This window comes from Heterodontus francisci, chromosome 1 (genome assembly GCF_036365525.1).
Source record: "Heterodontus francisci isolate sHetFra1 chromosome 1, sHetFra1.hap1, whole genome shotgun sequence".
Lineage (NCBI taxonomy): Eukaryota > Metazoa > Chordata > Chondrichthyes > Heterodontiformes > Heterodontidae > Heterodontus > Heterodontus francisci.
This window is the reverse complement of record NC_090371.1, coordinates 125,744,840-125,795,848: the sequence shown is the minus strand read 5'-3', so window position 1 is coordinate 125,795,848 and position 51,009 is coordinate 125,744,840. Positions and strand designations below refer to the sequence as shown.

The 51,009-nt window shown below is 43.2% G+C and overlaps 1 protein-coding gene across 2 annotated transcripts; it reads right to left on the bottom strand.

The window, feature by feature from the left end:
- Positions 1-9,607: 9,607 nt before the first annotated feature.
- sgcb (sarcoglycan, beta (dystrophin-associated glycoprotein)) lies at positions 9,608-50,747 on the bottom strand. Of its 2 annotated transcripts, XM_068035485.1 has the most exons (7): positions 50,711-50,747; positions 43,042-43,248; positions 31,849-32,034; positions 27,607-27,798; positions 18,316-18,447; positions 14,126-14,371; positions 9,608-10,143 (listed from the first exon to the last, which is right to left on the bottom strand). In XM_068035485.1, the coding sequence occupies exons 1-6, from the start codon at positions 50,723-50,725 to the stop codon at positions 14,168-14,170; spliced, it is 936 nt and encodes a 311-aa protein (XP_067891586.1). In that variant the 5' UTR covers positions 50,726-50,747; the 3' UTR covers positions 9,608-10,143; positions 14,126-14,167. The 2 variants fall into 2 exon arrangements, with proteins under 2 accessions (XP_067891586.1, XP_067891578.1); XM_068035477.1 differs by lacking the exon at positions 9,608-10,143 and having other exon boundaries at positions 10,604-14,371.
- Between the last annotated feature and the right edge of the window lie 262 nt (positions 50,748-51,009).

Here is a 51,009-nt window from a genome sequence, read left to right as displayed (position 1 = left end):
CGCAGGAGGTGTAATACCTGCCCATTTCCCTCCTCTCTCCTCACTATCCCAGGCCCCAAACACTCCTTTCAGGTGAAGCAGCGATTTACTTGTACTTCTTTCAATGTAGTATACTGTATTCGCTGCTCACAATGTGATCTCCTCTCCATTGAGGAGACCAAACGCAGACTGGGTGACCGCTTTGCGGAACACCTCTGCTCAGTCCAAAAACATGATCCCGAGCTTCCTGTCGCTTGCCATTTCAACACACCCCCCTGCTCTCATGCCCACATCTCTGTCCTGGGAGTGTTCCAGTGAAGCTCGAGGAACAGCACCTCATTTACCGATTAGGCATGCTACAGCCTACTGGACTGACAATTGAGTTCAATAATTTCAGAGCAGGACTGGCCCCTTTTTTTTAGTTTTACCTTGTATTTTTTATATTTATTTCATTTTATTTTAGCTTGTTTCATAATTGCACTTTTTTTACCTTATGCCTGCCCACTTTTTTTTCATGTTTTGCTTTTGGCTGGGGCTTTCATTATTCTGTCATTTAACACCCTCTCTGCACTAACTCTTTGTCTTTGCCCCATGACCTCCTTGTCAGTTATTCTCTGTGATCCTCTGTCCTATCAACACCTTCTCATTTGTTCTCTTTTGCCCCACCCCAACTTTATCTGCTTAAAACCTATTACATTTCTAACCTTTGCCAGTTCTGATGAAAGGTCACTGACGTGAAATGTTAACTTTGCTTCTCTCTCCACAGATGCTGCTAGACCTGCTGAATATATCCAGCACTTTTTGGTTTTATTTCAATCCTATGATACCTTGATACCTCACATTTGGAATTCAGGTCTTTTGTGCACTTTGGGCTGTATTGAGGTGAGGAGCTGAGTGGCCCAGGAGGAACCCAAATTGAGCATCAGTGAGGAGGTTTTTGCTGAGTAAGTGCCACTTGATAGCACTGTTGACAACACCTTCCATCACTTAGCTGATGATCGATAGTAGACTGATGGGGCAGTAATTGGCCAGGTTGGATTTGCCCTTTTAGCATACAGGACAGACCCGGGCAATTTGTCACATTGTTGGGTAGATGCCAGTGTTGTAGCTGTACTGAAACAGCTTGGATAAGGGCACAGCCAGTCTTCAGTACTTCAGCTGGGCCAACTCTAGTTTTTGCATCTCGAAAACTTCCCTGCACATTTGCACTTTTATATACTTCCCACTATTTGGTGGCCTATAGAATACACCCAGTAGCGTAATAGTACCTCTACTGTTTCTTAACGCTAACCAAGTAGATTCTGTCCTTGACCCCTCCAGGACATCCTCTCTCTCCAGCACTGTAATAATCTCCATCATCAATATTGCCACCCCTCCTCCTTTCTTTTCTTCCCTATCTTTCCTGGCAGCTTCGTGTCTAGGAATATTTAGTACCCAGTCCTGCTTTTTTGAGACTGATAGAGTTCTGTTCGCCAAAGATATTAAAAGGATATATGGAGATAGGTTGCAGATCAGCCATAATCTCATTAAATGGTGCAACAGGCTCACGAGGTTAAATGTCCTACTCCATATGTTTTTTTTATTCATTCATGGGATGTGGGTGTCACTGACCAGGCCAGCATTTATTGCCCATCCCTAATTGCCCTTGAGAAGGTGGTGGTGAGCTGCCTTCTTGAACTGCTGCAGTCCACGTGAGGTAGGTACACTCACAGTGCTGTTACGGAGTTCCAGGATTTTGACCCAGCGACAGTGAAGGAACAGTGATATAGTTCCAAGTCAGGATGGTGTGTGACTTGGACGGGAACTTGCAGGTGGTGATGTTCCCATGCATCTGCTGCTCTTGTCCTTCAGGTGGTAGAGGTCGCGGGTTTGGAAGGTGCTGTTGAAGGAGCCTTGGTGCGTTGCTGCAGTGCATCTTGTAGATGGTACACACTGCTGCCACTGTGCGTCGCTGGTGGAAGGAGTGGAAGTTGACGGTGGTGGATGGGGTACCAATCAAGCGGGCTGCTTTATCCTGAATGTTGTCGAGCTTCTTGAGTGTTGTTGGAGCTGCACCCATCCAGGCAAGTGGAGAGTATTCCACCACACTCCTGCCTTGTGCCTTGTAGATGGTGGACAGGTTTTGTGGAGTCAGGAGGTGAGTTACTCGCCGCAGGATTCCTAGCCTCTGACCTGCTCTTGTAGCCATGGTATTTATATGGCTACTCCAGTTCAGCTTCTGGTCAATGGTAGCCCCGAGGATGTTGATAGTGGGGGATTCAGCGATCATAATGCCATTGAATGTCAGGGGGAGATGGTTAGATTCTCTCTTGTTGGAGATGGTCATTGCCTGGCATTTGTGTGGCACAAATGTTACTTGCCACTTATCAGCCCAAGCCTGGATATTGTCCAGGACTTGCTGCATTGCTACATGGACTGCTTCAGTATTTGAGGAGTTGCGAATGGTGCGGAACATTGTGCAATCATCAGCGAACATCCCCACTTCTGACCTTATGATTGAAGGAAGGTCATTGATGAAGCAGCTGAAGATGGTTGGGCCTAGGCCACTACCCTGAGGAACTCCTGCAGTGATGTCCTGGAGCTCAGATGATTGACCTCCAACAACAAAAACATCTTCCTTTGCGCTAGGTATGACTCCAGCCAGCGGAGAGTTTTCCACCTGATTCTCATTTACTCCAGTTCTGCTCAGGCTCATTGATGCCATACTCAGTCAAATGCTGCCTTGATGTCAAGGGCAGTCACTCTCACCTCACCTCTTGAGTTCAGCTCTTTTGTCCATGTTTGAACCAAGGCTGTAATGAGGTCAGGGGCGAAGTGGCCCTGGCGGAACCCAAACTGAGCATCACTGAGCAGGTTATTGCTAAGCAAGTGCTGCTTGATGGCACTGTTGATGACACCTTCCATCACTTTGCTGATGATTGAGAGTAGACTGATGGGGCGGTAATTGGCTGGGTTGGACTTGTCCTGCTTTTTGTGTACAGGACATACCTGGACAATTTTCCACATTGCAGGGTGGATGCCAGTGTTGTAGCTATACTGGAACAGCTTGGCTAAGGGTGCGGCTAGTTCTGGAGCACAGGTCTTCAGTACTATTGCTGGAATATTGTCAGGACCCATAGCCTTTGCAGTATCCAGTGCCTTCAGTCGTTTCTTGATATCACGCAGAGTGAATTGAATTGGCTGAAGTCTGGCATCTGTAATGCTGGGGACTTCAGGAGGGGGCCGAGATGGATCATCAACTCGGCACTTCTGGCTGAAGATTGTTGCAAATGCTTCTGCCTTATCTTTCGCACTGATGTGCTGGGCTCCCCCATCTTTGAGGATGGGGATATTTGTGCAGCCACCTCCTCCAGTTAGTTGTTTAATTGTCCACCACCATTCACGGCTTGATGTGGCAGGACTGCAGAGCTTAGATCTGATCCGTTGGTTATGGGATCGCTTAGCTCTGTCTATTGCATGCTGCTTACGCAGTTTGGCATGCAAGTAGTCCTGGGTTGTAGCTTCACCAGGTTGACACCTCATTTTGAGGTATGCCTTGTGCTGCTCCTGGCATGCCCTCCTGCACTCTTCATTGAACCAGGGTTGGTCTCCTGGCTTGATGGTAATGGTAGAGTGGGGGATATGCCGGGCCATCAGGTTACAGATTGTGGTTGAGTACAATTCTGCTGCTGCTGATGGCCCACAGCGCCTCATGGATGCCCAGTTTTGCATTGCTAGATCTGTACGAAATCTATCCCATTTAGCACGGTGATAGTGCCACACAACACGACGGACGGTATCCTCAATGTGAAGGCGGGACTTCGTCTCCACAAGGACTGTGCAGTGGTCACTCCTACCAATGCAGTCATGGACAGAGGCATCTGCAGCAGGCAGATTGGTGAGGACAAGGTCAAGTATGTTTTTCCCTATTGTTGGTTCCCCCACCACCTGCTGCAGACCCAGTCTAGCAGCTATGTCCTTTAGTACTCGGCCAGCTCGGTCAGTAGTGGTGCTACTGAGCCACTCTTGGTGATGGACATTGAAGTCCCCCACCCAGAGTACATTTTGTGCCCTTGCCACCCTCAGTGCTTCCTCCAAATAGTGTTCAACATGGAGGAGTAATGACTCATCAACTGAGGGAGGGCAGTAGGTGGTAATCAGTAGGAGATTACCTTGCCCTGACCTGATGCCATGAGACTTCATGGGGTCCGGAGTCGATGTTGAGGACTCCCAGGGCAACTCCCTCCCTATTGTAGACCACTGTCCCACCACCTCTGCTGGGTCTGTCCTGCCGGTGGGACAGGACATACCCAGGGATAGTGATTGCAGTGTTTGGGACATTGTCTGTAAGGTATGATTCTGTGAGTATGACTATGTCAGGCCGTTGCTTGATGAGTCTGTGGGACAGCTCTCCCAACTTTGGCACTAGCCCCCAGATGTTAGTAAGGAGGACTTTGCAGGGTCGACAGTGCTGGGTTTGCCGTTGTCGTTTCCGGTGCCTAGGTCGATGCTGGGTGGTCCGTCCGGTTTCATTCCTTTTCATTGACTTCGCAGCGGTTAGGTACAACTGCATGGCTTGCTAGGCCATTTCAGAGGGCATATAAGAGTTAACCACATTGCTGTGGGTCTGGAGTCACATGTCAGCCAGACCAGGTAAGGACAGCAGATTTCCTTCCCTGAAGGACATTAGTGAACCAGATGGGTTTTTACAACAATCGACAATGGTTTCATTGCCATCATTAGACTAGCTTTTAACTCCAGATTTGTTAATTAAATTCAAATTCCACCTTCTGCTGTGGTGGGAATCGAACCCATGTCTCCAGATCAATACCCTGGGTCTCTGGTCCAGTGATAATACCACTACACCAATGCCTCCCCAGACTTTGTTTACAGTGGAGCTAATTAGAAGCTGTAGTACAGGTTGGACATCCAAAATCTGGCTGTCCAAATATTGGACATTTTTGAAAATATTCAGGTGCAACAACAGTTTAGTGTCAATTGATTAATTAATGACCTCAGAGTAAAGGCATCTCTCGGTAGCAGCGACTACCATATGATTGAATTTTTACATCCAGTTTGAAAGCGAGAAGAGTGGGTCTAAGACTAGTATTTTATACTTAAATAAGGGCAACGATGTGGGTATGAAAGCTGAGCTCGCTGAAGTGAACTGGGTTTCTAGGCTATGAGATAGATCAACAGAGAAGCAGTGGCAGACATTTAATGGGATATTTCAGAATACTCAAAATAAGTATATTCCTACTATAAAGAAAAATTCTAAAGGGGAGGACCCGCCATGCGTGGTTAACTAAAGAAGTTAAAGCATCAAACTTAAGGAAAAAGCATATAATTGCACAAAGATGAGTGGCAGGGCAGATGATTGGTCAGAATATAAAGAATGGCAGAGAATGACTAAAAGGTTAATCAAGAAAAAGAAATTAGAGTACGAGAAGAAGCTATCTAGAAATGTAAAAATAGATAGCAAGGGTTTCTACATGTATTTAAAAAGGAAAAAAGGAAAATGAGTGTTGGTCCTCTAGAGAGTGAGAATGGGGAGTTAATAGTGGATAATAAGGAAATGGCAATGAAATGAACAAATATTTTTCTTCTGTCTTCACTATCGAGGATACAAAAAAACATTCCAGTAATACCTGTAAATCAGGAGGTGGAAGGAAGAGAGAAATTACAATCACCAGGAAAGGAGTATTGAGCAAACTGATGGAGCTGCGGGCTGACAAATCCCCAGGTCCTGATGGGCTTCATGCTAGAGTCTTAAAAGAGGTGGCGAATAAGGTAGAAGATGCATTGGTGTTAATTTTTCAAAATTTGCTAAATTCTGGAAAGGTTCCATCAGACTCGTCAGTAGCAAATATAACCCCTCTATTCAAGAAGGTGGGGGGGGGGGGTGGTGGAAGGGGGTTGTGGGAGGCAGAGAACAGGTCACTATAGGCCAGTTAGCTTGATATCTGTCATGGGGAAGGTGGTAGGATCGATCATTTAGGAGACCATAGCTCGGCACAGAAAAACTCAAGGTAATCGTGAATAGTCAGCATGGTTTTGTGAAAGGGAAATCATATTTAACCAATTTATTGGAGTTCTTGGTAACAGGCACTGTAGATAAAGGGGAGCCCGTTAGCGTTCTGTAGTTGGATTTCCAGAAGGCATTTGACAAGGTGCCACGTAAAAGGTTATTGCGCCAAGTAGGAGCTTATGCTGTAGGAGGTAACATATTAGCATGGATAGAAGATTGGCTGGCTGGCAGAAAACAGAGTATGCATAAATGGGTCCATTTCTGATTGGCAGGATGTGACAAGTGGATCCTTCCCCCCAACACCCCCTCCCACTTTCCGAGGGCCGGGGACGGTACTCTGGCGGGTAATAAGCCAAGACCTGCAGTTATCCTTGGGCTCTGGTTGACCCGGAGGTCAGTCGCCGGCTCCATGTGCTCGGGCTGTCAGTGACCTACTGCCGGGAGCTGGAGTGCTGCAGCCTTCGTGTAAGGGTGGCTTGACTAGGGGGACCCACCACTGGAAACACACTTAAGCCAGAGTAGAGGAGCAGTAAGACCTCTGCAAAGTCAATTATAATGTCTACAATCATTTATACATACACTCTGTCAGAATTTATAAGATAAGGCATGCACTATATGCACTGACAACTCAAGCTGAAAACCCTTTTCTTTAGGTCTTTTGTTTATTGTCTTGGACATCTGGGGAAATCCGTAATCCGGCATAGTCTCAGTCCCAAGGGTGCTGGATTTTGGCCATCCAATCTGTAGAACCTTACAGATCAATGCTGGTATTACGATGTCTGACATCACTTCCACTTGAAATCAGGGAATATTACGGCGCAGTGACAAGAATTCAGCCCATCAAGTCTTTGCTGCGTTTTTCTCCAAGTGCTCCAAGTGATCAAATCTCTTTTTCCTGCTTGCTCACTACACCTTTTACTCATCTTTTGCAAGCAACTAGTACTCTGAATACAGAATACTTGGCATCAGGTGGCAGGACTATATCTCCAACACAGAAGTCCTTGAAGCGGCCAACATCCCCAGCTTATACACACTACTGAGTCAGCGGCGCTTGAGATGGCTTGGCCATGTGAGCCGCATGGAAGATGGCAGGATCCCCAAAGACACATTGTACAGCGAGCTCGCCACTGGTATCAGACCCACCGGCCGCCCATGTCTCCGTTATAAAGACGTCTGCAAACGCGACATGAAATCGTGTGACATTGATCACAAGTCGTGGGAGTCAGTTGCCAGCATTCGCCAGAGCTGGCGGGCAGCCATAAAGACAGGGCTAAATTGTGGCGAGTCGAAGAGACTTAGTAGTTGGCAGGAAAAAAGACAGAGGCGCAAGGGGAGAGCCAACTGTGCAACAGCCCCAACAAACAAATTTCTCTGCAGCACCTGTGGAAGAGCCTGTCACTCCAGAATTGGCCTTTATAGCCACTCCAGGCGCTGCTTCACAAACCACTGACCACCTCCAGGCGCGTATCCATTGTCTCTCGAGATAAGGAGGCCCAAAAGAAAGAAAAGAAAGTACACTTGAAAATCTGTGCATTTGTCTGGCACCTGGATATGTGGCTCCTGGCCTCAGCAGTGAGTATCCATGGGGCTTTGTTTGGAGCACACCCTCCAGTATCCAAAATATAGTGGCCCATGACAGAAGGAGTATGGCTAAGGGGCAGGGACACCAAGGCTAGGAGTTTCCTCATCCCCAGCTTGGATTCGCTGGCCAGCTGGTATGTTGAAAGGTGTATTGGCCTGGCCCCCAAAGGTAAGTGGGCAGTGTAAGTAAATTAACTGCCTTACAAGGTGGCCGATAAGGACTTAATTCTTGCTGGGGCCTGGTTCCCTTAGATTGGTGAGTCTCGAGCTACTCTGTCCGTCCCACCTCCCCATCACGCAATATTCTGGCAGGGTCAAGAGCAGAGATACCAGTGGGCACATCCTGCTGTTCATGTCAGCACTGCAGAATTATCTTCTAAATGACTGATGCACTGGAGAATTAAGAAAAAAATATATGGATGGAGAGACTGAACTTGAATTTGTAAACTCAACAAACAATTTAGTGAGAAAGTGCTGACTTTTTTAAATTATTGATGATTCTACCAGTAGACCTGAGAAAAATGGATGGAGTTTGTCTGTCTAGCAGCATACTATAGTTCATTGCTTCTTTCCATAGTTTCAGAACATCACTATTGGAAGGACAATGATATAAGTTTTATACTTCATGATCTGACCATATAATTAACATTTAACAAAGTAATATGACAATACATTTCTTTAAAAAAGACACTCCCAGACCTGGTTTATATCTATTGCATTAGGGTTTCCCCAGGTGTGACATTGCAGCTGCAATAAACACAAATTAGAACAGACACAGATCCACATGTGTGCATGCATGAAACTAATGTCAAGTTTGCTGATTAATAATATTGATACAAAAGTAATCATGATTTCATAATTGCCTGCACTACTTAAGTCTCTCAAAAAACAAGCAATCATATCTACAATAAAATGAGTGGAATGGATAGCTCCAAAGGTACTGAATCTTAAGTATTCTGTGCAAGAAAACATTTGTTCTAGAAAAGTGAAAGGAATCATCATGTTATTTTTGTGTTAGTGAATGAGTAATGCTACTTTTTTCTAAACATTGGAATGTTTCTGAACTGCTGCTTGTAGTTAGAGGCGGTGAATTTAGCTGTGCTGTCTCCATTCTTTAACATAATATGGGTGACATTAGCATCTTGCATAGGTATCAAGATAAAAAAAGACAGCACCTTCCTAACCCAAGACCTCTACCAACTAGAAGGACAAGGGCAGCAAATACATGGGAACACCACTACCTGCAAGTTCCCTTCCAAGTCACACACCATCCTGACTTGGAACTATATCGCCGTTCTTTCACTGTCGCTGGGTCAAAATCCTGGAACTCCCTTCCTAACAGCACTGTGGGTATACCTACCCCACATGGACTGCAACGGTTCAAGAAGGCAGCTCGCCACCACCTTCTCAAGGGCAATTAGGGATGGGCAATAAATGCTGGCCTGGCCAGCGTTGCCCACATCCCATGAATGAATAAAAAAATGAGTGGCTGATGGTCGGCACAGACTTGGTGGGCCGAAGGGCCTGTTTCAGTGCTGTATCTCTCTATGGCTCTAAGCATGGAGGGAGTTTTAACCCTTTTTCCTGTCACACAAGATGCCACTCGTCATTTTTCAGATGCTGCCACCAAGAAGAATTCTTCCATAGAGAATAACAAAAGGCCATGATAGTCTTGTTTGAAGATTTTCTGTGGTTATGATCGCAACAAAAAGGGTTGTTAGTAATGGTAACAATAACTTCCGCACTACTCAGGCCCAAATGTTTTTAGACTTTGGTTTCTCAATAATAAAAAATGAAGTGGCAGTGTTCCATTTCCTCTTCACTCTGAAATGCGGCATACCTGTCATTAAACAAACCTCCGTATCTCTGCCTGTGAATTCTAACTATCTTAGAAACTAGGAAGTGGAGCAGCTTTGTGAAGCTATGAATCACCTGTAAACCATGATTGCGATTGCTAACTATTTCACTGAAATTATAGTACCCTAACCTTGATGGAATTGGATAGAATGTTACAACACAGAAACAGGCCATTCAGCTCAATAGATTCATGCCAGTATACATTGAGTAACAGTACTGGTTTTACACAACTGTCTTACAGCATTACATTAAATGACAAGCAATTAATAAAACATTTTCTTCACAAAGTCTTGTTCAAGCTAGTCAGACGTAATCTTCATGGATGGACTTTTGACTGCCTCAGAACGCTCTAACTTTCAAAGGAAAAATATCCCATTCTTACGCTATTCAGCTATCTTGGGCTGTATCTACGTACAACTATATGTAGAGGGGCATGTTTTCTGAGGCCATGTGTTGAGGTGTTTACCCTATTTCTAATCTTTCGGCCTTCATTTCTGTTCTACAAACATTGTTTGTAGTACTTTAAATGTGTAGGCCAAGTGGCCTTGCAGGGTTTTTCATATGTGGTGTCTTAGCAACTGCCCCTTATATTGAGATGGGCTGTCTCTTGACCTGGATGTTCATCATTCTCTGTCTTTTGAGTTTCCAAACAGTCTTTGTTCATACATTTCCTCTATTCTCCATATTCGCTCTCAGGTTAAATGCTGAAGCCAAGTACACTGGAATATTTAGAATATTTCAAAATGATTTAAATGGTCAAACGAGTCTCAAGTGCCTTTCAGCATTTTACTACAGTACAACAATACTAACATGTCAAGATAGTGTTCAATAAAGGCCTTTTATATATCTCATGCGATACAACACTAAGAATACATCATGCTGTAGAAGAAAATCCAACATGATGGAAAAGCTTCTGAAAGTTAACATCTTTGTAGAAATCTCAATAGACTTCCTTGGAGTCTGAATCGTGGCTTTAAGTAAACTACTACGTGGCATTTTCACAATATATTACACTTTACTTGGCCAAAACTATGAACCAAAATCTAAGTGAAATATTTCATATGTAGGAGTTACTAGGTTACTATGATTACCCAAATATAAATTACTTTGTAAAACCAAAAGAAACACAAAGGAGAATCCTACATACTCTTCCAAACAAAGCCTAAATCTCCGAGACCGTTATTCAAACAAAGAGCATTTATTAAACGCAAAACAAAGTGTAGCAATGAATACTTAAGTTGGCAATTCTTTGGATTTGTAAACATTATAAAAAGGTTTCCTACAATTGTAGTGTAAAGACAACAGTCTCAAATGAGATGTACTGCCTGATAATGCACCCATGGTAAGCACAACACTTTTCCCATATTGTCATAGCTCTCATAAGATAATGATTACAAACTAATATAGGTGGCACTCAAGAATGCCGTAAGAACTTATTGTTCAGCATGTTAAGCTAACAGACTGATCACTTTAAAAAGAATGTATTACAGATATGCTGTTTGTTTTAATAAATGGTTTGTGGAAGTTTAATTAGCAATTAAATTCAGCTCCCACAGTATCAAACATAGCAACTCTTTCCAGGGTAGCATTTTTTTTAAAATATCAAGAGATGGGGAATAAAGGAAGTTAAAACAATTCTTTAAAAACATTTAGAAGAGACATTGGTGTTAACACTTTTTCTTTCAACTTAACTGTAGAAATATTTTGTAGTCTTCACAGAAAAAGTTTGATGGGTGATAAAGGCAAATGGCCATTTTCAAAGTGAATATACAGCGACATCTCCAAGTTGATTTGAATAAATTCCAGTACTTGCTGGAATTCATCTGTCATTTTATCTCAATGTTTAAAATTGGAAATTCCTTACTTCATGCAACATTATATTATCACACAGCTAATATGTTTTAAATAGATATATAAATATGCCAGCAAGGCTAAAAATGCCATACAATGTTATTGCAAAACATAAAGCAATTTGCAATGAAGTCAAAATTAAATATAAACTATGTTGGTTGTTATATATGAAACTGTATAATCAAACTATTGATATATTGAGTTGTTGTAAGTAACTGCATTATATAACAGACCAATGAGTTGCTACTGTCGCTTACCAATAACTCTGAATAATCAGTTACAAGTGATTATTAGTTTCCCATATAAAAGTCACCACAGTGACAAAAAGTTCAGTGTATTACAGGCTTGAGAGGAGAATAGTGTAGAAGTGACCCCAGTATAGCTACATTAAATTTCATTAAAAAGATACACGCGTGCAATACTGAACAACAGATACTCAGGAGCGATTACTAAGCAGTAATCTCACTGAGTAGCTAAGATGTCAAATGATAAGCAAGAAGCTCGAAACCCAAAAAAAACTTGTTTAAAAAAAAGTATTCTGTTAAAAAAAAAAATGTATACTTGAATTGTGCGACAACTTTTATTTAATTATTGTTCTTTTTTCAGTTACTAATAGGTGCTTGTCAAGGCTGGGACCATGGGCGCAGCATGCAACTTGCTGAAAAATTAAACAATTGTGATGCAAATAACACAGATTTACTGTGCAGTTGCAGGAAACAAAATAATTAGTTGATCGGCAGATAGCCCCAATTTTGCCACTCCTCACACTCGCTCATATTGGTTAGGAGTAACTTTAAGTTTCCAGCTTGGTTTTTAATCATAGTCTGAATCCAGAGTAAATGAAGTCATTCACATGCATGAGGGCCAACACAGATACAAGGATGATGCTATCCCAGAATCTTGTGACAGATCTACCAAATCAATATCCTTTAGTGTTTGTTAAGAGATTAAATCTTATCCTTCACTTTGGTTTTCCTATCTTCCACTTTTTTTTGTGCCCTTTTTTCATATAAAAATGAATCTTGCCTATAAATCTCAACAGATTATAGGACCGTGGTTGTCTTGCACAGTGAATGACACTGTAACTTCAAAACTTAGTTACCTTTGCATTCGTTCCCCATAAACGACCAGTTATTGATTAACAATCTCTCCAAAAACTTGATTTTTAGTCAGAAATTTTACTCTTTTTACGATGTTTCAAGCAGGTTTGTTCCAATTTATAATTGAAAAGCAATTAGAAAAAAAATTAACATGGTGTTTACACTATTTGCCATTTTCTTTCACTACATACATAAGGTTTTGTGAGCAATGTGACATGCAGAAAGATAGCAAGTGTATTTTGGCTTTTAGTTTAGTCATGAAAGCTGGTACATTTCTTTAGCTTAGCTTAAAACATGCCCAAGGATAATTCAAAATGTCTATGGCAAGCTCACATCCAGGCTTTCAACTGATAAATTTAAATTTTGCAATGATTGCTATAAAAATCTGATAAAAATTTAAAAAAATAAGGGTATTAATAGTGTCATTTTCAGTTAAGTAATTAATTATAGAGCAGTAAAGTTTGCATTAATACTTAGGTTTTATTTCAACTGCTTTATATTTATTTATTCCTGCCTTCCAAACATATTAATTACTGAATTGTTACAGTATTGCTGAAAACGGAGATATTTTGTCGAAGTTTAATTATAATGAAATTAGAATACAGGGGATAATGAAAATCCATTTTACCCAATTATCTTGTTAGGTTTCAAAACCATTCCAAGGGGTTTTGCATAATAACTCTGCCAAAAATGAAAATTTACAGAGGCTGCACTTGCCCATTTTCTGCTCCTGATAATGGAGCAGTATAAAGCATGTCCCCTTCCAATTAGAAGCTTAATTAAAGTAGGCGAAAAGAACACTGCTCAGGATTTTCTGCTGTGAAATTGCCAGCTCATGATTCTCCTGTTCATTAAAATTAATTGGACAAAAATCATGGGCTCACAACAGCTCAGGTAAAAAAAATAGTCTCTCTAAATATAACCACAATATTGTAGTTTGGGATTTGCTATGCAGTGATTGAAAATTACACTGTAAACCAGTGCTGGTAAAGTCTATTCAAGAATAGGAAAATTAGAGAGAGGATATGAGATTCCCTCCAGACAGGATGTTAAAATGAGGTTCCCCACAACTATTTTCCATCTGATTATCTGATTTTGAAATATTAATACATAGCTTTTTGGGGAAATCTATGAAAGAAAAGGCAAACTTCACTTCTAAGCTTTCAATGGTAATTGCATTGTCTTGCTTTAGCATCTAGAAATGGCAAAATCCTAGTCCAAATCACAATTAATATAAACTGCTTAGATTTACGATATTATACAAATTCATTGCATTATATTCATTGCCAAACTTTCAAATATGAGGTGGAGCCAGTTTTATGAATTCAAAGGTAAATACAGTGTTCAGTTTGTTATTGGTATTAGATTAAGCTATTTATCCGTTTTCAGTAAATTACAATTTTTCAGCAAAAAGTTTTGAGCGAGAATGGAACTTAAATTGATTTGTAGTTCTAAACTACGGGTTTAATTTAATCGGAAGCTTTGTTTATCTTTATCCATACACTAGTCTAATACGTATTAAACTATGTAGACTTTGTCCACCCAATTTGGTTTCTTTCCTACTTTTAGCCAAATGCCACTGTTTTAACCTGAACAACAATGGCAACTCCTGTATCTTCATATTTTTTGTTACGCATTACAATAATCAGGCACTTGGGTCACAAGCGATGCTATAATTGGTTGGTTAATAGTGATTATTCTGCATTAAATTAGCCTCATTTTTTAAAATGAAAGACATACAATAACACACCATTATTCCCTTCATTTGGCATTCTTTTGTAGGTTGACATCTTCAGTGCATGATTCCACAGGGATTATCAGATGTTTGACAGCCTGTATTTCTGTTTTTCACTTGGACTCGGAAAAGTGTTCCATCCGCACACATGCAGAGCTTATAGCGCTCCCAGCCATTGTCTACCAGGAACTCACCAGTCGATGAATTTGGAAGCCGTGATGTACTGATCATCACAGTCCCATTAAGAATAATACTGTTTACCTAAGGGGAAAAAAAATGAAAACTATGCTTCAGTAAAATTATTAGGGTGTTTTGGAAAAGAACATTAGGTAGACTGCTTCAAACACACAGTTTTCTTTGAAAAATGGAAAGGGAATTGGGTAATTAAAAATTTCAGTGCAATGTTTCAAATATATGATCAAAATCCAGACTTTCTAAAGATTAAAATTTTAAACTTCAATTTCTAATGGCTAGCTTCCCTATTTTCCAAACCTGGTCACCAAGACAAGATTATTTCAGGACTCCACCTAGACATACCCTGCAATAGACTGTCTCCCGGTTAATCAGAGATGGACACAGAATTCTCTAACTTTCAGATTCTCATTACATTAAGCTCCATCTATTGCAAAATTTATTCAGAGTAAATTTTTGGAAAATGCATTAAGAAAAATGCAAACCATCACTAAGAAAAAAAATCACCATTCACATTCTGCAATAAACAGTACTGTACATTACAGTGTTTAAATGTAATTAAATGTTACATTTGTTTGAGCACACTGCCTACTTATCCTTCCATACTCTTTTCCTCCATGTAAACTTTCCAAACCATATTCACAGCCACCCCCTTGACCCTGCCATCTCATGTGGTTTTGTTACTCCCATTGCATCAATCACAGATAAGGCCATCTCTGATCACTTACTTGCATCACTCTCCACCCACATCCCTCTTCCATGTTCCAGCTCTACTTCCTTCTGTGTCTGCCCCTGGAAAAAACTATCCCCCAATTCACAACTGCACTTTCAAAATTCCAACTGTCTAGCCTTTGGCATTTCTACAGCTACTGATTTGCTCAACCACACCATCACCTTAAACACCCTAGTCCCCAGTAAATCCATTACTCTCTCTTACCCTGGCCATTCCCCCAGTACAGCCCTTATCTCTAATCCCTTAAGTCCAAGGAGCTCAGACTTGAATGGATATGGCGGACAACTGGTTTAGCCATTCACTGCCAGATCTGGCTGGACCAAATAAGCACTATTGGGTCCTGCTCTCATCTGTTAAAACTGCTCACTATTTCAGGATCATCCTGGAATGCAAAGATAACCCCCGGCTTCTTTTCTCTACTGCCAACTGGTTTCTTAAACTCCTCCTCGTTGTTGTCTCCACCGTCACTTCCAACAATAAGTTTGAGGAGCTCATGGACGACTTTGTTAAGAATGAGAACATCCGATCAGCTGGCTTTGCCACTTTCCTCCCTTCCACTAATCCACCAGGCTAAAATTCCTTCAAAAATCCCCCCTGTCCAAGCCCTGAACTCGCATCATTCTTTAGTTTCTCCCCAATCTCCCCTCAAGCCCTCTCTGAGTGCATCTTGCCCATGAGACTCACCTTCTGCTCCTTTGCCCTATTTCCACCAAAGTGCTATCAACCTAACTTCCCTTCATGGTCCTCACATTAACTGATATTGTTAACTTTTTTTCTCTTCAAATACTGTCCCTCTCTCCTTTAAATCTGCCCTCATCACCCCTTTCCTCAAAAAACACCTCACCACCACTTATCTCAACTTCTCCACTGTTGCTAAATTATCAGACTGCTTGTCCAACATCCAATACTGGATAAGCAGGAATATCATCCAACTAAATCTTGGCAAGACCGAAACCATTGTCTTCAGTTGCCGCTACAAACTCCATTCCCTAGCTACCGACTCCATCTCCCTCTCTGGCAACTATGCGGCTGAACCAGATTGTTCACAACCTTGGTATCATATCTGACCCTGAGATGAGCTTCTGACCACATATCTGTACCGCCTATTTCCATCTCTAAGATCACCCGACTCCACTTGCCTCAGCTCAACTGCTGCTGAAACCATCATCCATTGCTTTATTACCTGTAGACTTTATGCACTTCTGGCCAACCTCCCACATTCTAACCTCTGTAAACTTGAGGTCAACGAAAACTCTGCATTTTGTGTCCTTACTCGTACCAAGTTCCGTTCACCCGTCACCCCTATGCTCGTTGACCTGTATTGGCTCCCTGAGAAGCAATGCCTTGATTTTAAAATTCTCATCCTTATTTTCAAATCCGTTCATGGCCTCACCCCTCCCTATCTCTGTCATCTCCTCCAGTCTCGTAACACTCATTTAATTCTAAGATGACTTTACTCTTACGCTTCAATCCCTTTGAAATAAAGGCTAGCACCACTTGTTTTTCCTAATTGCTTGCTGTAGCTGCATATTGACTTTCTGTGATTTGTATACATAGATTCCACTGAATATCAGTCTCTCGTCATTTAAAAAATACCGTTTTTCTATTTTACCTATCAAAGTGGATAACTTCACATTATACTCCATCTGCCATCTTCTTACCCACTCACTTAACCTATCTATATCCCTTTGCAGCCTCTTTGCATCTTCCTCACAGCTGACTTTCCCATCCATCTTTGCATCATCAGCAAACTGGGACACATTTCACTCGGTCCCCTCATCTAAATCTTTGGTATAGATTGTAAATAGCTGAGGCCCAAGCACCGTTCCTTGCAGTACCCCCCGAGTTACAGCCTGTCAATCCAAAAATTATCTGTTTATTCCCTTTCTCTGTTTTCTGTCCATTAACCCATTCTTAATCCATGCTAATATATTAACCCCAATCCCATGAACTCTAATTTTGGTTAATAACATCTTATTGAATGCTTTTTGAAAATCCAAATACACTATGTCCACTGCTTCTCCCTTATTTTTCATGCTAGTCACAACCTCAAAAAACTCTAACAGATTTGTCAAACATTATTTCCCTTTCATAAACCTGTGTTGGCTCTTCCCAATCATATTACGATTTTCCAAGTGCTCTTTAATTACGTCCCTAATAGATTCCTGCGTTTCCCTACTACTGATGTCAGATTAACTGGTTTATAATAAAAACAGAAAATGTTAGAAATACTCAGCAGGTCAGGTAGCATTTGTGGAGTTAGAAACAGAGTTAATGTTTCAGGTCTGTGACCTTTCATCAGAACTGGGAAAAGTAAGGAATTTAATAGGTTTTGAGCAAGTGAAAGGTGGGAGGGTAAGAACAAAAGGGAAGGTCTATGATAGGGTGGAGCACAATATAGATTAAAGGCTGGATTTTATGTAGGTGGTGGGGGTCTCGACACCAGGCCAGAAAGGAGAAGGGAACCCCGCCTCGGCCATTTTGGACGACCCCCAACTGCATTTTACGGCGCTCAGGCAGTTAAATGCCTGGTGCAGGGGTCCCCATCCATTTAAGGATGAGGATCCCGCCTCCAAGAGCTGCTGTCCAATCAGAGGACTGGTGGCACTGCTGGAACTACAATAGGCCCAGGATCAGAGGCAGTGTTGGGGCCCTGGACTGCAGGGTGGGAGCAGGCTTGCTAGGGCCAATCAGGCAGTCCCCGGTGAGGTGTGGGGCGGAATGCTGTTGAGGGCAGCGGGGGGATGGTTGGGGGGGGGGGGTGGGAGTGTGGTCGCAAGGGCAGCCTTTGCCGCTAGGGGCGCTCTGTGGACCACGGATTACCCAAGCAGGAGGGCACATCCCAGCCCATAGGGAGGCTGCCTGGTGTTGCTGGGCAGCCTCCCACATGAGGGCCCCCTGCTGCGGGTAAAATGCCAGCAGCGTTGGTAAGAGGCCCTTAAGTAGCCATTAATTGGCCACTTAAGGGCCTCAATTGGCCTCTGGGCAGGAAGATCCTCCTCAGCTTTCCCTGTGCCTGAAAAAATTGAATGGTGTTGGGTAGGCATCAGGCACTCCACCCCGACCTCTGCCATTTCCTTATTCCTCATTATAATTTCTCCTGTCTCTGCCTGTAAGGGCAATTCAAATGATTATCTATTAGAAAGACAAGTTCATAAACACTTTTAATGTCTCCAGAGAACACAAATAGAAGAAAAAGGGGAGTTGTCTATTAGTGAAACATTTGTGACCACTATTATGTTCTATTGATTTCAATGTTATGAAAGAACTCTGCACTCACAGCCTTGAGTTCCATATCACCCCTCATGCGAAATTCAATGGTTTTGCCCATGATAAAGACCCCTTCATTTCCACGCACAATCACACGGCCACCAGCATGAATCTGAAGATCAGTGCTATAATTGCTCGTTATCTAGAAAGAATGATTTGTTTCAGAAAATAGTATCGAATGTCAGCATTGATATAAATATTCACAATACATTTAGTTCCTAACTGTGGAAATGCCACAAGATTTTATTTTCATGGTACTGGTTTCCAGCTTCTGCTTTATAACAGAAATGCTTACTGCTGTTAAAAACAGAGAAACTATTTAAACCAGTTATTGCAATGTCCTAACTGAAGAATGAGAACTGAATCCTCTTACTCTCTCTATTTTGGGAAGTCCATAAATAAATATGAACCAATATATCAATCAATATGATACTCATGGGACAGACCATCATGCCTTGTGAATGACAAATGTCATGTGAAAATAAACAGCATGCATACCCATCTATATATACATACTATCTGATTATCAATGCAATGGACACATGCAAGTGCAGTGCTGAGTGAACGCAGGGATGTGAGCGAAACGAATATAAAGACTCCACAGAAATAGATCTACACCACATCAGAAGCTTCACAGGTGAAACATAAATTGATTTTCAAACAAAAACAGCCATATTAAATATTGTGAAGAGAAAATATAAGAGAAAAATCTATCGAGATCAGTACTTGATATTAAGCATTTACTTCGAATTGGGCTCTATGTTTTATTAATTAAAGAATTTCTTTAAAGTGTGAATGGTGTTACTAAGATTGCAGAAGAGTTGGAATTGCTGTGCGTCAGGGGTTAGTGCTGAGTCCACCGTTACATTGAATTAAATTGCATCTACAAGAGAGACGGGCCATTCAGCCCAAACAACGTTTATATTCAACACAAGTTTTTTTAATGCATGTATTATATGATTTGGAGGTGGGTACAAAGAAAAGAAATACTTGCATTTATATAGCGTCTTTCACAACCTCAGGGCATGCCAAAGCATTTTAGAGCCAATGGAGCACTCTTGAAGTATGCACTTCAAATTTGCTTATAACACGAAAGGAGAAGGCCTGGTAAACAGAGATGACTATAAAAGAGCTCAGGAAAACACAATTTTATCTGGATATATGTGAGGTTATACATTTTGGGAGGAAAAACAAGCAACAACTCGTTGCTGGGATGCTGAGGTATATAGATGGGCGGCACAGTGGCGAGCACCGCAGCCTCACAGCTCCAGGGACGCGGGTTCAATTCTGGGTACTGCCTGTGCGGAGTTTGCAAGTTCTCCCTGTGACCGCGTGGGTTTGCACCGGGTGCTCCGGTTTCCTCCCACCGCCAAAGACTTGCAGGTGATAGGTAAATTGGCCATTGTAAATTGCCCCTAGTGTAGGTAGGTGGTAGGCAATATGGGATTACTGTAGGGTTAGTATAAATGGGTGGCTGTTGGTCGGCACAGACTCGGTGGGCCGAAGGGCCTGTTTCAGTGCTGTGTCTCTAAATAAAAATAAATAAAATAAACAGCCTTGAAAGGAACAAAATATACATAATGGAAATGCAGGTAGATAAAAACATAAAAAAGCCTAACAGTATTTCTGGATTTATAAATAAAGGCACAGAATAGCAGAACAAGGGGGGTCATGATAAATTTGTAAAACACTGGTCAGCTTCAGTTAGAGTACTGAGAGAGGTTTTGGATGGACTATAATAGAAAACACATTAAGCCAAAGAAAACATACAGCATAGATTTACCAAGCAAATGCCAGGCTGGAAAAGACTAGAGGTACCAGGAGTATTTCTAGTGGACCACTGAAGCCAAAGAAGCTTTTACAAGCCCAGGCTTGGGCTGATAAGTGGCAAGTAACAGTCACGTCACACAAGGGCCAGGCAATGACCATCTCCAACAATAGAGAATGTTACCATCTCCCCTTGACATTCAATGGCATTACCATCACTGAATTTCCCACTATCAACATCCTAGGGGCTACCATCGACCAGAAACTGAACTGGAGTAGCCATATAAATACCGTGGCTACAAGAGCAGGTCAGAGGCTCGGAATCCTACGGCGAGTAACTCCCCTGACTCCCCAAAGCCTGTCCACCATCTATAAGGCACAAGTCAGGAGTGTGATGGAATACTCTCCACTTGCCTGGATGGGTGCAGCTCCAACAACACTCAAGAAGCTCAACATCATCCAGGACAAAGTAGCCCGCTTGATTAGCACCCCATCTACAAACATTCACTCCCTCCACCACCGATGCACAGTGGCAGCAGTGTCTACCATCTACAAGATGCACTGCTGCAACACACCAAGACTCCTTAGACAGCACCTTCCTAACCCGCGACCTCTACCACTTAGAAGGACAAGGGCAGCAAATGCATCGGAACACCACCTGCAAGTTCCCCCTCCAAGTCACACACCATCCTGACTTGGAATTATATCGCCATTCCGACACTGTCACTGGATCAAAATCCTGGAACTCCCTTCCTAACAGTACTGTGTGTGTATCTACCTCACACGGACTGCAGCGATTCAAGAAGGCAGCTCACCACCACCTTCTCAAGGGTAATTAGGGATGGGCAATAAATGCTGGCCTAGCCAGCGACGCCCACATCCCATGAATGAATAAAAAAAGCCAAAATGCACTCCTCTAATTCTGGCCTCTTGTGCATTCCTGATTTTAATCACTTCACCATGGGTGGTCGCGCCTTCAGTTGCCTAGGCCCCAAGCTCTGGAATACCTTAAACCTACCTCTTTGATCAAGCATTTGGTCATCTGACCTAATATCTCCTTCTGTGGTTGGTGTCATACTTTGTTTTATAATGCTCCTATGAAGTGCCTTGGGGCATTTTACTACTTCAAAGTCGCTTTATAAATACAAGTTGTTGTGGTTTCAGATGACTGCAGAAGGTAAATTTCTTTTTATTAGATTGGATTTGGGAATTGTTAATGATGTCTGTTTTCTGTGAAAACTGAAACCTAATAGCATGACATGCAGGAAAAGTAGTTATGGTGGGAGTGCAGTGCCACCTGAACTTATGACTTAAGCTGCAGTTATATCCAATCTTCCTTCAGTTGTATTATAAGAAAACAAATAAAGAACACAAATAATGCAATTGTTTCTGTGATAGATTTAGAATTTCATAAAGGTAGAATTGAGCTCCAATTATGTAAAATTAATTTCCTACTTAGTTTGGAGGAAGGTTCCTCGAGGAAAGTTTGTGCAACTTGCAGCATTCTGAAGAGTATTGCGATTCATAATTTGCAGTCAAAATGAGTTATGTTGCAACGAGTTTAAATATGCATACATAATATAATATATTAAAGTAAAATTTGTTACAAGTGACAACTCACATTGATTTTTGCACCATAAGATAATATACTTAGCATTACAAAGAAAGACTACAAACCATGCAGGTACCATAGCTTCTTTTGAATCAGCACACTGCTCTTTAAGTTTGGATCAATCTGCTACTTTCTGTTCTATTATAGAACCTGTTTGAAAAATAATGGTCTTTTAAAATGAGGAAGAACCTAAGTGTCAGGCTTGAGGTGACAAACACACAGATGAGGGTTTCAATAGCAGCTGGAATGAAGATGTGGTGGAGGTGGCCGATGTTACAAAAGGTGACAAAAAGGTTTATGTTGGGAGAGGTATGGGACCACAAGCTCAGTTTAATAGGATGTCAGATTGAAGACTGCTTGAAACAGTGTTTGGGGGGGGGGGGGGGAAGGGGTGTGGGGAAAATGGAGTCAGCGGCAAGGGTATGGTGTTTCTTCCGGGGGACGAAGACAATGGCTTTCCAATATTTAACTGGAAGAAAGTGCAGCCTGTAGAAGACTAGCTGTCAAACCACCAACCAGACAGCACAGAGACAGCTGAGAGATCAAGAGCTACAACTAGAGAGCACTCCAGAGGTCACAGTACAGGCTGCAGAAACTCTGGTTACGAATGGATAGGTAAAAATAGAACCAAGCAAGAACATTCCCACTGAGCTGGACAATGGAGAAGAGGGGCTGGACAAGAATGGTGTGATCAACCCCATAAAATGCTGCAGAGAGGACAAGCAGGGACAATATATATGAATGATTTGGATGTGGGGACCAAATGTAGTATTTCCAAGTTCACGGATGACACAAAACTAGGTGGGAATGTGTGTCATGAGGAAGATGCAAAGTGGCTTCAAGGGATTTGGACAGACTTAGTGAATGGGTAAGAATGTGGCAGATGGAATATAATGTGGAAAAATGTGAGGTTATCCACTTTGGTAGGAGGAACAGATGTCAAGAGTATTTCTTAAATGGTAACAGATTAGAAAGTGTAGATGTACAAAAGGGACCTGGGTCTCCTTGTCAATAAGTCACTGAAAGCTAACATGCAGGTGCAGCAAGCAATAGGAAGGCTAATGGTATGTTAGCCTTTATCGCAACAGCATTTGAGTAGAGGAATAGTGAAGTCTTGCTTCAATTGTATAGACCCTTGGTTAGACTGCACCTGGAGTACTGTGTGCAGTTTTGGTCCCCTTACCTTAGGAAGGATATTATTGCCATCGAGGGAGTGCAACGAAGGTTCACCAGACTTGTTCCTATGAAGAGAGATTGGGGAAACTGGGCCTGTATTCTCCAGAATTTCGAAGAATGAGAGGTGATCTCACTGAAACCTACAAAATACTTAAAGGGAGGAGTAACAGGAATGCAGAGTACTGGGCTAATGGGAAGATTCTTGGTAGTGTAGATGAACTGAGAGATCTTGGTGTCCAGGTGCATAAATCCCTGAAGGTTGCTACCCAGGTTAATAGGGCTGTTAAGAAGGCATATGGTGTGTTAGCTTTTATTAGTAGGGGGATCGAGTTTCGGAGCCACGAGGTCATGCTGCAGCTGTACAAAACTCTGCTGAGACCGCACCTGGAGTATTGCGTGCAGTTCTGGTCACCGCATTATAGGAAGGATGTGGAAGCTATGGAAAGGGTGCAGAGGAGATTTACTAGGATGTTGCCTGGTATGGAGGGAAGGTCTTATGAGGAAAGGCTGAGGGACTTGAGGTTGTTTTCGTTGGAGAGAAGGAGGAGGAGAGGTGACTTAATAGAGACATATAAGATAATCAGAGGGTTAGATAGGGTGGATAGTGAGAGTCTTTTTCCTCGGATGGTGATGGCAAACACGAGGGGACATAGCTTTAAGTTGAGGGGTGATAGATATAGGACAGATGTCAGAGGTAGTTTCTTTACTCAGAGAGTAGTAGGGGCGTGGAACGCCCTGCCTGCAACAGTAGTAGACTCGCCAACTTTAAGGGCATTTAAGTGGTCATTGGATAGACATATGGATGAAAATGGAATAGTGTAGGTCAGATGGTTTCACAGGTCGGCGCAACATCGAGGGTCGAAGGGCCTGTACTGCGCTGTAATGTTCTAAAAAAAAAAAAAATTGGGTCGATGCAGCTCAGATGTTTCCCCTGGCTGGGGAATCTAGAACCACGGGACACAATTTCAAAATAAGGGGGAAGTCACTTAGGACAGAGATGAGGAGAAATTTCTTTACTCAGAGGGTTGTGAATCTTTGGAATTCTCTACCCCAGAGGGCTGTGGAAGCTCAGACATTGAGTATGTTTAAAGCAGAGATTGACAGATTTCTAAATACAAATGACATAAGGGGATATGAGGATAGTGTGGGAAAAAGGCATTGAAGTGGATGATCAGCTATGACCATAATGAAAGGCGAAGCAAGCTCGATGGGCTAAATGGCCTACTCCTGCTCCTATGTTCCTAATGCACCATGACACAGAGAATACCATTCATAACTTTGGTTTGGGATATTTTTGTCCTGGTTTGGGGGGTGGGCAGAAACCCAATCGGAAAGTTTCAAACAGGCTGTTGCAGGAACTTATAGACATGGATTTACATACGAACATATGAATTAGGAGCAGGAGTAGGCCACTAGGCCCCTTGAGCCATTCAACAAGATCATGAAGTCCCGGCTACCCCCAATAACCTTTCACCCCCTTATCAAGAAACTATCTACCTCTGTCTTAAAAATATTCAAAGACTCTGCTTCCACCACCTTTTGAGGAAGAGTTCCAAAGACTCACGACCCTCAGAGAAAGAATTCCTCCTCAACATCATCTTAAATGGGCGATCCCTTATTTTTAAATAGTGACCCCTTGTTCTAAATTCTCCCAGAAGAGGAAACATCCTTTCCATATCCAGCCTGTCAAGACCCCTCAGAACCTTATATGTTTCTACCAAGCCGCCTCTTACTCTGCTAAACTCCAGCGGATACAAACTTAGCCTGTCCAACATTTCCTCATAAGACAACCCGTCCATTCCAGGTATTAGTCCAGTACACCTTCCCTGAATGCTTCCAATGCATTTACATACTTCTTTAAATAAGGAGACCAATACTGTACACATACTCCCCAAAGCCTGTCCACCATCTACAAGGCACAAGTCAAGAGAGTGTGATGGAATACTCTCCACTTGCCTGGATGGGTGCATTGAAGGAAAAATAAGATCAGCAATATAATGGATGTTAAATACTATTCATTTTTGTTTTCCCATCTGTAAAATTATGACACCAAGATCACTAGCAATGACACACAAAGTGACTGCAGACTAGACATACTAAGATTACAACACTCAAGAAGGTCGACGCCATCCAGGACAAAGATGCCCGCTTGATTGGCACCCCATCTACCAACATTCACTCCTTCCATCGACACAGAGTGGCACCAATGTGTACCATCTACAAGATGCACTGTAGCAACGCACCAAGGCTCCTTAGACAGCACCTTCCAAACCCAAGACCTCTACCACCTAGAAGGACAAGGGCAGCAAAAGCATGGGAACGCCATCACCTGCAAGTTCCCCTCCAAGTCACATTCCATTCTGACTTGGAACTATATCGCCGTTCCTTCACTGTCGCTGGGTCAAAATCCTGGAACTCCCTTCCTAACAGCACTGTGGGTGTACCTACCTCACATGGACTGCAGCGATTGAAGAAGACAGCTCACCACCACCTTCCCAACAGCAATTAGGGATGGGCAATAAATGCTGGCCTGGCCAGTGACACCCACATCCCATGAACGAATAAAAAAAAAAGTACTCCAGATGAGGTCTCACCAATGCCCTGTGTAACTGACGCATAACCTCTCTACTTTTGTATTCGATTCCCCTCGCAATAAATGATAACATTCTATTAGCTTTCCTAATTACTTGCAGTACCTGCATACTAACCTTTTGCGATTCATACACTAGGACACCCAGATCCGTCTGCATCTCAGAGCTCTGCAATCTCTCACTATTTAGATAACATGCTTCTTTTTTATTCTTCCTGCCAAAATGGACAATTTCACATTTTCCCACATTATACTCCATTTACCAGATCTTTGCCCACTCACTTAACCTACATCACATTGTAGCCTCCTTATGTCCTCTTCACAACTTACTTTCCTACCTATCTTTGTGTTATCAGCAAATTTAGCAACCATACCTTCAGTCCCCTTCATCCAAGTCATTTATATAAATTGTAAAAAGTTGAGGCCCCAGCACCGATCCCTGTGGCACACCACTTGTTACGTCTTGCCAACCAGAAAATGACCCATTTATGCTTACTCTGTTTCCTGTTAGCTAGCCAATCTTCTATCCATGGCACTATGTTACCCCCTAAACCATGATCTTTTATTTTCCACAATAACCTTTGATGTGGCACCTTATCAAATGCCTTCTGGAAATGTAAGTACAGTACATCCACCCAGTTCCCCTTTATCTACAGCACATGTTACTTCTTCAAAGAACTCCAATAAATTGATTAAGCATGATTACCTTTTCACAAAACCATGATGACTCTGCCTGATTACTTTGAATTTTTCTAAGTGCCCTGCTATAACGTCTTTCATAATAGCTTCTAACATTTTCCCTATGACAGATGTTAAACTAACTGGCCTGTAATGTCCTGCTTTCCGTCTCCCTCCCTTTTTGAATAAAGGAGTTACATTGGTGATTTGAGAAGCAACAACACATTCAATGTCTTTGGAGAAAGAAAAAGGTAAAGATAGGACACTAATTTGCAAGGATGACATGAAAGGGCTGGGTTTTTTCTTTGAGATGGGGTTGATGATGACAGTTTTAGGGTAAACAATGTATAAGAGGGAATCTTATGTTTACAATGTCAGCTTGCATGGGACCAGGAAGGAAAGCTGATGATCATCAGTTTTGTGGGTAGGAGGTAGAAGGATTAGGAAATGGTTCATGTAAACAAGATGAGCATGAAGAGATTCCTAAAGAATCAGCGAGGGCATGGGGGAGAAACTAGAAATAGACTGGGATTCAGAGCTCGGGTGGGCAGCAGCAGAGGCAGCTGAACAGATTGTCTCTATCTTAGTGACAAATAAGTTCATGAGTTCATCACACTTGTTAGTGAAGGGAGAAAGTGCCGTTTAAGGAGAAAGTTGGTGATGCAGAAAAGAAGATGAGGGTTATCTTAGCTCTCTAGCATGATTCTAGATTAGTGTGTGAAATAAAAAAGACAATTCAGTAATCATGCTATCATGAAATACATTTTTTTGAATTTTTGATTTATTTCAATTTATTTATTTTGGACATTAGAAATTTCAATTACGCAGAAAGAAAAGTGGTGAATGAAACCACTTTGGGTGGCACAGTGGTTAGCACCGCAGCCTCACAGCTCCAGCGACCATGGTTCGGTTCTGGGTACTGCCTGTGCGGAGTTTGCAAGTTCTCCCTGTGACTGCGTGGGTTTCCGCCGGCTGCTCCGGTTTCCTCCCACAGCCAAAGACTTGCAGGTTGATAGGTAAATTGGCCACAGTAAATTGCCCCTAGTATAGGTAGGTGGTAGGAGAATGGTGGGGATGTGGTAGGGAATATGGGATTAATGTAGGATTAGTATAAATGGGCGGTTGTTGGTTGGCACAGACTCGGTGGGCCGAAGGGCCTGTTTCAGTGCTGTATGTCTCTATGACTCTAACAATTTTCAGAAACCATTCTGCATGATTTATGGGAGCTCAGTGACCAGATTATAATATCACATGGTGATATACCCTCTCAATAAAATAGCAGCTACTGTGTGTGAATTGGCATGAAATATTGAACATTGAAAAAATAACATATTGAACACTAATATAAAAACAAGAAATGCTGGAGATACTCAGCAGGTCTGGCAGCATCTGTGGAAAGAGAAGCAGAGTTAACGTTTCAGGTCAGTGACCCTTCTTCGGAACTTCCGCAGTATTTTGCTTTTATATTGAACACTAACCCTCTCTGTGGATGCCTTTTGTACATTCAGTGTCTTCACACCTTTGGGCAAACGGAACTCATGGGTATCATAGTCAGTGCTGAAAACAGTTTTCTGGGTCCGGGGATCAACAAAAGACATGCCAATGTCACTGGTGATGGAGGTTTTGTCCTTCTCTACACTGAGCTTGGTTGTTCCATGCTGAAACACCACCTAAAGTGGCATAGAGACAAAAGTTATTATGAATCTATAGGTCAATTAATATACAACATGAAGAAGAATTGCACAGTAACTCATCCAGGTTTGTTTTTCTTTGCCATCTTTCAGGTTACCGAATAAATAATCTAAATAAAAATTTGGCTGGTTGGCAGAGGGGCAGGTTTTAGGATCGCATCCACTAGACTTGCTCCAACAAGGTAAGTTTTCAATTTTAGCTATGTTGTTGGAAAGAGGCAGCAAGTGTAAACCAGGCACTTCCCCACAGGGCAGGAAAGAAAATATCCTCGGGTAATCTGATGCATCACATGATTTTCTCAAAAAAACATAGGGAGAGATAGGGAAGCAGGTCAAATACCTTCTTTCCTCTCTCTCCAAAGATGAGGAATGGTATAGCAAACAAAGAAACCTAAAAAGGGAAATAAAAAGGTGCTCAATTTCTGGAATATACTGCACTATACTAATCCTAATAAATGTTTTGCACTGTAACCTATTGGATTTTAAATTACAGCATTATGTTTAAAGAATGATTTGGCACTGCTATATTGGCAAGTACCAATATGTTACTCATACTGTGCAGTATTAGTTGTATAAATACAATTTATTGTAATGTGACAATCATAACATTTTCACTGTTACTGATGCATACGCAAAAACTTCTTACACCTGGTAAGAATGTACATGCTTCTCTTACCAGTTAACTACTACTCAAAAAAAAAATTAAGATGTTACTATCACAAATACACACGGAATCAATAATAACCACATTCTCACTTAGCTAGTCAATGGTCATTATTCTTACTATTCACAGCACAATATTATTGCAGAAAGCGTCCACCAATATGGAGTTGTAATGCACCATTTATGTTGCAATTTTAACTGACCACATATACATACGCCATGGTTTCTATCACTAGACATCTGCAATTTGGTCACCACCCAGCCACAAACACACCAACAGCAGAAGACAAGTCATCTATGCATTCTGGACTGAAATCTGCGATACCGGCCCGCCAGTGTAAATGTCACAAGCGCACAGCTTGGTGTTGTGTTTGACCTGGAGATGATCTTTAGACCACACATCTGCTCCATCACTAAGTCTTCTTACTTCCACCCCCGTAATATCTCCCGACTCCTACCCTGCCTCAGCTTATCGGCTGCTGAAACCCTCATCCCTATCTTTGTTAGTCTAGATTGTTGACTATTCCAATGCTATCCTGGCCAGCCTCCTATCTACCACCCTACATAAACTTGTTCTCATCCAAAACTCTGCTGCTCATAGCTTAACTTGCAGCAAGTTTCGTTCACCCATCATTCCTGTGCTCGCTCCTTATGTGCCTCAGTGTCAAATTCTTTTTTTTAAATGGATAAAACTCTTATTAAGCAGCTGGGACGTTTTGCTACATCCAAAAGTGCTATTTAAATGCAAGTTTTGTTGTTAAGCTTTCAATTTTGTTTCTGAATATATAGTTAAAATCTACCCCATGCCCTTCCCTACTAACTCATTCCTTCCTGAACCTCTACAGTCTTTTTTTATTTTAAGAGGGTCCTCGATATTTGAAGTTGCTAGCACACCTCTATAATCTATTTCTGACAATTCAAAATCATATTTTATGCTAAAAATGTTAATTATCCAATAACAAACTAATGTGAATATCAAAAATTGGGAAAATAGTACTAATTGAATGATCAGATAATTTGAATAAAGAAAAGTGAACTGTAGCTTTTCTGTGGTCTGGTGGCACGTGCCTGTCCAGATCTCTCTGAAACTGTTATCTTCATTAGCTTAAGCATGAATGTGGCTTGAAAATATTCCACTGAACCAATAATAACTTACTTTCATATAGCACCTTTAATATAGTAAATGTCCAAGGCATTTCACAGGAGTGTTATCAGACAAATATTGACACCGAGTCACATAAAGAGATACAAGCACAGATGACCAAAAGGTAGCTCTTAAGGAGCATCTTAAAGGAGGAGCAAGGCGGAGAAATTGAAGGAGGGAAGTCCAGGACTCAGGGCCTAGACTGTTGAAGGCATAACCATCAATGGTGAGGCGAAGGGAATACGGGTGCAAAAGAGGCCAGAACTGGAGGAATGCAGAGATCTCACAGGATTGCAGGCAGTTACAGAGATAAGGAGGGGCAAGGCTCCGGAGGGATGAGAATTTTAAATTTGTGTTGTTGCTGGATTGGGTGCCAGTGTAGGACAGTGAGCACAAACATGATGGGTGAGCATGACCAGGTGCGAGTTAGGATATGGGTAGCTGCAATTTATGGACAGTGGAAGAACGGAGATCAACCAGGAGAGCATTGGAATCATCAGGTCTGCAGTGCCAAAAGTATGGGTGACAGTTCCAGCAGATACTGAGTCAGGGGTGGAAAAGGGCATTGGCAGAGGTGGAAGTAGGTGGTCTTGGTGCTGAGAAAGGATACTGCGGAATGGACAAAGGAGGTGGGGGAAAACAAACAGGTCAGATGCTCAACTCAGGGTTAGGACGCAGATAAACAATCTGGTTCTGCCTTAGAGAGTGGCCAGGGAGGGGGATGGTTAGGGAAAAAAATGTATGGGGGTGGTAGTTGGTTTCGAGACAATGGCTTCCCAATATTAAATTGGAGGAAATTCCTGCTCATTCAAATCCTGGATGCCAGACAAGCAGCATAACAAATCAGATGTAGTGGAGGGGTCAAGAGAGATGGTGGTGAGGAAGAGCTGGGTATCATCACTTACATGTTGAATCTTGCATTGTGTTTCAGATGATGTCGCTGAGAGGCTGCATGTAGATAAGAACTAGCAAGATGCTGCATCAACATCCCACACAGAAGAGTGTCTGCACAGACTCATCGACAGGATTGCGGCTGCCTGCAACAAATTTGGCCTAACCATCAGCCTCAAGAAAACAAACATCATGGGACAGGGCATCAGAAATGCTCCATCCATCAATATCGGCGACCACGTTCTGAAAGTAGTTCAAGAGTTCACCTACCTAGGCTCAACTATCACTGGTAACCTGTCTCGATGCAGAAATCAACAAGCGCATGGGAAAGGCGTCCGCTGCTATGTCCAGACTGGCCAAGAGAGTGTGGGAAAATGGCGCACTTACACGGAACACAAAAGTATATCAAGCCTGGGCCCTCAGTACCTTGCTCTACGTCAGCGAGGCCTGGACAACGCATGTCAGCCAAGAGCGAAGTCTCAACTCATTCCACCTTCGCTGCCTCCGGAGAATCCTTGGCATCAGGTGGCAGGACCGTATCTCCAACGCAGAAGTCCTTGTGGCGGCCAACATCCCCAGCATATACACCCTACCGAGCCAGCGGTGCTTGGGATGGCTGGGCCATGTGAGCCACATGGAAGATGGCAGGATTCCCAAGGATGCATTGTACAGTGAGCTCGTCACTGGTATCAGACCCAATGGCCGTCCATGTCTCAGCTTTAAAGAAGTCTGCAAACGCGACATGAGGTCCTGTGACATTAACCACAAGTCGTGGGAGTCAGTTGCCTGTGATCGCCAGAGCTGGCGGACAGCTATAAAGGTGGGGCTAAAGAGTGGCGAGTCAAAGAGACTTAGCAGTTGGCAGGAAAAAAGACAGAAGTGCAAGGAGAGAGCCAACTGTGTAATGGCCCCGACAGCCAATTTTATCTGCAACGCCTGTGGAAGAGTCTGTCACTCTAGAATTGGCCTTTATAGCCACTCCAGGCGCTGTTCCACAAGCCACTGACCACCTCTAGGCGCTTACCCATTGTCTCTCTAGGCAAGGGGGCCAAAGAAGTTTCAGATGATGTCGCTGAGAGGCTGCATGTAGATGAGAACTAGGAAGAGGCCAAGGAGAGATCTTTGGGGGACTCTCGATGAATATTTTTGTATTTGTAGCCCCTCAGATATCACCCTGTTCACCCACTGTTTGTTCTGTTGGTTCACGTTTATGTCAACTCTCCATATCTCGTATAGAGCTTTGATAACCTTAGTATTTCTTCTGAACTCTATTCACATTGTTTACCCTTATTGTACTTGCAAAACTTTAAAATATAAAAAGTTGGGCTTACTGGTTGGTTGTTGCCAGTGATCAACAAGTCTTCATCTCTTCTGCCTCCCACAGTGCTCTTGTGCATGGGATATACCACTCCCATGTCAGACTCCTGTTTGAACCGTAGCAAACCTTCCTCGTGGAACTCCATACTATCACAGCCGTTGGGACCAATTCGAATTACAGCCCAGATAACAAGCGTAATCTGAAATAGTAACAGTCTTGTTAACCCCCCGCTCCCTTGTTAAATGAACATAATAAGGGATATCCCACTGTAACCTTTGCATAACTGTAAAGCTGATTGATGAGCAGTACAATCCAGCTATACTTTGTTTTAACATAAATTAACAATTTCAATTTCACCCACCTTTGAAGATTGTTATTTTATTTTGATACTTTGTTTAAAAAAGGTTGTACCAGACATTCATTCAACTAACTGGCTTCCAATACGAGCCTGAGATCTAGCGTTGCCAAGATGTTGGACTACTTCAAGTAAATAATTAGAATCATTTACACATAGGCAAAGTACTAGAGAGTGATACAAATATTTACAATTGTTTTCAAAATTATCCATTTTCAAAACATAACATTCTAAAGCTTATTTTGCCATAGGGAATTTTATGAACTCAGCTCTTATAAAAATAAACAGAAAATATCTGAAACAAAATCTCCACAGTGAAGCACTTAGAGACACATTCATATTAAAACCACAAATTCGTGCAAGTACACATTCAGACCAGCTGCTATGCGAGTTAAAATTCTTCAACAGATGTTAGATAGAACTATTAATTGTTTTAATACTTTTCATTGTGTCAGGCAAGCCCCCCATCTACCAAGACTGAGGCACACATTATTTCGCCACATGAACATTAAAACTTAAAATTGCAAGCCCCTGACTGGAAATACATTTGCATAGTACCAGACAGTGTTGGAACAATGAGGAACCAGTCCCTGCCCCACTGGTCAAACCAGTCGGCCACGTGACCACCTGCTGGCCAACTAGGCGAGTTTTAAATTGGAGAAACAGAATTTGAAGTCAGAAAGCCATGTGCTCCTGGTTGGAACAGAACCGCTCTCCAGTCCTGCCCGACTCCATCTCTTTCCCACGGAACTGAATCTTGTGAAAACACGTGAACCTCAAAGAGAGCAAAGTCTCCTATGTGAACAAGGTTTAAGAAGAACACTGGGCCCCGACGAGCAGCAAGATTACCTACAATCAAGTGAGCTCGAAGCACAGCTAAAAAAAACCCGTTAGAGACCGCCTCAAACTTTTCACCTTATAATTTCTTCTTCTCTTTGCATGTATCGCATGTGCATGCTAGTGTGGGCGTGTCGCATATCCATAGGCGTTAACCGTATTAGAGTTTAAGTTTAAGATTTAATAAATTTCACTCTTTCTTCTTTAAACCTAAGGAAGCCTGTCTGTGCTGATTTCTTTGCCTTATAATTGGAAAGCTGTGAACAAGATTCACAAAAAGGTGGAGCTCAAAACACAGTGTTTAAAATTAAACCCTGTTACAATGAGACCAGGTAAAGACAGTAAAAGACCCCTAGACACATTTCTCATCTGGTCATAACAATTGTGTCACATGAATTAGCTTCACCACTTGTTAATAGCACTCTATGCTCTGCGTCAGAAGGTCATCAGTTCATGAGTAGTGTCACTAGTATAAAGAGCCCAAAAATAACAGAATTAGAACAATAATTGGGAAGCAAGTAACTGTTCTAATCGATATTTTATTAAAATGCATGCTATGTATTATAATCACATTGAAGTTTAAAGTTTTTAAAAAATTATTTTTAATCAAGATTTATCAGAACAATGAGCATGAAAACATATTTATAATATAGTTGATGTGTATCCAAAGCGTTCTCAGGAGTTTGTCAGCAGATGCTATCTGTGACTTAGATCAGCTCAAGTCACCACATTTTAGGAAGGATGTGAGGGTCCTTGAGAGTGTGCAGAGGAAATTTATCAGAATGGTTCTAGGGATGGGGGATTTTAACTACAAGGTTAGGTTGGAGAAGTTGGAGCTGTTATCCTTGGAGCAGAGGAGGTTGAGGGGAGTCATCGAGAGATACAGCACCGAAACAGGCCCTTCGGCCCACCGAGTCTGTGCCGACCAACAACCACCTTTTAGCCCTCCTGACTCCTTGCTTAAGTTCCTTCCTATTTTCTTTATATTCCTCAAGGGCTTCGTGTGTTCCCAGCCTTCTAGCCCTTAAGCTTCCTTTTTCTTTTTGACTAGGCTCACAATATCTCTCATTATCCAAGGTTCCCAAAACGTGCCAGACTTATCCTTCTTCCTCACAGGAACATGCCGGTCCTGGCTTCTAATCAACTGACGTTTGAAAGACTCCCACATGTCAGATGTTGATTTACCCTCAAACAGCCGCCCCCAATCTAAATGCTTCAGTTCCTGCCTAATATTGTTATAATTAGCCTTCCCCCAGTTGAGCACCTTCACTCAAGGACTACACCTATCCTTATGCACAGGTATCTTAAAACTTATGGAATTATGGGTGGCACAGTGGCGCAGTGGTTAGCACCGCAGCCTCACAGCTCCAGCGTCCCGGGTTCAATTCTGGGTACTGCCCGTGTGGAGTTTGCAAGTTCTCCCTGTGTCTGCATGGGTTTCCTCCGGGTGCTCCGGTTTCCTCCCACAGCCAAAAAGACTTGCAGGTTGATAGGTAAATTGGCCATTATAAATTTCCCCTAGTATAGGTAGGTGGTAGGGGAATATAGGGACAGGTGAGGATGTGATAGGAATATGGGATTAGTGTAGGGTTAGTATAAATGGGTGGTTAATGGTCGGCACAGACTCGGTGGGCCGAAGGGCCTGTTTCAGTGCTGTATCTCTAAATCTAAAAATCTAAATCACCCATTTATACTCATCCTACATTACTCCCATATTCCTTACCACATCCCCACCATTCTCCTACCACCTACCTACACTAAGGGCAATTTACAATGGCCAATTTACCTATCAACCTGCAAGTCTTTGGCTGTGGGAGGAAACTGGAGCACCCGGCGGAAACCCACGCGGTCACAGGGAGAACTTGCAAACTCCGCACAGGCAGTACCCAGAACCGAACCACGGTCGTTGGAGCTGTGAGGCTGCGGTGCTAACCACTGCACGACCCCATTTGATAGAGTTGTACAAGATTATGACAGGTTTAGATAAGGTAGAAAAAGGAAAGCTGTTCCCATTAGCTGATGGTGCAAGGACTAGGGGACATAGATTTAAGGTTTTGAGCAAGAGATGAGGTGGGTATATGAGCAAGAACTTTTTTTACACCGCGAATGGTAATGACCTGGAACTCATTGCCTACGAGGGTGGTGGAAGTGGAGATGTTGAATGATCTCAAAAGGAAATTGGATGGCCATTTAAGGGAAATAAGCTTACAGGACTGTGGGGATAGAGCGGGGGAAATGGGACTGATTGGACTGCTCGAGAGCGCCAGCATGGGTTCAAAGGGCTGAATGGCCTCCTTCTATACCTTAATGGCTATGAAGTCAGGAGTCAAAAGCAGTACTGACTTGAGGTAAATAACCTATTTGAAAATACTCTTCTTGCTGTTATTTGCCCAAATTATTGCATTTACAGGTATTTCATTTTTGCCAACAGACCCTGCTAGTATGCATCCAAATAATTCTAAAAGCAAAATACTGTGGATGCTGGAGATCTGAAATAAAAACAGGAAGTGCTGGAAATACCCAACTTAGCAGGTCTGGCAGCATCTGTGGAGAGAGAAACAGAGTTAACATTTCAGGTCTGTGACCTTTCATCAGAATGCAGCAGTATGCATTCACATTGCACTATGGCAGTATCCCATGCAGAAATGAAGCAGTGAAACAACTATAAAAAAAAAGGGTAACAAGTGGCTCAAATTACACAATAAGAACATACTGATGATACAACATCCTCAATTATTATCTGATGCAGTTTTAGGTAAATGATTACCAACATAAAAGCAGCAAGGGGACGATCCATCCTTTGCACACATTTGTACTGGAGACAATGCGATTACACTGACAGTAACTATGGTACAAGTCTGTTATGGTCAACTGAGGAGGGGTCAAAGGGCTTCCCTCTTTTCCCTCGCCTTATTTCCTTGTTGACCACAACAGGTTTAATTCTTTCTTAAAGTGGTTGTACAGGCTAATTCAGTAGGTGTTTGATTACCTACTTGCTATGATCATAACAAGAACCAATCGGACAGGTTTTCTTGAGTTAACAAAGAGTAACTTTATTGTACCTAAATTGAACTAATAAAAATTATAAACAATGTGCCAACTTTCACTCACATACACACTTGTTACGACCAGGTGAGAAGGGGTCTAAGGGTTCCCTCTCAGCCTTTGCCCGGTTTAACTGTAACAGGGTTTAATTTTAGAAACACCGTGTTTAGCAAACCCCTCAGTGAATCCTTGTTCACTGCTCCAATTGTAAGGGCAAAGAAATCAGACAGATTTCCTTAGATTTAAACAAGAAAGGTAGAAGTCTATTAATCTTAAACTCTAATCCGGTCAATGACTACGAATATGCAACATGGCCACACTACTATGCATACGTGATAAACACACACACAGGTACAGACAGATAAAGTAGAAAAGAATAAACGGGAAAAGTTTGAGGCAATAGATGCATTCCTATTTTACTGTCCTTTGAATATGCAGTGGAGTCTTTGGTTGCCGGTAAATCCTCCAATTTGTTGGGGCCCAGTGCACGCTTCAACTTGTTTCGAGGTGGGAGTCTTTTCTCTCTTGAGGTTTACGTGTCTTCCATGGGTCCGGTGGCTTAGGAGAAAGCGGGAGAGAGTGGCTTCCTTGTTCCAGCTTCAGTTGCGAACTGCCTTCTGTTCCTTTCTCTGTGGCACAATTCAAAAAACCCTAGGTTGTCCAGCAGGTTAGTCAAGTGACTAGCTCCTTATTTGGAACAGTCTCACCTGCGAGGTTTGTGGATTGTATTACCTTAGCAGTCTCTGGAATGCGCTTCCTTACACCTTCAATGTCTGGTGATCAAAACCCATTTGGGTTAATTGGAGCAGGGAATAGTCCTTTGTCTCCACAAGCAGCATCTATTTAGTATGCAAATGTCCTTCCAGCCCAGTGTCTGGTGATCTTTAAACAAGTTATTTCTTCACTCCAGCAACAGTTTAAAATCAATGCTCATATGACAAAATTAATATGCCTCATTCTTGGCACACTAGAGGTTTACACACATACAAATAGCTTAGAGTAGGGAAAGGTAGATTGGTTGAGTTAAAGTCCATAAAAAAGGTATACAATCTGTGGAGTTTGGTGATTTGGCTGGCTTCTAGCTGAATTCAGTGGCCCTGAGGCTTTTAGTTTGAAGAGGTAGATGACTAATTTGCGCAAGCCTCTTGGAGATAGCGATGCGGATGATTTCCACCAAGGGGTTTGTGATTGCTGCCGGAATATGCAAAGGTGGTCAGTCAGCAGGCAGGATTTGAAAGCTTGCACGCTGGAATGGAGAGCGAGAGAGCGCAAGAGCGAGTGAGAGGTAGTCAACTTAAGGTGCCAGCAAAATCATTCTTTTAGCTGGTCATTTAAAAATGTCTTTTTTTGAAAAAACATAAATTCAGATCTCCAGTCAGTGGATTAATTATCATTCAACAAAGCACATTGGTGTAACAAAGTTCCATAAATTTGATGTACCCAATCAATGTTTTGGAGATAGAATTTAACCATTTAATGTGTCGGTATTAGGCTTGTACAAAACAAAAACACTAATTTGCATAGTTCCTCGAGTCTTCTTCATAATCATAATCAACATTTGCATGGGTACTGTTACGACCAGGTGAGAAATGTGTCCAGGGGTCTTTTACTGTCTTTACCTGGTCTCATTGTAACAGGGTTTAATTTTAAACACACAGTGTTTTGAGCTCCCCCTTTGTGAATTCTTGTTCACAGCTTTCCAATTATAAGGCAAAGGAATGAGCACAAACAGGCTTTCTTTGGTTTAAAGAAGAAAAGTGAAATTTATTAAACTTACTTAAACTCCAATACAGTTCACGCCTACGGATGTACGATGTGCCCACGCGAGCATGCACATGCGATATACACATGCAGATAGGGACAGAAAAAAGAAAAGATAAAGTGGAACAGTTTGAGGCAATACCTTGTTACTGTGCTTCACTCATGGTATAGTCCTTTTGTAGGTAATTCTTGTGTTTCGTTGGGGCCCAGTATTCTGCTTAAACCTTGTCCACACAGGAAACTTTTCTCTCTTTGAGGTTCACGTGTCTTCACAAGATTCAGTTCCCGCAGAGATGAGCAGGCAGACAGGAGAGGAGGTAATTCTTGCTTCAGTTCCAGGAGCATGCGATGTTCTGAGTTCAAATTCTGTTTTTCCAGTTTAAAACTCCCCTAGTTGGCCAGCAGGTGGTCACGTGACCAACTGGTTTGACCAGGTATCTTTTGTGTATTGGGGCGGGGACTGGTTCCCTTTGTTTCAACACCGTCTGGTACTGTGCAAACATCCTTCCAACCAGGGGCTTGCTATTTTAAGTTTTAATGTTCATGTGGCGAAATAATGTGTGCCTCAGTCTTGGCAGGTGGAGGGTTTGCCTGACATCTCCACACCCAGGGGAATGAAATGCGATTTGAAGAAAAACGGCACATTTCATTACAGAGTTTGAGAGAAATATAAGATATAGAAAGAAAACCATGCATTTCTCTCATTCATTCACCAATCTTAAAGCTATTAAAACTGGTCTGCTCTGGGTGCCAGGGCTGCTTTAATTTTCTCTTTTTGTTCCTCAGGAGAGTTAGTAGGGGGCGGGTCTATCCTGAACTCTGAGTCATGCAAAGACTTTTTACTTCAGGGAATGGGTAGTTCCCTTTTACTCTGTGGGGGTGGATTCTTTGTTACTCTTCCCTTTGTTCTCTGGGACACTCCTAACTGCAGGTATTTGCACAGACTTAACTGCATTCTCCTGTGACACTTTGACCAGGTGAGGCATCACCCTCACAGTTTCTGTGCTCCTGAGAGGTCTCTCTGTCTCTGCAGGTTCCTGTAAATGTTGTTAGCAACTCTGGTTGGTGCTTCTAGAGTCTGCATTTGGGATCTAACTTCTAACATTTTTCGGGGTTGGTTGACCGGACAGTAGGGGTTTTCATTCAAGATTTTTCCCGGACTTCCTTGAACCTGCCCTTTTGGTCACATTTTCCCCTTCTCTTTCTAAATTTTTGCCAACCATCTACCTGCCTGTCACCTTTTGTTCTCGGCAGGGGTCCCTTATAGCTCACCAGCCCTCTGCTGCAGGGTCCTCCTAACACTGGTATATGACTTAGGGGTGCAGGTTTCACTGTAGATTGGGGTTTCTCCTCAACCTGCCACATGTGGCAACTCCTGCAGTACTCCACCACATCTTTGTGGAGTATTGGCCAGTCAAACTGCTGTCTTTTGCAGGCTTTGGTCTTTCGTATACCGGCATGTACAGCCACTGTAGTCTTGTGGGCTCTTATTTCTTCTCGGTACCCCTGTGGTACCACTAACTGGTGAACTGCTGTCTACTCCTTGCTCTCAGGACTGTGAGGAGAACTCAATTTCCTCATTACCTCATTCTTTAAATAGTAGCAATCAAGCACTCCCTCTGCTTCACTTTCAGACTGGGCAGCCTGTGCTAATTCTTGCAATACTGGGTCGGCTCACTGAGCTTCAGCTAGGGAAAATCCATTTAATTCATTCCCTGGCTCTCCTAACTTTCTAAAGAAAGTCTCGGACAAGCAGACCTCATGGTCACTTGCCTGCAGTGCCACTGCAGTCTCCTCTGGGGGGGGGGCCTGGTTTGTTCATGGCCTGACCCACTACACATCCAGAGAAACTGCAGGAGACTGTCTCCTGCCACCGCCCTGTCTCTTTGACCTCCTGCGGTCTTTCTTTCACTACTGGTGGGGGGGGGGGAATGCTACCACCTTCACCCCTGCAAGCTCATTACCAAGGAGGTCAACCCCATCCACAGGCAAACTAGGGACAATTCCTACAGTCATTGGTCCCGAAACTAGGTCGCACTCCAATTGCACCCAGTGTACAGGTACAGGCATACACTGCCCTCCAATACCATTCACCACCATTTTGGTGTTCACTGCACTCTCTGGGGAAAGGGATTTGGTGGCCCGTGTCCCTCACAATCACTTGCTTGCCCCACTCGAGGGATTATGGGGTTATTTTCCCTTCAAACACAAAACTCTGATAACTTTTCCTGCACTGGCCATAGTAAGCTTCCTGGGTTGCACTCTTGCTGCAGTTAAAGCCACAGCTTGTTCTGTGTTTTCCATCAGGGTTCCCGTCTGTGCTGAGCGGGTGTGCCCTGATTAACCCTATGGTTTCCCCTTTAGTTTCCAGCAGTCAGCTTTTAAATGCCCTGCTTTATTACAACGGAAGCACACAGGTCTCCGGGTCTCATTCTTGCTCACAGCACCTTCCTTTTTGGCTAGAGGAGGACCCAGTGTCTCCTGCTTTCCTTTCTCTTCCTGGACTTCAATCACCCTCCCACCCTTTGTCCTTTTCGGATTTGTGAGCAGGAAAGGTTCTCCCCTGGCAAACCGACTTATAAATTAAAGCAAATTCATCGGCCAAAACATTTCCTTGCCGGGCTCCCTGAACCCTCTGTTCCTCTACATGGGTTTTTATTGAGAATGGGAGAGAGTTTTTAAATTCCTCTAACAGGATTACTTCTCTGAGAATCTCATAGCTGAGTTGTATTTTTAAAGCCCTCAGCCACTGGTCAATAACCAGCTGCTTACTTCTTTCAAACTCCAGATAAGTTTGATTGGCTTGCTTTTTGAGGGTTCTAAACTTTTGGCGATAGGCTTCGGGTACTAATTCATATGCCCGAGGACAGCATTTTGGGTCAGTTCATAATTTGATGAACTCTCATCTGGCAACAGGAATAAACCTTTTCCAGTTAATTTGCTTTGCAGTAAAAGAGACCAGGTCTCAGCTGGCCATTTTAGCTGCCTTGCCAGTTTCTCAAACGACACAAAGAACGCTTCCACATCTTCCTCATTGAATTTTGGAACAAATTAAGCGAGTTTTAGCAATTTTGTACCCAGCCCTGAATTCTGCTCCTCCATATTGAGCATGCTTTCATTACGGTTACTCTGTCGCCCCCTAGTTAACTCAAGGCGCTTCAGCTCTCTCTCTTCGGATTCTTTCCAGAATATTCTTTCTTTCTCTCTCTCTCATTCTCCTGTCTTTTTTTTTAGAATTAGAATATTACAGCGCAGTACAGGCCCTTCGGCCCTCGATGTTGCGCCGATCATCTGACCTACACTATTCCATTTACATCCATATGTCTATCCAATGACCACTTAAATGCCCTTAAAGTTGGCGAGTCGATGTTTATTTTGAAAGGCTCTCTCTTTCTCCCTCTCCTGCCTCTCTCTCTCATTCCTGTGTCTCTCTCTTTTTACCTTTCCTCAAATTTAAGTTTCCTCTGTTCCAATTGTATCTTTGCTAACAATACCCTGTCAGATTCTGTTTCTACCACTGCTTCTGCTTCTTCAGATTCAAAGGAAAAATGGTGGGACACTAGCCTTAGGTGTTCAGACTTCCTCGCCTTGCCACGTACAGTGATCACGCACTGCTCAGCCATTTTTCTCAACTCCTCCATAGACAGTGCTTTTAACTTATCCCAAGTTACTTCACCCTGGCTTGGAGAGCTACTCGCTTCAGTTGCAGACATGTTAGTATTCAATCACACACAACCACAAGACAATGAATATTTTGCTCTTTTTGATTGGGAACAATTTGGCTTCCCAATTCCAATTTCACTTGTTCGTCTGTGGGTAAAATCCCAGACGCTAGCACTCAAATTCTGTTACGATCAGATGAGAAAAATGTCTAGGGGTTGTTACTATCTTCACCTGGTCTTACTGTAACAGGGTTTATTGTAACACTGTGTTTTGAGCTCCCCCTTTGAATTCTTGTTCACAGCTTTCCAATTATAAGGCAAAGAAATACGCACAAACAGGCTTTCTTCGGTTTAAAGAAGAAAAGTGAAATTTATTAAACTTACTTAAACTCCAATACAGTTCACGCCTACGGATATACGACGCGCCCACTTGAGCATGCACATGCGATATAGACATGCAGATAGGGACAGAAAAGAGAAGAAAAGATAAAGTGGAACAGTTTGAAGCAATATCTTGTGACTGTGCTTCGCTCACGGTATAGTCCTTTTGTAGGTAATTGTTGCGTTTTGTTGGGGCCCAGTGTTCTGTTTAAACCTTATTCACATAGGAAACTTTTCTCTCTTTGAGGTTCACATGTCTTCACAAGATTTAGTTCCCTGAGCAGGCAGACAGGAGGAGGTAATTCTTGCTTCAGTTCCAGCAGCACACGGCGTTGAGTTCAAATTCTGTTTTTCCAGTTTAAAACTCCCCTAGTTGGCCAGCAGGTAGTCACGTGACCGACTGGTTTGACCAGGTCTCTTCTGTGTATTGGGGCGAGGACTGGTTCATTTGTTTCAACACCGTCTGGTACTTTGCAAATATCTTTCCAGTCAGGGGCTTGCAATTTTAAGTTTTAATGTTCATGTTGCGAAATCATGTGTGCCTCAGTCTTCGCAGGTGAGGGGTTTGCCTGATAGTCCACTGACCAAAATCACTATGATGAACAAGATTATGGCAATGTGGAGACAGCACCTATTTCAAGAGCTGAAAAGTTAACACTTTCAGATTCTGCACCAGGATTGCTTACATAATTCTCAGAATATTTTAAATTTTGTTTTTTCTTATTCTTTCACAGCATGTGGACATCACTGCCAAGGACAGCATTTATTGCCCATCCCTACCTGCCCTTAACTGAGCGACTTGCTAGGCCATTTCAGAGCAGCTAAGAGTCAACTACATTGCTGTGGATCTGAAGTCACGTGTAGGCCAGACCAGGTAAGGAAGACAGATTTCCTTCCCTAAAGGATATTAGTGAACTAGATAGGTTTTTACCACATCCTGGCAGTTTCATGGCCACCATTTCTGATATTAGCTTTTTATTCCATATTTATTAATTAACTAAATTTAAATTTGCCAAGCTGCCATGTCTCCGGATTATTAGTCCAGGCTTCTGGATTACTAGTCTAATCACATACCGTTCTATACTATTGTTCATTACATTATATGTATTTCTGTTTTCACTGAGTATTCTCTTATTACCAACATATTGACAAAAGATGTACTCACAATTAAATTAATCACTGCCAGGATAAACATAAGGACAATTACACAAATGGCCAGATTGCCCTTACGACCTCGTAACCCTGTCCTATGCAGTCTCTCTTCATCAATGGGAACATATCCAGCCTTAAAGTTGCTGTTGTGCTCCTTGTTTATATTTCTACGATCAACTGCTTTCTCAAGCATGGAGCGTCGGACAGGACCATTTGAACTCTTTAAAAAAAAACAAGGAAAATAATATTCAAAATTAGCATAGCAAATAATGTGATCTTTTTCAGCTGTTCAATACTGAAAAATACAACTCATGTCTTGCAGTGAATCAATTTAGATCTTTACTGAATAAATTGATTGAAAATGTTCTGAACTGAAGAATATTTGTGGAAGAAAAACAGAAAATGCTGCAAATACTCATCAGATCTGGCAGCATCTGTGGAGAGAAAAGCAGAGTTAACACTTCAAGTTGATGACCTTTCATCAGAACTGGCAAAGGTTAGAAATGTAATGGGTTTTGAGCAAGTGGAAGGGGGTAAGAAGAACAAAAGGGAAGGTCTGTGATAGGGTGGAAGGGAGAAGACATTAAATGACAAAAGGTTTCATGGTACAAAGTAAAGAAACAAAAGATGTGTCTGGTTGAGGTGTAGACGGCAGGATAGCAGCTGTCCAAATACAGTGGGATCAAGAAAGAAAGAAACCAGCAAAAAAAGGATGTTTGCAGGGCATCAAATGTATTTGCAGCCAATGTCAAGTCAATTGCAGGAATCCACTATCTACATGTGTAGCATCTTAAACAGCACTGCAGTAAATACAGTACACGCTGGAGCATGTAGCAGCTCTAAGCCAACCTGCAGTGGAGATTGCAGTGACAGAGCCCTTATGGACATTATTACTTCTCAGCTTCGAGGCTTTGGGTACTAGACTGAAGTCTTTTCTGGCCTCCAAATAACTGGGGCTGGGATATGGTCAACCATCTTTCAGGACTTCACTAAGTTTGAGTGGTAACATTAAGTACGTTTTCCTGCAGATCAGTGGAGAATCAAGAGGGCCAATATCTAATACTAGTGGCACAGTTGGAAAGCGTTACTGTTTCTCTCAGGATGGCAGCAGCATGAACAGCCTCCCACCAACACCCTTCAGATGACTGCACACCTGACAGGAAGGAGTCAGGGCCAATCCGCCCATGCAGAAACCCAAGAAGTCACCATGTAGCAGCCACATCCTAAATCTTACTGACCATGAGACTGTGGGTTCATCCGTCTCAAAAGGCTCCTACATGAAGGAAGCAGTCATCCACTTCCTGCGCTCTTCCACGCAGGTAGTACTCAGGAAAAGCATAAACTAGGTTTAAGAGAACTAGCATCACAGGGACACATGCAGACTGAGACACAAAGTACACACAATATAGATTTTATTGAAGTTAAGGCAGCTGTAAAGTTCCTGTGTGTACAGATGTTTCTTTTAGGTATCTTCCTCCAGGGCCTCTATTATGAGGCAGCTTTCTAAAGCAAAGTTGTATAGCAGCTATAATAAAAGCAAAATACTGCAAATGCTGAAAATCTGAAATAAAAACAGAAGGTGCTGGAAATACTCAGCAGGTCAGGCAGCATCTGTGGAGAGAGAAGCAGAGTTAACATTTCAGACCTGTGACCTTTCATCAGAACTGGCAAAGGTGAGAAAAGAATTAAGTTGTAAGCAAGTGAAGGGGAGGGGGGGGGTTGTTGGGGAAGAGAACAAAAGGTAAGTTGTGTGATAGGGCAAAGGGCAGGAGAGATTAAATAACAAAGCTGTCTTGGGACAAAGGCAAAGAGCGTGTTAATGCTTGTGGTGAAAGATAAAGCATTAGTCCAGAGAGAGTGTTAATAGCAGAATAATGAGCAGCTGTCTACATGAAAAACAGGCACATGGTTAAAAAATAAAATAAAAAAAATATAAAAAGGCCTGTCATGCGCTGAAGTTATTGAACTCAATGTTGAGTCCGCAAAGCTGTAGAGTGCCTAATCGAAAGATCAGGTGCTGCTCCTTGAGCTTGCGTTGATGTTCACTGGAAGACTGGAGCAGGCCAAAGACAGAAATGTGGGCATGAGAGCGGGGGGCACGGGGGCAGCAGGCAGGCGAAAACGGGTGTTCAAATGGCAAGAGACTGGTAGCTCGGGGTCATCTTTTCGGATTGATCAGGGGTGTTCTGCAAAGCGCTCAACCAATCTGCATTTGGTCTCCCCAATGTAGAAGCGACCGCATTGTGAGCAGTGAATACAGTATACTAAACTGAAGGTAGTACAAGTTAATTGCTGCTTTATGCTTTTATATACAGCTGATGTTACTGATATCCCCCAAGGCAGGCTGAAATGATCCCACAGAATAAAAGTTCGGGCAATTGTGACCTCCACAGCCACTGAAATGCAGTTCCTATGGGAAGCTGGCTGTCAAGATTACATTATGTGGCATGACTAATCAATTGCTTCCTCTGTGAAACACAGCCTCCACAAGCACTGCTCGTGGATAAGCTGGAGAGATGGGTCTGTACATTCCGTATGTGGGCTATCGGCAGGTGGCTACAGTACATCTCCTGTGTTCCCAGGGCAGCCTAAAGTCCCTGCATTGGTCGGAGAGACACCAATAATCATTGCATTGGTCTCAAATCAGCCTACATTCCCTGCATTGGTCACAGAGCTGCCTCTAAGCCCTGTATTAGTCTCAGACCAGCCTAAAGTTAGAACATCGGATCTAGAGCACCAATAGTCCCTGCATTGATCCAAGAGCAGCCTACATCCCCTGCATTAATCTAAAAGCAGCCTTTGGTCCCTGTATTAGTCCTGGAGCATCTATAGTCACTGCTTTGGTCCAAAAGCAGCCTATAGTTCCTGCATTGGTCTAAAATAAGTCTACAGTCACTGCATTGGTTCTCCGAGCAGCCTATAGTCCCTGCATTGGGCCTAGAGCGAGCCTATAGCTCCTGCATTGGTTTTCCGAGCTGCCTATAGTCCCTGCATTGGTTGTCCGAAAAGTCTATTGTCCCTGCATCAGTTCCAGAGCACCTATAGTCCCCTGCATTGGTCATACAGACGCCTATGGTCCCTGCAATGGTTCTCCGTGCAGCCTATAGTCCCTGCATTGGTCCTAGAGCAGCCTATAGTCACTGCATTGGTCCTTGAGCAACCTATAGTCCCTGCATTGGTCTTTGAGCAGCCTATAGTCACCGCATTAGTCCTTGAGCAGCCTATAGTCGCTGCATTAGTTCTCCTCCTTTTCTGAAAAAAAAAACAAATGGAGGAAAACCATTGCCGCCTCCTAGGAACAATGGGAAGTCCAAGACACGAACCCCACAGAAGGCGGCACAAAGGTTGATGGTGAAGCAGATGAAAGCAGAGAAAAAGAAAGCAGCAAATTATCCACAAGAGCTGAGAAATAAGCTAAGAAGTTCTTTAATATCTATATAGAGTTACCTAGGGATTACAAGGAAACAGGCTCATTTGACCCAAGCAGTCTGTGTTATCTTTTATACCTCACACAAACAGTAATCCTAATTCCACATGCTTGCCCAGTTTCCATATCCCTTTATTCTCTTTTCCTTTGACCACCTATTTACATTATTCGTTAATGCTGATACGGTGCCTGCTTCAAACACTAACTTTGGCCTGCGGTGTAAAGAAATTACTCATGCTCTTATGTTCTAAATCTCTGGCATTTAGAGTTATAGAGTCAGATTTCTACAGCACAGAAACAGGCCCTTCGGCCTATCGTGTCTGTGCCAGACATCAAACACCTATCTATTCTAATCCCATTTTCCAGCACTTGGCCCAGAGCCTTGTATGCTATGGCGTTTCAAGTGCTCAACTAAATAGTTCTTAAATGTTGTGAGGGTTCCTGCCTCTACCACCTCTTCAGGCAGTGCATTCTAGATTCCAACCACCCTCTGGGTGAAAAGTTTTTTTCCTCAAATCCCCTCTAAACCTCTTGCCCCTTACCTGAAATCTATGCCCCCTGGTTACTGACACCTCCGCTAAGGGAAAAAGTTTCTTCCTATCTATCCTATCAATGCCCCTCAAATTTTGTATACCTCAATCAGGTCCCCCCTCAGCCTTCTCTGCTCTAAGGAAAACAACCCTAGCCTATCCAGTCTCTCTTCATAGCTGAAATGCTCCAGCCCAGGCAACATCTTGGTGAATCTCCTCTGCACCCTCTCCAGTGCAATCACATCCTTCCTATAGTGTGGTGCCCAGAACTGGACACAGTACTCCAGTTGTAGCCTAACTAGCATTTTATACAGCTAGTTATCTTATCTATGTCCCTTGTTCCAGATTCCTTAACCACAGGAGACAGTCTGCTGTAATCTTCTCTATCCTACCCCTTCATGATTTGAAATACCATAATACCTAATTTTTTTAATTCTTTCATGGGATATGAGTGTCGCTGGCAAAGCCAGCATTTGTTGCCCATCCCTAATTGCCCTTAAGAAAGTGGTAGTGAGCTGCCTTCCTGAACTGCTGCAGTCAATGTGGAATAGATACATCCATAGGGCTGTTGGAAAAGGAGTCCCAGGATTTTGACCCAGCGACAGTGAAGGAACAGCGATATAGTTCCAAGCCAGGATGGTGTTTGGCTTGAAGGGGAACTTGCAGGCGGTGGTGTTCCCAGGTGTCTAATGTCCTTGTACTTCTAGATGGTAGAAGTCACGGGTTTGGAAGGTGCTGTCAAAATAGGCTTGGCAAGTTGCTGCAGTGCATTTTGTGGATGGCACACGCTGCTGTCACTGTGCGTCGGTGATGAAGGGAGTGAATTTTTAAGGTGGTGGATGGGCTGCCTAACAAGCAGGCTGCTTTGTCCTGGATGGTGTTGAGCTTCTTGGAGCTGCCTGGCACTTGTGTGGCGCAAATATTACTTGTCACTTATCAGCCCAAGTCTGAATGTTGTCCAGGTTTTGCTGCATGCCGGCATAGATTGCTTCAATATCTGAGGAGTCACAAATGGTACTGAACACTATGCAATCATCAGCGAACATCCCCACTTCTGATTGTGAACTGTGAGGAAGATAGCGCAGAACTTCAAAAAGATATAGATAAGTTGGTGGAATGGGCGGACAAGTGGCAGATGAAGTGCAATGCAAAGAAATATGAAGTGATTCATTTTGGTAGGAAGAACATGGAAGACAACATAAAAGAAATGGTACAACTCTAAAGGGGGTGCAGGAGCAGAAGGACCTGGATGTATATGTGCGTAAGTCATTAAAGGTGGCAGGACAGGTTGAGAGCACGGTTAATGAAACATACAGTATCCTGGGCTTTATTAATAGGGGCATAGAGTATAAGAGTAAGGAGGTTATGTTGAAGAAAAGGAAAATACTGCAGATGCTGGAAATCTGAAATAAAAACAAAGTTCTAGAAATACACAGCAGGTCTGGCAGCATCTGTGAAGAGAGAAACAAAGTTAGCATCTCCACAGATGCTGCCAGACCTGCTGTGTATTTCCTGAGGTCATGTTGAACTCATATAGGACACTAGTTCGACCTCAGCTTAAGTATTGCGTCCAGTTTTGGACGCCACACTTTAAGATATGAAAGATTGGAGAGGATTCAGAAAAGGTTCACGAGAATGGTTCCAGGGATGAGGAACTTCAGTTATGAAGACAGATTGGAGAAGTTGGGACTGTTTTCCTTGGAGAAGAGAAGGCGGAGAGGTGATTTGATAAAGATATTCAAAATCATGTGGGGTCTAGACAGAGCAGATAGGGAGAAACTGTTCCGACTCATGAAAGGATCGAGAACAAGCGGACACAGGTTTAATGTAATTGGCAAAAGAAGCAAAATTGACATGAGGAGAAACTTTTTCATGCAGCAAGTGGTTAAGGTCTGGAATGCGGCGAGTGTGGTGTCAGCAGGTTCACTCAAGGCATGCGAATGGGAATTCGACTTATCTGAAAAGGAAGTATACAGGGAGAAGGCAGGGGAATGGCACTAGGTGAACTGCTCATTCGGAGAGCCAGTGCAGACACGATGGGCCAAATGGCCTCTTTCTGCACTGTAGCAATTCTGTGATTCTGACCTGATGATGGAGGGAAGATCAGTGATAAAGCAGTTGAAAGTAAAGCAGCTGTTCTAATGAAAGCAAGTCCAGTTTTTTCACCTTTGTATTTATATTTCCCCCCCCTTCCCCCAAGGCAGCATCCTAGTGAAACTGTGCTGTATCCTTTCTATTGCCTTAATATCCTTCCAATAGTATGGAGCTGAAAGCTGTACACAGAAATACTCCAACTGTAATCTCTCAGGTTTCAAACAGATTCACCATTATATCTCTTCTTTTATATTCTATACCACTTCCCATTAACCTTAGTACTTCCTTAGTTTTTTTTAATGGCAATTGTTCATTTGTGGAACTGCTTCCAACGGTGATTTTCCAAAGTATAATTACTCAGTTATTTTTCACAACAATGTACGTTATATTTACTGTAATTGAACTCCATCTTGCACTTGTTATCCATTCCACCCTCATAATAACTTCTCGCAGATTACGTTCTCATTTCATTCTCCCTCCCTCCATTTACACTTTCACCCCCTCCATTTCTGTCTGTCTCTCTCGCAGTTTCTCTCTGTACCCGCCCCCCTTTCACAGTGTGTCTCCCTCTTTCATTCTCTCTTCCCCCCTCACCCGTCTGCAACCCATCTCGGTCTCTCTCGCTCCCCCCGCCACTCCCCATCCCCATCAGTCTCTCTTTCTCACCTCCCCTTCCCAACCCCTCCCCATATTGCTCTCGCTCAGTCCCCTGTCCTCCCCTCTCGGTCTCTCTCTCCCCTCCTCTCCCATTCCTGTCCCTCTCGTGCTCCACCAGCTCAGGCACTCGTCTCCCTCTCCCCCCCCCCCCAACCCTCCGACCCACTCTCACTCTACCCCCCCCAACCTAACACCCTCTCTAACTCTCTCTCTTCTTCCCCCACCCCACCGCACCGCAGTCCCTCTCTCTCGCTGTCCCCATCTCTCTCACTCCCTCTTCCCCCGCCCAACGCAGTCCCTCTCTCTCCCCCCCCACCCCTCAGCCACTCGCCCCCTCCCCCATCCCTCTCAGCCGCTCACCCCCGCTCCAACCTCTCTCGCTCGCCCCCTCCCCAATCTCAGTCCCTCTCTCCCCCGTCCCCCCAGCTCAGTCTCTCAACCCCTCTCCCCCACCCCCATTCCCCCCCCAGCTCATTCCCGCCCCCATTCCCCCCCCCAGCTCATTCTCTCCCCCACCCCCCATTCCCCCCCAAGCTCATTCTCTCCCCCGCCCCCATTCCCCCCCAGCTCATTCTCTCCCCCATTCCCCCCCCCAGCTCATTCTCTCCCCCATTCCCCCCCCAGCTCATTCTCTCCCCCGCCCCCATTCCCCCCCCAGCTCATTCTCTCCCCCGCCCCCATTCCCCCCCAGCTCATTCTCTCCCCCGCCCCCATTCCCCCCCAGCTCATTCTCTCCCCCGCCCCCATTCCCCCCCAGCTCATTCTCTCCCCCGCCCCCATTCCCCCCCAGCTCATTCTCCCCTCATCTCAGTCTGTCGGTTTCTATCTCCATTTCCCAGTATCTCTCTCCTGGTTCTTACTCTCTATTTCTTTCTTCCTCGATTTTTCAGTCCCTTTCTATTTCTCTCCCTGTCTGGGTTTCTCTTGTTCTATTTCCCTCTCGCTCCCTCCATCTATTTTTATTTCTCTCTCACCTGTTCCGCCGCCATCTTGTCTCCGCTCTGAGGCCCCGCCCCCGGACTCAACCACCGAAATCGGGCCGGAGGGGAATCTGCCACCGGACTCAACCACCGAGATCGGGCCGGATGGGTGAGATCTGCCCCCCGCCCTCCCAGCTGGGCCGAGAGAGAGCGGAGCCAGGGCTTGGACAGGTATCCGGAGTGTCGGTTCCCCGCCTATCTCCCGGGGGGCTGGATCCTAGTTTGATATGCTGAGGGATTGATGTACTGGGATTCCCAATTCACATATCCGTTGATCAAAGCCAGCTCGATTT

Coding starts and splice junctions, on each gene's coding strand:
- sgcb (XM_068035485.1), bottom strand. Junction 27,799..31,848: donor TCACTGGCAACAACCAACCA/GTAAGCCCAACT, acceptor ATGCCACTTTAG/GTGGTGTTTCAGCATGGAAC. Junction 14,372..18,315: donor GTGATATGGAACTCAAGGCT/GTGAGTGCAGAG, acceptor TTTTCCCCTTAG/GTAAACAGTATTATTCTTAA.